We start from the raw sequence: 72,089 nt of genomic DNA on the forward strand, positions 1-72,089 counted from the left end.
TCAATCCCATATTTGGATTAGTTGTAATATAAAAATCACACAGGTAAGTTGGTATTTAACTGCCACAAATAATAGAATTGAAGGGAAGGAAAACACTAGAATAGTGATAGAGATTAAAACTAAAACTATATCAAATTCTTGCATTTTATTATATAATATTAAAAGTAAAAGTCCGGCTTATGTTATAAGCCTCTGAGGAGCTCATGAAGAAAAAACAATGTTACGAAGTGATGTATATAATTTTTAATGCATGTTTGCTAAGACGCGTGGGATATTATATATGTTCTTGACATGTAAGTTTTGCGTGTGGATATTATAGGGCAACGTATTCATAGCACATTATTAGTGTTTGAAACAAATTAGACTCAAGCCATAGCAACCCTTCAAAAATGTTCTCTTTTCTTTTATTTCTTTTTCTTAAAAAGAAAAAGAAAAAAAAGAAGCATTGTTGCTATAGAAAGGTATAAAGAAATAACGAAACAAACATGAAAAGAGTGTGTTGTCTTTGACTTTTTCTTAAATATGGGTTTTAAATATTGAAATATAATATGATCGCACTTTTCTTGGTGGCATTCAAAAATAATAATTTTAAATTGCTTAATATTAATATAAGACACTAAATAATTAGAACATTTCCATTGAGTATGATCATTGCAATGAAATGCTGGATGTAATCATTGAAGTGGTAGATCTCAGTGTAGAGATGTTGGATTTTTTTCTTTTTTCTTTGCGTAGATGTTGACAATATATCAACTTATTGTCATTTGATTTTCATATAGTCACTATCCAAGGAAAGAGTGTTTTGTATTTTAGGGTTATATATTTGTTGAAGTAGTAGTTACTAACCACGTGGGGTGGACTAGTAGAAGTGTTCAAACTTCAAAACGTATAAAAGCTTGTTATTTTCTTTAAGAAATAAAATTGAGATAAAACCAAAACATTGTCAGGTCAAGTAAGGAAAAAAAAAAAAAATGTCTATGATCAGCTCAATTGGTAAAGTCTATTATCGTCAAATATCGCTTTCACTGAAAATCAATTAATATCTTAATCTAACAATGATAAATAATTATTACAAAGCAAACGTCATAAATTATAATATTATCATATTTATAAATAAAATAGACGCTATATAATGAAACTCTATCGTATTTTAAAAAATAATAATAATATAAAGTAAAGAAAGAAAAAGCTGGAATCTTTTGTTTTCTATTAGCTGGAATCTTTTGTTTTCTATTTTTTAAATTACTTTATTTTTATATCTGAAATTAATATCATCGATTCTAGAAAGAACTCAAAGTCAAAACCCCTAGCTAGCTACCAGGGGGACCACTGATAGGAGTGCTCTGGTGTATTGGTGTGACTGCTGCGTGGGGTGCTGAAGACTGCTGCGTGGAGTGCTAATGGCTGGTGTGTGGAGTGCTGATGTGGCTAAGGGCTGCTGTGCTTGGATTGGAGGTTGCTGCTACCATGTATATGGGTTTAAGTCATTGAGTAGTTTGTTAAGGGATAGTTGTAATTGGTATTAGATGTTAGCCACACTTTTAATAGACTTAGCTTGAGTTCAATATTCCAGCGCACTAAATCGGTCATGATTGTAATATATATACACTTTTAACCATGTATTATCGTCACTACATGTCAATTCATTGAAGTCTTGGAGCAAAGTTTTGCCCGCTGTTAATTACTCCAACACTGTTAATTAATCAATCGTGTATTCATATTATATTCACATCGTGTCAACTCCAGTGAATTGGAGGTAAGAGTCTCTCCAACATTAGGAGAATTCAGCCTCAGGAGTTTGAACTTTTGAATCATTTTGAAAGGAGGAACTGGACAATCTACTAGACCACGACACAATGTAGAGTGTAGTGAATCATTGTTAATTTCGAATATATTGAGGCCTCCACCCACCCCCACAGACATGCCTCTATCACTCTGGAATTCCAAATAACCATGCAACTTTCTAATGTTTTTTTTCCTTGCATTTCCTCGCTTTTTTTTACTATATATCCAACATTAACATCATCTCTGTCTAAAACATAGGACTATAAAAAACCAATCATATATGTTTTTATTTTTTATTTTTTGAAATCATATATGTTCAAACTTAACTAAAGGTCTAAAATAATTATCACACCATGGTCCATACTCATAATTATGCCTCACTTCTAACGTGAAAAATTAATGTGAATGTTAGAACTGTTTTAATTAAGAATGAGTACACTCAAACAATGTGGATCACATGTTTAAAATAACTGGTCGGTGTGGATAAGCTTGCCACATATTTGTGCAGACGACGTATTTTATAGATAAAAAGATGACGGTGATTTGTGTGGGAATTATAATCATATATTATAATCATATTTTGATGGTCCTACAACCATATATTTGTTATGTTTTTTTTTTTGTTGTTGGTATTTTCTATCTACCATTCTTCGTCTTCTTCGCCATGCATAATAATAGTGAGAAAGAATGAGTTAATTTAAACAATAACATTTTAAAGCAATATTTTTACAATTTGTTTACATCACAACTTTCCTGGTATTCCAGATTATATGAATTTGATGGGAGAGATATGTATTGAGTCATTTATTAGATTGAACCAAGTTATATGAATTTGATGGGAGAGATATGTATTGAGTCATTTATTAGATTGAACCAAGTTACATTTTTTTTTTTTAAATAATTACAATATGCTTTTAATCTCGTAACTCGAACATTTTCCTCCTTAGATCAAGTACTTTATGTATTGGGGGGTGTCAATTTGGTTATAAGACCTTAGGCTAAATTGAACTAAATTATATAAGTGATTATAATTAGGAAAAGCTCCAATAAAATTGCAATATTTTGGATTATGTGAATTTGATTCGATGAATGTGTGAGGTTTTGAGAGAATAAAAAAAAAAGAAAAAAAAAATAGAGGAAGACGTAAAATAATAACACTAAAAGTAGTAAACATAAACATTGAATAAAAAAGAAAATGTGGCATTATTAGTTTTAGATCTATAACTGTTACTATAATACTTAATTGTGCTGTGTTTGGCATTGATTATTTTTGTTAGCTTATTTCACTATTTAGCTTTTTTTGGTATTATTCATGGATCATATTGCACTTTTTGGTACTTATGGGGCCTGAAAGTTTGATAGCCTCAGCCCATTTTACATCCGGCCCAAGGCCCATGCCGAAGATGGAGAATTGCCCGAGGACGCTGTATAAAGGCCTGAGCTGTAGGGACCCCGCCGAGGATGACTCTGTCCTCGGTGTACCGAGGCTAGCACCAAGTGGGGGAACAAGCACAGGACAGGTTGTCACCTCCACAATAAATGCGCTCACCTAACCCTCTGACCGCACTAATGGAGATGTGACTCCTGGACAGGGTAACCTTGGCCACTATAAATCACATGATTATTGAAAACGCAGTTGATGGGACAGACGGTTAGAAGGGAAGCGCATGGATGATCAACAGGTGGAAGAAAGAAATGGTGAGAAGAGGGCTATATAAGGGGAACCAACAAAATAGTGGGGGAGGGGACCTCGGTCAGGATCCTCGGATGGGTGCCGAGGAGAAACCTTGAGGAGTAACTTTGGCGTGCTGGCCTTCGACGGGTGTGAGTCCTGTTTTGGGCGTTGTCCGTTTGTTAGGGTTTAGTTCTTGAACCCACTCTCTAAAAATTTATTGTTTAGTCTTTTGGGATGATTTTCCTTTTGATTTACGAGGGCATTTCCAAATTGAGGCCTTACAATTGGCGCCGTCTGTAGGGAGGAACTAGGGCGTTAGTAGGCACGACGACTAACGATTCCCCCGTTGGGGGCTTGCGTAAGGTTGGGTAGTTTTTCGTCACCACCGGCGACACTGACCCCGACTTTAAAAAAAAAAAAAAAAAATGAAGTAACAACCAACAATAACGCTTGTGCATAAGATATGATCGTTGCAGGAAAGTAAAAGATTCAGAGAATAGGAGAAGGAAACAAACATCACAACGTTTTATTAATCGAAAAGTAAGTACAAGATACAAACAAAGGCTCAGACAAGCGTGTATTAAAGCTAGTTCTACAAACAGAGGCCCAGATGAGCCTGTTTTAAAACTAACTTTCGGGAAGGGGGCTGAGGCAGGCTTGTTTTAAGGCTGCCAACAACCCCCGGGCCGGTGCGGTTGGTGCCGGCGAGAGGAGAGGAGTAGATGCATGGGCGCATGACGACCCCTCCCCATGATGTTCCCTTGATTCTCTCCCGGTCCCACTGTGGTTGGCCGTTGGAGACGGCAACATCCAGGCACCGGACATGATGTAATCTTGCGAGCCTCCACCGATGGGTAGGCCAGGTGCGAGTCACTGCCAGTCTGAAGGGCAGGTATTGGTGCGCCTCGGAGAAGAGCGTTATGTACTTCAAGGACCTCCTTCCTGACCGCCATACACGACACCATCAAGATGACGCTCGAACTCTGTTGCGCTGGAAGTTTGACGCGGGCTACAGCCACAACGGCTCTCGGTCGAGGGAGGAGGACCTTTGGCCTATGTACCCTCACTCCCATCCAAGGCCGCCCCATTTCTCCAAACTCTTGTCGCAATCCTGGCAGGGTTATTGAAGGGGCTCGAAGAGCTGAAGGGACGCGTTTCCTGTTTTGTTAGAGGGTTCATGGGGTATGGAAGGATGTTTCCCCCCTAGAGAGCCTTATTTAGAGTACGGAGGTTGGTGAGAATTGATCCACACAGAATTCGAAAAAAGGGTTATCAGCGGCATGAATCCTAACCAAATTCCAAGGAGGCCATAGACCACTGGATCTGCATCAATCCACGAGAATATTAATGAGGGCGCGTCTCGCGCATCGAAATGTCAAAAGCAGAACGCGAACAGTCAGGGGACGCCTCGTAATTGAGGAGGGCGGAAACTTGAACTAAAGGAGGGGTTACTGCCACGCGTAAGGTTAGAAGTCCGAACCACCCCTGCCCGAGGCACCGCGGGGTCAAGGATCCGACCCGAGGATGGCCCACTTCCGGTGAAGTAGGGCTGAGGTCGTCATCATGACAAAAATAAGATTCTAAGCGCCGAGGACAAACTCCTTCATCCCACACAGAAGTGTTAGACAGAACCAAGGCCTTGCATGGTCCTCGGACTCAAGCCTATGGGGAAACTAACTACTTCAAAAAGATCCTAAGTGTTAGACAGAACCAAGGCCTTACATGGTCCTCAAACTCAAGCCTATGGGGAAACTAACTACTTCAAAAAGATCCTAAGTGTTAGACAGAACCAAGGCCTTGCATGGTCCTCGGACTCAAGCCTATGGGGAAACTAACTACTTCAAAAAGATCCTAAGTGTTAGATAGAACCAAGGCCTTGCATGGTCCTCGGACAGGGGTATCAATCAAAGAACTAAAAGCGAACTACTGAATATGTATTTCAAATAGAAAGTATGTAATTCTGTTACAATGTCGTCAAGGCAAAAAGCGAAATGAAATGAAAAAGAAAACAAATAGGAGTGTCCATGCCATCAGAACAGGGTAGTCCAACAAGATGGCTTACTCTCCCAACTCGTCGGACAGCTTGTCTTGAGGAGCCTGTTGGACGACTTTGACTCACACCTCGGGACCTTGCCTTCGAGAGGCTACTTCAGAGGATCCTTCCCCAACAGGAGGGATCTGAGGGACAACGAGTGTAGCTTGGGGATCAACATGAGGCTTCACCACACCCTGGGGCACTTCTTGACCGTCGATTCCCGCCCCATCCAACGCTCCATGGAGCTCAGTCCCTTCGACAGGTTTGTTAGCTGAAGATGTGTCCTCGGCAATTTTAGTTTGACCTTTACCTGCCGCTGGCAAAGCGGACTCCACCTCAAAAGTAACAGGGATAACCTCGCGAATTGCAGGGGGGTAATACACTCTCTCCGCTCTCCTAAGGTCAGACGAGGCATTAACCCCTGCTTGGTTGAGGGCTTCATTCCAGGTCTGGGAACAGAAGCGCCTGCACACTTCAGGAATTTGGGCCTTAAAGGTAGTTTCAGTTTTAGCCACCCCCTTAGTGAAGGCCTCTTCCTCCGCTTGTTCTACGAAACGCTCGGCGTCTATTCTTGCAAACACTGCTTCTTCTTTGGCCCTCACGGCCTCGTCCCTAGCGTACTCAGCAATACCTTTCGCCACAACCGCCTCGGCCAACTTTTGCTTCAGGTCGGCGATGTCCTCTTGAGCAGCCCGCAGTTGGCCCTCGACATCTTGCAAACGCTTTGTCTGATTCTCGGCTTGTTTCGTAGCAGCGGCCAGGTCAGAGGCCGTGTTATCTCTAGCCCTTGTCATCTCATCCAAGCTTTCAATCGCCTTCTTGAGATCTGCTTTAGATCTTTTAAAGGTACTCGTAGCCTTCAGGAACTTGTCGCGCTCTTGCCCCAAAGCGTTACTCTGGATGTCGACCTCTTCGTCCAGCCTGAAAACAGCCTGGATAGCTTGCCAACCAAAACAAATACACCATTAAGGGGAAGGGAGGTGCTAGGCAATAAAATTCAAACAAAATAGGCAAGTACCAGAGGTCCTACCATGCCCAGGTATCTCTTAAGGTCATTGGCAACCTCTTGCCCCCTCATGCTCCCAAGCTCAACCATTTCGACGGGGAGGAGAAGAGACCTCTCCAGGGCATCAGTTACGTGAGCCCCCTCGCCTCCTTAGAAATCCCAGATAGTAGCGACATCCATCAAAGGTTGTCCATGGAGCATGGCAGCGAGCAGCCAAGCTTGGGGCTCGGATTGCTGAACGATTTCTTGTCCTTTACACTGACCACCAAGCCTCAATTGTTTAGAAGGTCGGCGGGTTTCACCTTCCTCTGGAGAAGAATGGGATCTGCTCCCATCCACTGGGTCTTTGATCTTGGAAGGCCTCTTTCTTTTTGGATCGGAGGACTCAGGCCGAGAATTCGAGATTAGAGGGGTGGAGGACGACCTGGTCTGTGCAGGTGAAGGCTTGGGCAGAGGTAAAGGGGGTTTGGGCTGGGACTCCCTCGGCACACCTTTCCCAGACTTGCCCTCAAGCAGGTCAAGAAGGCTGGTTTGGGGCTGTCTCTTAGAACCCATCTCCATTTGAGTACCAACCCTTGGGGGCTGAAGATTAGCTTCGGACAAATGGGGGTCTCCCAAATCACCAGAAGGATACTCAGACTAATCGGCTCGATCAAATGCACCAAATTTGTCTTCAGACAAGCTTAGTTCGACCACTTCTCCCCCCTTCTCCGAGCTCCCTTCTTCGGCCTGTGTTGCTTGATGGGATGAGAAAGAACCTGCCAACGGGATGCTCTCCGAAATAAAAGTTCCTTCACAAAACGAAAACCCGTCCTCTACCACAGTGATTTGCCTAAGCTGAGGATTACGAGCCCTGATAACATGTTTCGGGATCGAAAACGACTTCTGGGCCAAATTACATCCGAGGATTTTGTGGGCGGCTCTAACCTCGTTATCGGTCTCGTTCAGAAAGAGCTCCGCCCTAAGAACGCCTTCTAAGTCCTGCTTGTTGACCAGGTGAAAGTGACGCGCGAAGGCGTGAGGATCTGCAAAAAGAGGAACAAAACTCCTATGATCAATCAAACAAAGAAGAAATACGACAAAGAAAAAAGAAAAGAAGTTAGACCATCTTCTACTTTGAGTACCCTACCTGGCTCTCCCTCTACTGTCGGGCAGTGGAGACCGTCGTGCCACTCCCCTGAAATAATGAGAAAATCTTGAGTCAACCCCTTACTAGAATCGAGGAGACATTGGATAAGCCGAACCCTATCGTCCCTTGTCTTCATATAGTATGACTTACCCTTCAGGTGTTGAAGATTGTAGCACCAGTTCACATCATGGTAGGTTAACCTCAACTCCATCTTCTCATTCAGGACGTCTACGCATCCTAGTATCCTAAACATATTAACGGCACACTGGATAGGAGCTAGCCGAAAATGCCTAAGGTAATCGCTCATCACTGGCCCCATAGGGATTCTCATGCCTCCCTCTACGAAGGCTACTATGGGAATCACAACTTCGCCCTCGTTCCTTTTGGTATACTACTCTCCTTCCTCGCAATACCTCAAGCCGACATTACGGGGTATCCCATAATCAGCAATGAATTTCTCTATCATCTATTCAGACTCAACTAACTTCTTAAATTTACCCATCCCTAGTAACGACTCAAAGACCCGAGAGAGAGAGAACAAAAGAGAAAAAGAAATTAGAGAGAAGTTTGTGCTACAGAGAGAAGGAGACTTACAGAAATGGGGAGATTCTCCTCAGACAGACTCTTTATGCTGAAAAGGGGCACTGGTCAATGTGGAGATTGGACCAGATTCAGAGTGTGCGCATCGAAGTTCTTGAATGTACAAATAAGGAGACCAAGCGGTTCAAATGAGTATTTATATTCCCAATTAAAATTAACCAGGCAGAACTTTCCGCCCATAAAGGCAAGAAATCCCCACCGATTGATTGCCATCACACCGTTGGACGTAGGGAACATGGAACCGCAGAAAATTTAATGCAAACGCACGCCGAATATCGAGGCGCCAGAAACGTCCATTGGGCAGGCGAAAAGACTCCAACGCTAACGTCGACCGATGTTGGGCGAATCATGAAAAAGGCCTAGGGATATCAAAACCCTCCTCCCCGTCCGAGGATACTGGCAGCAAGATTTTGAGGGGCTATTGTGGGGCCTAAAAGTCTGATAGCTTCGGCCCATTTTACATCCAGCCCAAGGCCTATGCCGAGGATGGAGAATCGCCCGAGAACACTGTATAAAGGCCTGAGCTGTACGGACCCCGCCGAGGATGACCCTGTACTCAGTAGACTGAGGCCAATACCAAGTGGGGGAACAAGCCCAGGACAAGTTGTCACCTCCACAATAAATACGCTCACCTAACCCTCTGACCGTATTAATGGAGATGTGACTCCTGGATAGGGTAACCTTGGCCACTACAAATCACATGATTACTGAGAACGCAGTTGATGGGACAAATAGTCAGAAGGGAAGCGCATGGATGATCAACAGGTGGAAGAAAGAGATGGTGAGAAGAGGGCTATATAAGGGGAACCAACAAAATAGTGGGGGAGGGGACCTCGGTCAGGATCCTCGGATGGGTGCCGAGGAGAAACCTTGAGGAGTAACTTTGGCGTGCTGGCCTTCGACGAGTGTGAGTCGTGTTTTGGGCGTTGTCCGTTTGTTAGGGCCTAGTTCTTGAACCCACTCTCTAAAAATTTATTGTTTGGGCTTTTGGGATGATTTTCCTTTTGATTTACGAGGGCATTTCCAAATTAAGGCCTTACAGTACTATTTATGGATCTCACTATACTATTTCAGGTAACTTTTACATTTATTTACAGTACTTTCAGTAAAAAATTTTCAGTTTTAACAAAATAAGCTATTTCCAAAAGGTGCGTTAGGTATGGATTATATTTACCAACTTATTTTACTATTTAACCAATTTTTGTACTATTTATGGGTCCTACTGTACTTTTTGGTACTATTTATAGGTCCTACTATACTATTTCAGATAATTTTTCTCTTTATCTATAGTAATTTTAGCAAAAATATTTCAATTTAAACTAAATAAGCTATTTCCAAATGGACACTTAAGGTGTGTTTGGATATTACTTATTTTACTGAAAATTGAAAACACTATAGCAAAATAATTTTTAAACGTGTTAATAGTGCTGTGAGACCTATTTTTAATGAAAGTTTTGGTGAAAAAAGAGATTTGTGGGTCCCGTAAACAGTACACAGACCCACTGAAAAAGACAGAAACGCGCTTCTCCCAAAAAACAAAAAAAAAAAAACATAGACGCAGGACACAAAGCTCTATCCAAACGCTCATTTAGTGAACGTCTGCGTCGAACGTCTGACAGTGGATCTTATGCACTGTTCACAAGATCCACAAATCTCTTTTTTCAACAAAACTTTCATTAAAAATTGGTCTTACGATACTATTCACATATTTAAAAATTATTTTGTTAGAGTATTTTTAATTTTCAATAATAACCGGTATCCAAATTCACTATTGATGTCATTGTTTTTACTTGCTGATTTTATTGTTTTGTTTTGTTTGGTGGCTGGACTTCGCTTTCTTTCTTACAACACTTCACCCATACAAACACATGGTCCATGCCTTTATATATAGGACATGATTGTGTGGCTTTAGTACACAGCTACAAAATAATCAAGTGAGAGAAAATTTGAGACACAGTGAGATCTAGCTATAGAAATGGGGGAAATACAGCCATGGTCATCATCATCTTCATCTTCATCTTCATCAACAATGCCTTTACTGTCTTTGAATCATGTCTCATTTGTATGCAACTCTCTGAGAAGGTCCATAAGGTTCTATGAGGAAGTCTTGGGATTTGTGCTCATCAAACGCCCTTCCTCCTTCAACTTTGAAGGAGCTTGGTAAGCCCTTCTTTTCACTCAGCCATTTTTCTTTTTTGTTGTTTAATGGTTTGCTTTCAGAAAAGCTTTTTTGGTGTTTATTCATGCAACCAGATGGGCCAGATTCGCTTGCTAGCTAGCTAGTTGAGTGGTGATGCATGGTCCTATGTGCTGTGTATGGCTCACAACCTATTCATCTGGTTAGTAGGGGTGAAATGAATCAAACTGTTTATAAACAGTTGGGTTTGGACAAGGAACAGTTTTATATGAACAATTATTTAACAATCAAGTCAAACTTAAATACAAATTTAAGACTAAGTTATTAAACAAGTTAAACTCAAATATAATAACGTGATAGCTAACATGCTAGCTATAATATAAGCGTGCGTTTGGATTGCGTTAAGAGGAAAAGATTTTTGCATTCTGCTGAAAATTTAGGGGGTTCCACGTTAATGTTTATATATTTTTTTTTGTTACCATTCAGTCCTTTTATGTTACTATTTATAATCTACGGTACTATCTCAATTAATTTCGAGTAATAAATTTTTAATTTCAGCAAAATAAACAGTATTCAAGCACATAGAAATTATATTTTAGTAAATTTACGTATGTGTGTGCCTTTCGCATGGTTTATTTTTGATGGCTTACTATTCAATTTATTTTTCCTACTATTCATGGGTCTTATTGTACTTTTTGCTACTATTCATAAGTCTTACTATATTATTTTAACTAATTTTTACCTTTATTTATAGTATTTTTAACAATTTTCTTTTTCAATTTTAGCTAAATAAGTTACTTCTAAATAAATACGTAATATTATATGATTATAATTATATTATATATGTATAAAAAATATATATATACTGTATAAACTTACCATTACGATATAAAAATATCAAATTATTATTTATAATTTATTATTCAAGTGATAATTTAGTTGTAATAATTTCTGTCATCTCATGAAGCTGGTTCCCAGCTTCCTCTCCTCCACTCTCTACTAATCTTTATGTTTTTTTTTTTTTTTAAAGACAATTTCCTAGTAAAAGATTATATATTTTTTAACCACACAAAGTTCGTGAATCTAATTTTTATAATTTAAAATTTTATTTTATTTAATTAACTCAAATAATATGATTTCAATTATAATTTAGTTATTAGTAATTATTAGTATATATTTCCCAATCTGCAATTGACGCACCCACAATCAATCCAAAAATACTATTTGTTTTGGTGCATGCATAACTGTGAGTCCTTCAATTGTTGATTCCATTTCCAAATTCAAAGATTTTTCATGTGCTTGGTTGAGCAATTTGCTTTTCTTTTAATCATTTCATTTCCTTAACTAAAATGGGCTTTTCTTTAGGTTGTTCAACTATGGAATTGGCATACACTTGCTGGAGTCGGACCATGATGTCCCAACAAAGAAAAGCGCAATAAATCCAAAAGACAACCACATTTCATTCCAATGCACAGACATGAATCTGGTTATACTGAAACTAGAGGAGCTGAATATTGAGTATGTTACAGCAGTGGTGGAAGAAGGTGGAATTACAGTTGATCAGCTTTTCTTCCATGACCCTGATGGGTACATGGTTGAGATCTGCAATTGTCAAAATCTCCCTGTTCTTCCACTTTCATCATGCCCTCTCAAGCTACCTAAAGCCACTAGGAACCGTACTCCCCCATCATCATTTTATGGTAGGTGTTCTCTGCCATTTCTTGCAACTATTACTTGTCTGAGTAAAAAATTTTAGTGACAATTTTCATGTTTCTACCATACCATATCTTATACATACAACATATGTATCATCTCTCTCACTACATGTGAGTACTGTATAGTTATTTATAGAGGGTCATTGAGATATTTACCAAGCAAAACCTTTTGAACGTCATATATTTATTAATGAGACTCACTATTATATAAGACCAGAGAGCGTTGCTCCTGGAGTAAAGAGTAATTACACGTCTTAAAGGCATGTGCTTTCTATAGAGTTGTGTTAATGTCTAAAAGTAAATGCAGGGAAAAGTTTAGAGATGCAGTGCTCTGGAGAAGCTGAGGCGCTGATGATGGAGAACCTAGTGGTCGACATGATGAACATTTCCATGTGAGAGATTCCTTAAGAGGGATTGATGCAAATTTTCTGAAAGTTATTTTATTAAATTGTTGTTTATATCGTGTTGAGAAAATGTCAAAGCTTTTAGTGTGTGAAAAATGAACAATCTTGCTTTTGTTTTTTGAGTTTGAGTTTATCTAGTTTTTGTTGTTTAATAAGGTTACAGTTCTAGTGTAAACTGGTTGATTTCATCAATATTTATGTCAGTGATTTCTTTGGTAGAACTGGTTGGATATGGTCATGATATAACCAAAAAAAATAAGAAATGGGGAAGTAAAATATGAAACCATGTTAGATCAGTGCATTTTGGCAAACATCTTTTTCCCTTCCGTTTCTACTGTAGTTTTAGTAAATAAACAATTCCAAATCATCACATTGTCCTTCCTTACAATTTATTGAGAATCCTATTGGAATGAATTGGATTTGAAATGAATATGATTGAACTTGCTAAATCACCATTAGGATTCAACTAAATACTTACAATCTTCCATTAGCGTAAATAAATAAACCAATTGAATAGTTAGAATCTTATATTGCTTTTTTGATCATGTAACTACCTATTTCTTGCTATGTTACATATCCTTCGAAAGGGGGTACCAAAAAAATTTGTGCTAGTAGCTGAGGGGTTAACTAGAAAATGCCCTCAGAATTCAGTTTCAGGAATTCCAGATAAATAAGGAATAACTCATAATGTTACACAAAAAATGGCCTTACAAGGGAATTTTCCCACAGAATGTTGTTCCATCCATTCGATCTACCAACTTTCTAACATAAATTTTCAAATAATTCTACAACATCTTTGTGAATCACTGTAAACCCTTCACTCTTGCTGTCAACTAACTGGTGTGTATCGTTGAATCCAGTTAAGTCAATAAGCCTGTGTTTGCAAAAATTACGTTTGGGGAACAAGAAATCATCATCAATGTATCTTTGTGGTGAATGGAGACCTCACCACCTTTCAATAGGAGCCTTCAGATTCTTTTGCAACATTAACTAAATAGCTTTCTTGCAGAGATGAATTCACAGCTAAATGCTTAATGTTACTGACTAATATTATGGCTGCGAGGGCAAGGATCAGTTGGGCCAGCATAGGTTAGTGTAAAATAACTATTATGCATTTCATTCACCTGATGAGATGACAACAAAAACATCATCAATGGCCCATTTTCTTGGTTCTGACTTCTGTGGAGGGTTGATTATGGCACACTCTGCATTTGCAGTGCGGTAGCCAATCACAATTTCCTGCCTTTGACGACCTCTAATCATTATATCATAAAAGCAGAGTTCTTCCTGGTCGAATAAATAGAATTCTGCAGGCTTGATACACATCTCGCTTCCCTGCATAGAAACATGTCAAATTTGCACAAATTTCTAATTTTCTAGATTTGTGTAGTTTACATTAGTGATAGCATGATCTGTAGCTATTAAAAGATTGACAAGTTAAGCATCAGTATCCCCCCACTGAGAAAATTAATATATCCACCTAAGATCTGATTATTCTTGTGGGAGAAATAATTATGGATAAGTTCCCCAGTTGGGCAACTAAAGAGAGAGAGCTGAGTTGAATAAACATCAATATAATATCAATTTACAAATTTAGAGACACTACCATATTTCTAAAATTTGTAGCAGATGGTATATTCTATTCTTCCTAGGTAAGCCTAATTTCTTAATAGGAGATGTCATAACTTGGGGATGCAGTAGCAATTGGCCACATCAACGTGATAGCTTAAGAGGATTTTTCAAAATTATTCAGACTGATATATTACCCACTTGATGTGGGACTTACAGTTGACATACACCCACAAAATGCTTCCAAGTTTCAAATCATTGGCAACTCACATTTCAAATCCTTTGTCATGGGGTGCTGCAAATCTCCTGCACTCAAATTTCTGATCAGTCCACATTATGTTGCAGTTCTCCTGAGCTAAAAGGGGCTACCATGTTACTTTGTAGTTTGTACTATTTGTCACAACCCAAAGACAAACTAGCTTTTCACTTGTGTAATACCTTAAAAGGACTAGTCTTGATTGGAACTTCTTGTAATCACTTGTACCACATACACAATGTGGAATGCAGTGATGGCTCCGCAATGCTTTCACATTTTAAATCATTGGTAACATTCCAAATCCTTAGCATAAGGTAGCATGAGAAACATTTTTCATGTGCTTCGTATGATATTGCATTGCAAGTGTCAAGGGAGGATGTTTGACCACCATTAGTTTTGGAAAGTATTAGCAAACTTGACAATGCCTATATCTGAAAATCCATTTCATTGATGGAGAGACAAATTACTATCTCAGCTAATGATGTGTTCTACTCTCAAATTACTCTCCAGGTTGATACTCAAAATATAGCTATACAAGACGTATACATCTAATATTATGATTAACCAAACTCTCTGCCCTGCTTAAGCATACTGCATACAGGCTTAGTCAACAGCAAGACTGCTACTGTTCTTATTTCTTAGTCTCTTCTTTCCACTGTAATAGAATCTAACAAATAAATTTGGACTGGGTCATATTTCTCTCTTCCAAATTAGTTCTCATTAGCACTTCTATCTTGTGTCTCTAGAAAGGTAAGATAATTTGTCAGAAAAGAAGACATTTGTAGACTGACGAATTCCTTTCCATTATCAATAACATTATTGTGTTCATCAAACTGGAAAAAAGTAAAAAAATAAATGAAGGATAGAGCATGAAAGGTACCTTTTCTGCGAACAGCTCCTCAAGAACACGATTTATTTGCTTGTCTTCAGCCACCATTGCTAGTGCCATACTGACCAGTTCATTTGATAACACATAGTCACTGATTCTGGACACTGACACCAGGTTTCTAGTCCTAGAATCCAGGATTTCGCTGATAATTATTGATTGGTCTGAAGCTTGTTGCATTTGACGGATCCAAGAGCTGTGACAGAACCCAGAGAACCATAAAGAATTTGACTTTGTATCTTTGTGTGGAAGACGCTTTGACTGCAATCCATTAGATAACATGCAGATTTTATCACTGGTCAGAAGTGAGAAATCTGAATGTACAATGACAACGTATGGCAGTTATAAAAGTTTTGGTTGAACTATAAACAAAAAGGACAATAACAAACTTAAAACACATGAACACTCAAACAAAATACTGCAATTGTAGCTACCTGTATATCTCGTATAAGAAGAAGAGTGGCAAGAGATCGTGAATCAGCTTGCACAACAGAATCCTCCAGCGATTCATCCGCAAGAATTAAAATCTGTCCGTTTAGAGTTAGTAAGCAATTAAAGAATTAACAAAAGAAATTTCCAGAAGTTCTTGTTCATCAAAAAAGGGGAAAAAATCTGCTTTTTAAATTAACTACCATTCTAATTTAGATGTTGTGAATAGCTTACATAAGTTAGCATGTACGGATGTGGAATAGAAGCCACCGGTTTTAATTTTAGCAGAAGCGTTTTGTAGCAGATCAGTATGTTAGAAAGAAGATTGGTTCTATGATGAAGTTTTGGGAAAGATTCTACATACACTGAAATTCCAAGTTCATTCATTTTGCAGCTTATGATAATGTCCTGCAAAGTGAGGTGTCTAGTTCTGTTTCTAGAGATATATACTTTCTACTGTTTCCATGTTTTTCAACCTAACTGCAGAGCAATTCTGTCCACTTAAATTTGTCAACCATTAATTAAGTCAGTTACCTGTTAGGTCTAGTAAAGCCCTATATTCTTTCAACTTTCAAACGTCATCAAGATTCACCAATTTGCATTAAATATAGTAGAAGCCATCTCCAAAAAGCTCACATATATTAGAATCCTAGTGTTTTTTTCAAATTGCATTGATATCCATCAATCTCATGGTAGTCCAAGAACTCTCACCATAAGCCTAACCTGCAAATCATGATCTTGCGCTTTCAAAGCCCAATGTTACACATACACTTCCAATCCAGACTTAACAACAACAAAGCCTTAGTCGGTTAGTCCCAAATTTTTAAGTTTGACTATGGATCCTTAAGATTAGTCAAGATCAGCCACATATATTATTTTCCTCCATTCTATTCTATCCAAAGTCATAACCTTTGTTACTTCCTTAATTGACATATCCTTATAACTACTTCTACTAATATTATTTTTAATCTTTCTCTACCTTAAGTGTGCATTTGGCATGGCTTAAAAAACTAGCTTTTTTTTACTATTCAGCTTATTTTTGATACTATTCATGGGTCTCATTCCACTTTTTGGTACTATTCATGAGTCCCACTATATTATTTCAACTACCTTTTAGCTTTATTTATAGTACTTTCAGTAAAAAGATTTCAATTTCAGCTACATAAGCTGTTCCCAAATAGACATTAAGTCTTCTAAATTTTTTTTCCAAGGTTGTTATGCTAAAACACACACACAGGGAATACCAAAGAATACAAGACTTACAGAATCAAAAGTCTCTAAAGGAAGATTCTCTAAATGCCGTCTAATGACAGCATTCCCCTCACGATGGACAAGTTTTATGTTCTCTAATCTAGATACATCAAGTCCGCCATCAGTCAGCTTCTTCTCTCTTTCTTTTTCTGGAACCTCATTAAACATCCACAGTTGCGAACCTGGAGCCAAAAATGTCTCTAGAACCTGAAAAATGGCAAACCACAGATAAATTTGGAGCTCCATTTTAAAGAATTGCAGAGCCAGTTTCCATATTTCTTGATGACTATTTTAATTTTCTTAATTTTTTTACAAGGTTGTTATGCTAAAACACACACACAGGGAATACCAAAGAATACAAGACTTACAGAATCAAAAGTCTCTAAAGGAAGATTCTCTAAATGCCGTCTAATGACAGCATTCCCCTCACGATGGACAAGTTTTATGTTCTCTAATCTAGATACATCAAGTCCACCATCAGTCAGCTTCTTCTCTCTTTCTTTTTCTGGAACCTCATTAAACATCCACAGTTGCGAACCTGGAGCCAAAAATGTCTCTAGAACCTGAAAAATGGCAAACCACAGATAAATTTGGAGCTCCATTTTAAAGAATTGCAGAGCCAGTTTCCATATTTCTTGATGACTATTTTAATTTTCTTAATTTTTTTTCTTTCTTTAATATTTAACTGGTATCTTGTCTCTGTTTTTGTATATTAGTATGAAAACCTCAGATTTCTTAGACCATGTTCACCATGCACAACTTATCTAAAAAAGCAGGGAGGTAATAGTAAAAATGAATTGAATCATGTGACAAAGCGGCACTTCTAAGGTAACATTAAGAATTAAATTATAAACAATAATTTATTTTGTATGTGTAAACAAGTTACCACAATCATATCATCAATGTCACGGCGCCAGCCGCAGAACAATATCTTCTCGGGATATTTTGGAAGGTCGGGTTTTTTTGGAAAAAAACCCCTACGTACCTGCAAAAAGGACAGCATAAATGAGATAAGGAAAGACATCTGAAACATTTTTTTTCTACAACAAACCATCGAACACAATGAGCATAAAAACATAATCATTATTTTTCATATAGCTAGAGGTGAAAATATAAGAGAGATCACATCCAGTGGTTATGCTGGACAATCACTGATGACATATATTCCATTTAAATCCGGTTATCAATGGCCCACTTTCTGTCAATCTATAAATACACGTCTAAAGGTAAACACAACATGGAAAGATCAACTTGTTGACAATAATTTCTATCCTTATATTATAGTGACACATCACCAATAGAAACTCAAACATAAAATTTATCTACTACAAATAGATTATACTACATGACATGTAAACATTGGACATCAGTGCTTCTGAGCTTTATATCAAATCCAATAGCAGCTCAAACAAAAGGGGTGGCCCGCTTGACACCCAAAAACCTGCACTCCCAATTCATATCCCAGACCTGCCCACTTTAAAACAGAGTGGTAACACTTGGACAGAAAGGCTAATGATTGCTGGATCTTTTCAATTTCCCAAACAAACATCATGAAATTACAAAGCCAAATGTAAGAATTTAGTCAGACATAAAGTTTTGTAACTTCCTAAGCTGTGACTATCAATTTGAAAAAAAAATACACATGCACGCAGTTTGATGCTACATGGATTTAGAAAAGAAAACAAGAAGGAAAAATAACCTCTGGAAGGTGATCTGGAGCATAAGTGTCATCATCTTCAGCTATAACAAGGACTTCATCCCCTTCTTTCAAAACATAATCATCATCTGGATTTATGTCTATTTTTCCGCCTTCAGCTGCCACCTTAATTCCACAGGGAACTGCATCAGGAAATGAAATAAGAACATCTTTAAAACGCAGACCATCCAACTCAGGCCACCTTTTGATATAAAATTCAGCATTCTCAAACCCCAATATATCCTCCCATATCTGCCAAAAGAAGGGGAATTGAATAGATTAAAAAATGTAGTTTAAATTTAGAATTAAAGTAAGGGAACCTAAAATTGTAGATGAGAGACTGTATAATTCATAGGCTTTATGGCATACAATAAGACAAATGTGATATTTATATATTTAGAAACAGAATAGGAAAACATTAGTACTTATGTCCACAAGATAGCCATGTTTTCTGTGTGCTTTTCTTTCTAAATAATTTTAAACCAAAATCGCTTTATGTACTCATTAATAATTAGTATTGTTAACTGAGTCTCATTAATTAGTCTCACCACTGTCCTATTAGACATCTCATGATAACTGGCTCTACTTGACTTTTCCAATGAATAGTCTCCTTTCTCTCATTAAGGATGTATTTAACTTCTATTGTATTTATTGATAAAGTATACAAGCACTACAGCTCAGTTATTTACAATTTTGATTACAACCACTACATGCCTATTTAATTTGCAATTCATACTAAGAATTTTTTTTTTTCATTTTTAAAAGTCATTTAACATTTTAATTTGATTAACTGAGAACAGAAAATTAAAATAACCTGACCATCTCAACTTAAGACAGTAATTTAACTGAGATTTTTCTAAAAACCCACCGAGTTGATACCGATCTTTTCTCATTTGCTTGTCATCCTTATTTACAAACAATTTGTTTGAAGACTTAATGTTATTACCTTGCATAAACTTCACCACTAACTATTTATTATTGTTGGTCATATATAAGATTTGCTGTAATTCAACTTTAAATTAAATACATGAATAATAAAATTGATTTAAATAAAAAAAAAAACACGTGTGTCAAACAGGTCTACAAGGATTTACATGTTCAACCCCTACAACTACAAGAGACCCACAAAGTGCACACATTCTGCACAAAATAACAAACCAGAATAACTGGCCATAGAATGACATGAAAAAATTACTTAAAATTGATTTTGAATCACCACCGCATTCAAGAGAAATTCAACAGAGAGAACTGAGAAAACATTCTGAAGTACACAAAGCAGAACGCTGGATTATAGGTAACTAGGGAAAAGCAGAGGCCCTCATTTTGGTATCATAAATACTAACCCTAATTAAGGTTTTTTTTTTCCCCATTTGAGCCTAGCTCTAATTAAGAATTGAACAATCAATATCAAATTTATAAGAACTTGAATCTGAGAGTGGAGCTTACTAAAGAAAATTTGTCACACAAGCAAGAAAGTAGTTTGACGCAAACAACAGTGACATTTAAAAGGACCTAGGAGTGCAACTACACACCCTACCCCCCCAACACACACACACACCCAACAAAGAGAAATTAGAAAGGCGCCGGGGGGGAAGGGGGGGGTGGTTGGCAAAGTCACTGACTTCAAATAAACTTTAAATTTGTGATAGAAATGTAACTCTAGCATAGTAAGTAACCTGTGCAAGGCCGGGTTGCAGAGCACATTGTATCATCAAGCGCCCAATTACATCATGTGCAACTACTGTTTCAATAAGATCCCCTCCAACAAGCTTCACCAGGGGCTCGTTATCAATGTCACTCATCTCCACAACAGCGTGACCCCTTAAACCTTCTTTTACTCCAGTGAGACTGAGCACAACCCTCAAAGCATGTGCATCACTCTGCTAACAAATATATGAACATATAAGTTATTTTGTTTCAAAGAAACAATATAAATCATTGAGAAGCATAAGGCCATTGAGAATTAGAAGTAACCTGATCAGCATTTTCATGTGACGCTAATACAATGATAGCACGTGCCTTTGAAACTGAGACCTGTGAGTATGGAGGGGGGAAAAATCTGAATAAAAGATGTATAGTTTTAAAAGACAATGAGACAGTAAAAGAGCAAGCAACTACTGTGATCAGGAAAAAGGAAGGGGGGGCAGAAGGAATCTTAGATACCAAAAAATACCTTCTTTAAGTCAGCCAGTATAAGAGGACTGCCACTTCGGCATATAACAGATGTCCCCATGAAGTCAAATTCTAGCTTTCCTATGTCTATCTCCATTTCCTCCTTGTCTCGTTCTGCAAGTACAACAACAACTCCACCACCAATACTCTCGTTTGCAATTGCAAGCTGCTTTAAGAGTGAACCCTATAGCCAAAATATCATAAATTAACTTTGAATTGTTTTCTTTTAATAAATTTGACACTTTGACCTCAAGATTTGTGCAGCTGACCCATTTCATAAAAACCAAATATGTTCAGGCTTAGAGAAGCCAGCAACAGACAGGGTCAAGGGCATATGAGGTTCACTTTGCACTTTCAACAGGCATAGGGATATAACATTCAATAACTTAAGAACCAGAAATGCTAAAAATGTTATAAAGGGGTGCTAGCAACAAATCTAACTTCACATGTACCCTGTATATGCTGAAACCAAATTTTGGACAGAAACCTTGCACTTAAAAGGAAACACTCAGTTATTCATATCAACTCATTTTCCTTTTCTAATGGATCTCAAGAACCATAATTGGACATGAAATTCCAGTAACAGTTAAGTTCATGCTTTCTACAACTTATTTGCTGAAAGATGAAACTTTTGGTAATATTTAACTAAAAATTGGTGGCATATCAAAAGTTCCATAACAACTTCCCAAAGCTAAACCAGTATTTACCAATCACCCCAACACTACAATCTTAACAATATCCAAAAGTTAAAGGAACATCTAGATATCACTCGAAGATTGCCAATGAAAATTAGACACTGGAGGTGAATCAAGCTCAAATGCACTCAAGAAGATTACCAATTTGTCACTCCAACCAAGAATAAGTATGTGGTCCCTTTCAATGACTTCACTCTTTCCTTTCCGCAGTGAATCCACCTTCTCTGAGATAGCATCAGAAATTAGCCCAAGCATCATTGCAAATATCAGCATGCCTCCTGCACTTATGGAGACAGAAACAATCCTTGACCCAGTGCCAACCCTGTCTGCATGATTTCCTGAGTCAGCTACAAAAGTCCAGGCAAGCCAAAGAGCTTCAGTAAAGCTACTCTCACTTACTGCATACAATGCCAATCCACCAAATCCTATAAGGAATATAGTTGCCAAGAGAAGTGCAAGCAGCTTTGCATAAGGATATATAGAGAAACACACATCCACCATGTATGCAACTCTCTTCTTCAAGGGAACCTCCTCTTTGCTAATCTTTGTACTCTTCGAAAGTCTTTTGATTGGGGGAAGGCGGTCCAGATATTTGTAAAACATAAATGGCATAAAGATTGTGAACACCACAGTATACAAGGAAACGGTTCTACTATTAGCATTACCAAAATGAGGAATTGAACCATTACAAATATAGTTATCACTGCAAAGATGACAAAGGTTACTTTTCTCTTCCTGCAAGCAAACAAAACCAAATTAAAATTTTGCATAAAAATTAACCAACAAAAGTCAAAAGGAATGTCCAACAATTGTCGAAAATATAAACCTGAAGTTTTGCAACTCTGTTTTGTAGATAAGCTGCATAAGGTACAGATAATATACAAGTGAAACTGAGCTGCAAAAGAAATTAGAAACAAAATTATAAAAACCCCAAAAAAAAAAAATTTGAGAAGCAAGTCATCAACTGCTGTCTCTGAGAAGCTCAAACAAAGAATACAAAAAATAATTTGACACATCTACATCATTGGCTATCTTTTGAAAATAGAAATGGCAAATTTCAGACTTAACAATATGTACTGATATAAGCAGACACCATGTTAGCTAGATTTCCCATAGAACCATGATGGAAACCCCATTGGCGGTGCATTAATGATCTAATTCTCCAATAATGGCAACCCAAATTTCTCCCACCAGCTCTAGAGAACGCCAATAAGTAACTGATATAAATGGAAATATAAGCACAGGGGAAGAAATCAAACTTGCTTATGGTTCATTGAGTTACTTCTTGACCTTATGTAGTACTTGGGAGGGGCTCCTCAATCCTTTATTGAGTTACACCAGAAGAGAGACTGGTGTAGTATATTTTTTTTTATTTTAAAGAAGGTTATTCATTTTTGTCTAATGCAAAACAATAGGGTGAAGCCAATGTTATTTACCCAAAACTCGGGGTATGTCAATATAATTTTCCTAAAGCAAAACAGGGAAAAAAAAAAGAAAGGAAGAATTTTTTTTCTATTAAAACCATGATTAAGGTGATTTTCTTGGTTAACCAAATTGACAATTTCCTTGACATTCATTCCGTATTTTTACTTCTCATTTCCTCTACCTTTCCAAAAAGCAAATTAGTTTTGATAGTTTTCAGTTTGGCAAAAATTTCTGTCCATAAAACTTGTCCAAAATTGGACCACATATATTCCCATAAAACCTATTTACAAATTTGGTCTTTTCAAATGCACATTCCCTCCAAAAATAAGATTAAAATTTGCTATTTTCACACACGCACATGTACACGCAGTCACGCACACATATTTGGTTTTAACTTGAGCCACAAACTAGACATAAAATAAAACCACTTCAAAATTTGGCTCATATCAAAACTAAACATAAAAACCAACCTGATTGACTGACTAATAGAGGTTTTTTTTTTGTCCCAATAACCAAAAAAAAAAAAAAGCCTCAAAATTTTCCTTCTCTTTTCATTCACTTTCTCAACAACAAAACTGACATAAAGCCATTAGGAAAAAAAAAGGGTAAAATGCAAAACTCTCTCTCTAAGTTTCACCATAATTTATTTCAGTCCTCTAACTTTGTTTCCGTTCATTCCAATCCTCTAAGTTTCAAATTTATTCAATTAAGGCTCTCCATCAACTTCCGTTGAAATTATTTTTAAAAAAATTATGGCAAATATTTTTCAATCATTAATTGGATTTTTTTTAATTAAAAAATTTTAAAGAAAAAAATTAAAAATTTGGACAACTAACCGCAACATTTAACAAAAGTTGATGGGGAGATCTTAATTGAATAAACTTGAAACTTAAAATGACTGAAATGAATTATGGTGAAACATAGAAGGTGGGTTTTGCATTTTAGCGAAAAATAAAAGAAAGTATGTACCATAGAATGACCCATAAATAAAACCAGTTCAAATTCTACTTATATAAAAACTGAGCTAGTTTCCTCAACATACAAACCAAATTAACTAACTAAATGATTAAATAGAGCTTTTTTCCCCCTCTTTTCATTCACTTTCTCAATAAAACATAGATAAAGCCAATTTTTAACTAAATATCGGGCTTTTTTTTTTTCTTTTCTTTTTTTCAGTAACATTCAAAGCTCAATTCTCTCTCTCTCTCTCTCTCTCTCTCTCTCTCTCTCTAGACTTTTCATTCACTTTCTCAGAAACTAACCAGACACAAAGCCAAATTCTAACTAACTGATTCACTAAATAGACTCTTTTATTTTTATTTTTTATTTATATATAAGACAGACTAAAATTTTATTAACACGCTGTAAAGAGTGTTTATTTTTTCCTTAACATTGAAAGCTCAGCTTTTTCTTCCCCTCTCTTTTCATTCAATTTCTCAGGACTCACTAAATAGACTTTTTCCCCCCATATATATAAATAAGGCTAAAATTTTATTTACGCGCTGTAAAAACTGATTATTTTTTTCCAAAACATTCAAAGCCTACTTTTTCTTTTCCTCTCTTTTCGTTCACTTTCTCACCAACTGTTCAGTGTTTAGAGATAAAGCCAATTTCCAACTACCTAACTAACTAACTGACAAACTAAGTACAGTTTTTTTCTTTTCTTTTTCCTAACCTTCAAAGCAACAAAATTTTTTCCCTCACTTTCTCAGCAACCAAACAAAGCTAAAGCCAATTTAAAAACAAAGAATAAGAAGAAACTAACCAAATATAGAATGAGCGAGTGATTAAATTCCCGAGTCCTCCTCGCACCTAGTTGACTCACCGAACTCAACAACCTCGCCAAAAGCTTGTCAGTTTCAGAATCCGACTCCCTACTATTTATATCCTTCCGAGCCGCAATCCGGTGATTCTCATGCGACGCTGCAGATTTCACATCACCAACATAGTCACGATCGGAGAAGTAAGAGGCGGAGGAGGATTGATCGAGGCCGATGAATGAAGAGACGGAGACACGAACAGGATGATCGGACGGCCGAGAAGAAGCGGAGGCGGAGGCGGAGGTGGTGGTGGTGGAGATTGGGAGAGTGTTGATGCGTCGTACGGTGGAGAAGAGCGGATTGGTTTCGGCACCACCGGGGCCAGCGGCGGCGGCGGCGGCGGTGGTGCCTAGTTCGGTTAAGGTTTTGGATTTTGTGAGAAGTGGTGGTCTTTGTAATGAAGATGAAGGTTTTGTGTTTTGGCTTGGAGGGAGTGAGTCTTCTTCTTCTTCTTCATTGGATTTGGACATTGTAAAGATGAGGAGATAAAGATTTTGGTGATTGAGAGAGATCTAGAAAAGTAGAAGAGACGAGAGTTGTAGTAGCAGTAGAGTGGGTTGCCTGTTGTGTCTTTTTATTATACTGGAGCAGGTTCACTTGGACGTGTAAGATTCTCTAGAGAGAGATAGAGACAAAGCAGAGGATTTTCCTTTTATCTGAAAGAAAGTTTATTTATATATATATATATATTAAATAGAAACTTTTTATTCCAGATTTTAGGTTCTAGAATGCATATAGATTTGAGTTAAGTTTTCACCTAGTTCACACCGGGAATTTGGATAATGATTGAATGATTCATAATGCATTATTGTACAATTATTTATGTAAGTTTGAACTTAGTTAAAGCGGGGGGTAATTAAATCTTTTTATGGTTTCCGACTATGATATTTGTGGTTAAAAACCTCACTTTTTTCTTTATTAATATTTGTTTATCTTAATAAAACAAGTATTTATATATATATATATATATATTTTATAATAGAGATTCGTTTCATGACATTCGCTTTTAATAATCATACTCTTATTATTTTCAGATTAAGATACTGATTGATTTTTGTTATAAACAATTATTGAACTTTATATTTTAACCATCTAGCTAATTAAAATCCACTAAATAAGTACTAAATCAATTAGTCTAATACAAATTACTATTAATATTACAATAAAATATTACACAGTGACTGAATAATAATTTTGATTAGTGCAAACTCAATAATACAAAATAAATAAATATATTTTATAATTGGTTACACCTCAATTGCAAGATCTATATCATAAAATTTGGGAATGCTATTTTTTCATTTAAACTCTCTAATTCCCTTCAATGGAATTAAAACAATTCAACAATTTGTAAAATCCCATGTAAACTACTACACATAACCAAAATAAATGTCACATGTCATATATTGGACTACACATTTTGAAAGAATTTGAGGCTTTAGGTGAGAGGAATCTTATCCCATTAATATTTTAAGTTTCTTTCACATGAAGGAAGGGATTTTACTGCGATGGAGTTGAGTTTCCTAATATTTTATTATTATTATTATGCATGGAAAGTTAGGAAGATTGTTCATGCTTTAAGGTTTACCATGAATGTGGGCCGTAGCGGTCAATTCATGATGACGTGAATGGCGTGATGATTTGGGATTTGTCTGGTGGACTCTACAGTTCGGTAATTGCATTCCATATTTCAGATTTTAGTTTCTATAGTTTAAACTTTTCAGTTTTAAAAGCTTTGGATATGTGTGGTATACATATTTTTAATTTTTAAATAATATTATATATATTTTTATATTTTTTTTATTTATATGTATTTTTTAAAAATAAAGATAACATTATCAAATGACCCATTTATTTAGAAAGTTTGTCAAAGTTAATGTGAAATAAGGTCTTTCAAATATGTTTGATAAAATATGTAGGAATAAATAAAAAAATTGCAAGTGTAGACAATTTTTGAATTTTTATTCTAGAACTAATCTTTTTTATATTAATTACTCTTCACAAAAAATATTCTTGCAATATTTGAAAATTTTAAATTTGGTCTTTCTTTTTATATATCATTTAATTATTTAATACATTGAAATATTAGCAGACGCCTATTTGTAATTAAATTTTAACTTTGAGAGATAATAATCTAATTTCAACCAAATTTTATGGACAAAAACTGTGTCGGCTCTCATTAAAGGCAGAGGAACATTAGCGAATACAGTCTTTGCTCACAAATTTGTCCATAATCTTTATAAAGACAAAAGAACTGCTAAGTTTTGCGTTAACTATTATCCATTTATTTTTGGGAAAATCTTTTTAGGAGGGACAATTTTATATATTTCTGTCAAAACCTTTTATTATTAAGAGTCTATCTAGTACCAGTTTTAATTTTTAGTTTTTGTCTTTTATATACAACTTTTAAAATTTTGTTTTTTTTTCTACTTTGTCTCATTTTTTTTAAGGTACAAATATATTTTAACATACTTTCAACAAAAAATTAAATAAGTTCGACGTGTTTTGATCATTTCAAACAAGAGGGGTTCCTGAATTTGCCCACCATTTTCGCCATATTAGTTTATGTAACGTGTTGTATAAAATCTTTTCAAAAGTTTTAGCCAACCGTTTAAAAAAAGTCTTACCTTCTATCATCACTGAACACCAATCTGCCTTTACAAAAGATAGACTTATCTCTGACAACATAATGGTGGCATTTGAGACTTTACATTGTTTACAAAGATATAAATCTGGCTCACATGGTTATATGGCAGTTAAACTCGAATGAGTAAGGCATATGATAGGGTGGAATGGACTTTTTTGGAAGGTGTTATGAGGAGGATGGGTTTCAATGAAGGATGGATAAACCTGATTATGTTGTGTGTGAAAACGGTTACTTATTCAGTGTTGGTGAATGGAGAACCTTGTGGAATGATTCATCCTACAAGAGGAATTAGGCAAGGCGACCTATTTCCCCTTTTCTCTTTCTGCTTTGCACTGAAGGGTTGAATGGTTTGATAAAAAAAGCAGAAGGGAATGGAGATATCCATGGCTTTTCCCTTTGTAGGAGAGGCCCAAACTAACACATTTCTTTTTGCAGATGATAGTCTCCTTTTTTGCAGGGCAACAATGGAGGAGTGTGGCAAAGTATTGGATATTTTGAATACCTATGAAGTTGCTTCCGGTCAAAAAGTAAATAGGAGCAAGACAGCACTCTTCTTCAGCAAAGCACTGATGGTGCTCTAAAGACCAAGTTAAAGAAGCTGGGGTGTACCGAAATTATGCAATATGAGAAATATTTGGGCCTACCATCCTTGGTAGGGAAAAGAAAAAAAAAGAGCTTCAATTACATTAAGGAGCGGGTGTGGCGAAAAATTCAAGGATGGGAAGGGAAGTTACTTTCACAAGCTGGAAGGGAGGTATTGATAAAATCTGTCATCCAAGCTATTCCTACATACACCATGGGATGTTTCAAAATCCCTATGGGCCTATGTAATGAGATGAGGCCATGATCAAAAAATTCTGGTGGGGTCAAAGAGGAGACCGAAGAAAGATCCATTGGGTTAAGTGGGATGATTTGACCAAGGCCAAAGGAGTGGGTGGAATGGTTTCAGAGATTTGGCAAATTCAATGACTCATTACTAGCAAAGCAAGCGTGGGGCTTTTACACAATCACAATTCCCTATTCTACAAAGTGTTCAAGGCTCGGTTTTTTCCAAATACAACTATTATGGAGGCCACGGACTCAAGATTGGGTTCTTATGCTTGGAGGAGTATACTTATAGGGAGGGATGTGATTAAAAGGGGGGCTAGGTGGAGAGTCGGTGATGGAAAAAAAATCAGTATTTGGCAAGATAATTGGCTGCCAAGGAAACATCTTCCACAAGCATTGTCCTTTCCATTGACAGAATTTGAGAACTCTAAAGTGGACATCCTTATCGACCCAAGCAGCAGGCAGTGGAATGAAGAGATGTTATATGGACTGTTTAACACGGAGGAGGCAGAGCTGATCAAGACTATCCCTTTAAGCAATGAAGTTTCAGAAGACGTCCTGTTCTGGCCTCACTCTAGCAATGGTCAATATAGCTGCAAGTCTGGATACAGGTTTTTAGAAAAGGAAGATGAGCTGCATAATGAACCACAAGAGGTTACAAATGAAGAGAAACAGCTGTGGAATGGAATTTGGTCAATGCATGTTCCTCCTAAGGTGAAAACACTGCTTTGGAGAGCTTGCCGAGAAGCCATTCCAACGATGAGTGCCCTGTTCCGCCGCACCATCTCAACAGGTTCATCGTGTGTCAGATGCCACGCCAATTCAGAAGATTCGAAGCATGCATTGTGGTCTTGCCCAGAATTAGATTCGGTGTGGTCAGATATTGAGCTGTGGAGTTTTCGGTCTTCAGTTCAGTTCATGACTTTCAAGGAGCTGCTATCGTGGCTAATTAAAAACAACCTTCAGCCAGAGCTCTTTGCAGTCACGGTTTGGACAATCTGGAACCAACGGAATCGAGTTCGCCTCAACCAACCAGCGGACTCACTTCATCAGATTCCAAATATTGCAAAGTCCTGGCTAGCTGACTATCACGCGAGACAATTGGCTTCTGCTTCTCCAGTGCAGCGGGTTCACATCTCCAGACCTCTTTGGCAGCCACCACCAGCTGAGCTATTCAAGATTAACTTTGATGGTGCCGTTTTTCCACGTGATAAAAAATCTGGTATTGGAGTTGTAATAAGAGACCACCAAGGTTCTGTGATTGCTTCATGTTCAAAACCGGTACACCAGTTATTATGCAGCAATGATATTGAAGCAAAAGCAGCGGGCTGGGCTCTCTCCTTTGCTTTGGATGTGGGAGTGAAACGGGCTGTGTTGGAGGGTGATGCATTGACAGTTATTAAAGGGTTAATGGAGGAAGAGAGTTTGCTCACACCAATTGGTTTGCTCATTGAAGATGCAAAACAGCTGTCTCAGCATTTTGAAGAATTACTTTACTCTCATGCAAAGAGGGATTGTAATGTTTTAGTTCATAATCTGGCTAGACATGCCGCTGGCATTCCAGATTTGTTAGTTTGGATGGAGGAGGTTCCGTCACATTTTTATGATTTACTACAAGCCGATTTATTAGGCTTAGCTGAATAAAAGCAATTTCCGTTGTTCCTCAAAAAAAAAAAAAAAGCATTAGTATCAGATGTTAAAAAAAAAAAATGATATTTTGACATATCAAAAATTAGTTTATCTATTTTGACATGTCACTTACATCAGATTTTTTATTCTTTTATTGTTTTATTTAAATATTCTTTTTCTATTCTTTCCTCCTTTTTATTATTATTATTTTTTGGTTCCCGAAGTCCCAACGTCACACGAGAGCAATTTTTTTTTTTTTTTTTAATACCAATAAAAGCCAGAAACAGTTACAAAATATCTGGATGAATCCAGCTGTGATGTCCTGGAATATTGGCTGCTAGATCTGCTATACCATAAACCGAGCTCAAAATAGCTCTGGGAACACAAAAAGCTTTACAGACAAGGCCCTGCTGTTGTAAAGCTATAAGATCTGCAACCATAGTCTTTTCCTGCCATCTAGAAGAACATTTTGAGTTTACATGCCTGAACTATACTACTGTTGCTGCACAGAAACAAAATTCTGAAGAATCCCAAACTCTTAGCTTTTAAGGCTGTCTCACAAGTGCTTCCTGTGTTGCTGCACTAGTAGTTGCTGCTGCACAACTGGCACCACCCGAGAAAATGGCAAGTCCTTGAAGGTTGATGGCTTCATAGGCAAGGGCAATTCTTCAGTCCTTCTTTTCCTAAATCCAGCTACTTTGATTATCAGATCCCAAGCTCCTCCAAGATCCTGGTTAGCAGAATGAGGTTGTACAGATCTAAGAGAGAGCAAATTGAATATAAAAAAAATCTAAAATATTAATTACATGCTTATCTGTACAATGCTATTGTTGGAATGTTCTTGTTGCTAATGCCAAATTTATTTGGCATTTGACACATCTCATGAAGGTGATTTTTTGTGTTTAGTGTGCTAAATGCTAAATTTTAGCATTTAGCACACCTAATAACGAAAAATACATGTCTAGTAGGCATACAGTTAGTGTTAAGATTCTTAACCCCACAAACCAGAGTCTTGCTTGGTTTAGGCAAGTACTAAGAAACAATATGTTTTAACTTGTTTCACCTTTAATTATAGGGTTTGAAATGTAATTTAGAGAGTGTCATTGAACCACAAGATTCTTAACTCCAAATCTTCATGTTTTGAATTTTTTGCACTAGTGTATATTAGGAACTGTTTTTCAACAAATGAAAAATACATGTCAAGTAGGCATACAATCATATGATATTCATATTAGGGCTTTTAGAAATTTTTTTGGGAGGAAAAACATTCAGCTAATCCTCTAGATGATGGCTAAATGTTTGAAGAACATCTGTTGAACTTAATTGTGATGCAGCAATTGTAGAAAAATGAACGTGCATAGTTTTTTTTTAGTATGGGAGCTGATTGATGAATGTGTAATAGCCAGAATTAGCAGAACCTGATTGTCTAAGAACTTCATTCCATTTCCCTTGTGCGTGTGTTCTTTTCTTTCTCAAAAAAAAAAAAATAATAATAATAATAATAATGTTGTTCAATTGGCCATGCTCAGCACCTACAAGTATGCATTGGGTCACCTTTTTTTTTTTTTTTTTGTTTGAGAAGAGCATTGGGGTCACTTTGATACATATATGCTAACACAACACTTACTCTCAGTATACTTCTTATATGGCTGACCATAATAACAACAACAGACCGTACATGTAATACTCAATCCAAAAACAAAACTGTCCTCGTAACATTAGCAATGTTGCAGAACTCATGGATTCAACACAACTTATGAAATAAGCCATCTGATACTCCAATACATGTAAAGGCTGACACAAGACAAAGTGTGTGGAATATCTCATACATGTTGGGAACAAAGGAAGCACTCATGCATGTTTCACGCTCAACAACGCTTACTCTCTTCAAATTTCAAAACAAACAAACAAACAAACAAACAAGAGGGGTTTAATTGTAGACTTATAGTAACCTAAATGTTTGGATTTTCGTCAGTTGACTTCGATGATGCAATGAACAAGGTATTCAAAACCCTTCTAACCAACCATACCATTAGTTTTTAAGACATTAGCATTAATTTTACATTAAATCTGGTACATATATATGTTACCTGCATGTAATTCTATTAATCTGCATGCAATTTTTCGTCATTGAATGGGGAGTGGGGACAACTGAAAATTTTTCTATAGAAATTAAGAGAGTTAATAATTATACATGTAATTGTCAGTCATTCAACTAGTGCAGCTTTTTCTGGTCCCAGATATCTTTAAAACCGTAGGAAATGTCAAAAAGAACTGAAATTTTGTATAGTGACAATTTTAGGTGGTTATGTTAATCAATTTCTTAAGAACATGTTTATTGAAATAAACACGATTCACTCCATCTCTGACGGTGTTACCCAAGTTCGGTTCTTCTAAGTTTGATTAAATACTATCTAGCTGTAAATCACTCAAAGAAATCACACAAATTAATGATAATATATAATCATCTTTTTTTAGATATATTAAGATATCTACTAGTGACTAGGTTTTTTGGAACATTATGAAAAGTCTGGGATTTGGGGTTTCAGACTTTCTAACCTGACAATAGTTTGCTGCTTTCTTGCATGATCTACCTGTTTTTTTGGACAAGATGTCCTAAAGTCAATTAAGCCATCAATTCTACGAACAATAATTATGGTTACGTAATTTTGAGTTTATTATGGATTTTCTATAATAGTTGGGATTATGGACAATAACTTTATCATGAACTTTGAGTTGTTAGAGATGAATTTTTCGTGGGTTATAGTTAATTTAATTAGTAAAGTCTTTTCTCGTCAAATAAAATATTTAAGTTCGAATACCTTGGCTATATTAAAAATTGATTAGTTTTTTAGCCAAGTAATAGGGGCAATTATCATGCATTAAGTGATTAAAATTCTAACCTACCTATAAAGTTAGTAGTTGTTAACCTTAGAAAACACCTTATTATAAAGTCGAGAGAAAGTTGGGATTATGCTATTAATGCTTATTTTATGTTTCAAATAATGTAATTCAATCATTATTAATAAATAAAAATCTTAAGTCTATTAATAATAAATGTATTGGTGTTGTGCTTAATGTTTCAAATTTTTTTTTTTTGTTGATAATTTGATAGTTTTAACCTGAGGAGAGATTCGAACAGTAGTGCGTAATGATGGATGTAGTGTTAGGCCAGTGGAAGTGTCATATGGTGTTAACAATCAATTTGTAGTATTAATATACAATCACATGTGATGGAATAATGTGCTTTGTAGAATGTCCACTCTCATCTATGAAGCTAGAGATCTGTTTGGATTGTTTTGTTTTCCCCTTTTCCATAATATATATTTTATAAAAAAAAGGTCCACGCTCTACAGTACACTAATGAAGCCAATCTAGTGATGACATTTGCTTTGTGCATGGAAAAGATTTTTAGGTTTTTTTTTTTGGCTCATTGGAGATTTATTTAATTAATTAATAAAATATGTAAGAGGCTTTACTAATCATATGACAACATCTTTTATTGTTTGACTTATATTCATGCGCATTAAAAGGGTGAAGGCGTGAAGCACTATCAAAATTGGCGAAAAATTTTTGCTATAAATTTTTTTAGGACAAACTATTATTTATTTATTTATAAAAAAATCATGACTAGATCAACTAAGTCATTTATTACATATTAGGATAAAACCTAGGTATAACAACTTACGTGCAATTTATTGAAGATTTTCAATTAAATTCAAACACTTTGTTGCATTCATCAATAAAATACAAACATACCACCGCGCACTCTTAACGTAATGGTCATTCTACAAGTACAAAATTATTATGAGGTGGGGCCTGAGTAAGGTCAAGGCTCAAGTCTCTAAAAAGAAGTTTCACACACATATATACTTAAATTAGACTAGAATATAATTTTTAGCGTATATCATAAAATAAAATAAAATACAAACATTATTATCTTTTTCAAGTACAATTAAATCCAATGTAACTATGTGTCTAAATTAAATTCTAGCTTACATTTAATTTTATGACAAGCCAACCACATTATAATTAAAAAAAAAAAAAACAATTATACCACACGATTATCACAATTGTTATAGATAATTGTTTTACTATACCTATAAATCTTATTGTTCCCTTTTTTTAGTTACACCTATAAGTCCTATGTTTGTTCTACCAAAATTTTTTTTTTTTGAAAAATAGATTGCTTAGAAATTTAAAAATGTGAAAAAAATCGATTTATTTACCTAAAATTAACTATCAAAGGTTATTATCATATAAAATAATAATTGCATAAATCAACCACATAATGTCTACAATAAAATGATAATCAAATACTATAATAGCATACAAACATAACACCACATTGTATTAAAAAAAAATGCTCATGAGTCATGAGTAATACTTGTGAAGAAGAATTATAAGGATAAGTGCAATAGAAGTCATTTTATTGTAGACAATGAGAAACTTTAATGTGTGTCAAATGTCAATAAAATAAATTTATGGCACGCAAAACTATCAATAAGACAAATAATACTAAAATTTTCACTTTTTTTTTTTTCGAGGGCCAATATAATAAGCCATAAAAAACATAATCATATAACTAAAAAAAATTCAAATTTATAAGTCATCTATATATATATATATATATATTAATAGGTAAAATTTAAAGAAAGTTGAATTAGAATATGAAATTATAATCCAATTTTGCACATATCTAAATTTATGTAGGGACTACACATAATTATCCACTTAAACATGTGTCATGTGTCTACTTGAGTTTTTTAATCTTTGTGTCAAGTGAGTTAATGAGTGCAGAATACTTTAATGAACTCTAAAATTATAAAAAAAAAAAAAAAAAAAAAAAATTACATATACTCAATAAAAATCACCAAATGTTTCTCAAAAAATAAATAAAATAAAAATCAACAAACGTTCTATCTTATAAAAAATTAGAAAAAAATGATCATAAGTAGTACTAAAATTTAGGTAAGAATTTTAATATGTGACTAATTATATTTACTTTAAAAAAATAATTTGACTAATTATCTATATTTTATGATAAAAATTGTGTTTAATTTTAAATGTATCTATACGTATGCATTAATGCATGTGTTACATTTTTTTATAATAATAATTTGACTAATTATTTATATTTTTATAATAAAAATTTTGTTTAATTTTAAATACATCCATGCGTTTGCATGGAGTTACATGCTAGTAGGTACTAATAGTGCCTTTTCTAAAAATAAATAAATAAATAAATAATATTGCCTATAATAGCAATAATGGGAACATAATTTTTTCGCTGCCTTTTTTTCACAATTTCTTAAAGTAAGGAGTGATTAAATCAACATTATTTATACATAAATTCACCACTAAAATCACTTTTATAAACTAATCACAATATGTTAGGCCAATAATTGTAAAAAAAAAAAAAAAGTGAAAATTTTAGTNGGGATAATCCCCAATATTTTTTGTTGGTCATTGAATGCTATTGCATCTTGTGCATATACTGAGGTATAAGGGATATAATTAATTACATTTTAATTTTTTTAAATGTTATGTTATAGTATACTTTATTGGTAAAAGTAGGGAGTGTGGCTACTTTTTTCTAATCTATATATATAATAATAGGTAAAGCAGAGAGAAAATTCAATTAAATTTTAAATCGAAATTCAATTAAAGTCTAATTTTGCGCCACGTGTCTCATCTAATTTAAATTTTAAAATTTTGTGCCAAGTGAGTTAATTTAGTGTAAAAATTGAATTTCAATTAAAGTTTAATTTTGCACCATGTGTATCATCTAATATAAATTTTTTAATTTTTGTGCTAAATTAGTTAATTTAGTGGAGAAAACGAGGAGGCCAATATAATAAGCCATAAAAAACATAATCATATAACTAAAAAAAATTCAAATTTATAAGTCATCTATATATATATATATATATATTAATAGGTAAAATTTAAAGAAAGTTGAATTAGAATATGAAATTATAATCCAATTTTGCACATATCTAAATTTATGTAGGGACTACACCATAATTATCCACTTAAACATGTGTCATGTGTCTACTTGAGTTTTTTAATCTTTGTGTCAAGTGAGTTAATGAGTGCAGAATACTTTAATGAACTCTAAAATTAAAAAAAAAAAAAAAAAAAAAACAATTACATATACTCAATAAAAATCACCAAATGTTTCTCAAAAAATAAATAAAATAAAAATCAACAAACGTTCTATCTTATAAAAAATTAGAAAAAAATGATCATAAGTAGTACTAAAATTTAGGTAAGAATTTTAATATGTGACTAATTATATTTACTTTAAAAAAATAATTTGACTAATTATCTATATTTTATGATAAAAATTGTGTTTAATTTTAAATGTATCTATACGTATGCATTAATGCATGTGTTACATTTTTTTATAATAATAATTTGACTAATTATTTATATTTTTATAATAAAAATTTTGTTTAATTTTAAATACATCCATGCGTTTGCATGGAGTTACATGCTAGTAGGTACTAATAGTGCCTTTTCTAAAAATAAATAAATAAATAAATAATATTGCCTATAATAGCAATAATGGGAACATAATTTTTTCGCTGCCTTTTTTTCACAATTTCTTAAAGTAAGGAGTGATTAAATCAACATTATTTATACATAAATTCACCACTAAAATCACTTTTATAAACTAATCACAATATGTTAGGCCAATAAAAAAAAAAAAAAAAAAAAAATCTTGGGGGAAAAGAGAGCCATATTGTAAATATTCCAACTAGAAAATGGGGAAACAAATATTTGATATGTTCAATGATGGAAGCTATTATTTCATAAAGTAAAAAAAAATGATGGAAGCTATTATGCCTCCCTGTAACAATCAATAAACCTGTACCTTGCCCTCATCTACTTCATACCTTGTCGGTCCACACCTCACCTGTGATAAACATTGGGATCATGAATATTCCAACAAGAAAAGAGGGAAGCAATCTTTTCATATCTTCAATGATGGAAACCACGGCCTTCCCTACAACAATAAACCCTAACACATATTCAAATTATATAATTGCCTCCCTAGTCCCTGCCCTCAAAGAAATGCCTCCTTGTTAATTGGCCCTAATAAAACAAATCCCTCTTCCCTAAGGAAATTCACTTGCTGAAAAAGGGAAAAAAAAAATCTAAATGATTATATTTAAATGAAAAAACAAAAAGTGATATATGGTTGACTTTTCAATTTACATTTTTTTTAGATATATATTATTATCTTTATTTATTAATTAAAGTTTGTTACAATAGAGGGTATGAATCAATTTGATAAGGGTGATACCCTTTGATCATACAAAATTACAACATTGGAATAGTAATTAAACCCAAGGTTATCACAATGATTGGCCTTAAGGTACTACACTCTACCGTCCACTGAGCAACTCCCTACAATCCAAAACCAAAGATACAAAAGCAGGATTAAAGCAGTTGTTAGAAGTGGTAAACTTCAATACAGTGTTAAAAATTTAGAATCAATGCCCATAATTCTACATGCATGATTGTTGCTTTTTCCAATGTTAATGGCAACAACCTAGGTGCAGAGCTATCTGGTGAGCCAAACATATGAAGCGCGCTTCTCACAGGCATGTGGGTCCTAAGTGTGGGGTTCACATGTTTGTGAAAGACATGCTCCATATATCTAACGCATAAGATCATTTTTCCTAAATCAATTACTCATTTTTAACATTGATTTTATTATCTCAATTTACTCCTTAAGTATTCAGACGATATTAGTTCAAAAGAAAAGTATTCAGATGAAATATTTAAACTTGTTGACGAGTATCAAGATTAGGACGCCTAGGAGATAGACGAGCTTAGCCATGTCGAAGACAGAGACGGGCGCAGGGGCAAGACCTTGACAATATGTATGAAGATAGGTCTACATACATTGAAAACACAAATAAATGCCATCAAGATAGCTAGCAAGCAATGACTACACCGAAACAGTTACAAAAGCAATAATGGCACAAGGGTCACCCGTTACACCTTAAACGGAATCATCATTGCCAATTAATGCCACGTTCCTCTTAGGAGAAAAACACTCAGAGCAGCATTAACAAACATAACTACACCAACCCGAAGCAAACTATAAAAAAGGGAAATAGAACTGAGGTAATGAGGGAGGAAACATTGGGAGAGAATTGTGGGAAACTACTTTTGAGAACTTATAATCTGACTTTAGCATCGGAGTATTCTCAGCTGGCCTCACCCCATTGTGGGAAACCCTCCCTTGACTTTCTTTTCTTAATAACAGGTATCGGAGATCGTCCGTTGACACTGGCGAGGTCAAATTTTGGCTTCATCAGTTTGGCGCCGTTTGTGGGAAACAACATGAGGTGTAGAACCTTTCGAGCATTGAGGGGTTCGACATGAATCACATTCTGTTAGGAACAAGCTGGATGGATCCAATAATCACATACATTAAGAATGGTAACCTTCCTACAGATCTTGCAGAAGCCAGAAAAGTCAAAGTAGGTCGTCCACATTTACAGTCTTGAATGAAGAGCTTCATAAGAGGGGATTCTCACAACCCTACCTAAAGTGCCTTGATCCAAAGGATGCTGAGTATGTATTAAGGGAGATTCATGAGGGGGTATGTGGAAATCATTCTGGACCGTGATCACTCGTTGGGCAAGTTGTTCGTGCAGAATATTTCTGGCCAACAATGCAAAAAGACACAGCTCAAATTGTTCAGAAGTGCAATAAATGCCAACGATTTGGAAATGTGCAGCATGTCCCAACAGAGCACTTGACCAGCATCACCTTACCATGGCCATTCTCACTTAGGGAATTGACATAATGGGCCCCCTACCCCTCGATAAGAAGCAAGTAAAATTCCTCGTCGTCGCTATTGATTATTTCACAAAGTGGTTGTAAGTAGAGCCTTTGGCAGTTATAATAGAGGCTCAGATATAGCACTTTGTATGGAAAAACCTTGTTTGTTGATTTGGAATTCCTCGGACCATCATCTTCGACAATGGATGACATTTTGATAGCAACAAATTTAGGGATTTTTGCAAAGAGTTGCGAATAAGGAACCACTATTCTTCACTTGGTCATCCACAGGCTAATGGCCAAATAGAAGTCACAAATCGGACCTTGCTCAAATTGATCAAAACTCGACTTGGGGGGGCAAAAGGGGCATGGCCTAATGAGCTCCCAAGAGTGTTATGGGCTTACAGAATGACACTAAGGACTCCAACAGGTGAGACGCCCTTCAAAATGGTGTTTGGGACCAAGGCAGTGACTCCTATGGAAGTTGGAGTGTCAAGTCTTAGAAGGACATGGCATGACGAACAGAGTAACAACGAGGGCCTCAAGCTAGCCCTAGACTATTTACCTGAGGTTAGGGACTACACAGCCCAGAGGATGGCCTTATATCAGGAAAGAATGACAAGGTATTATAACCAGAGGGTCAAGCTGAAGCGCTTTAATCCTAGAGATATGGTTTTGCGGAAAGTCTAATAGGCTACCAAAGATCCAAACGAAGGGAAACTTGGCCCCAACTAGGAGGGACCATACAAGGTCGTCCGTTATTCAAGAAGAGGAAGCTACTATTTAGAGGACGCAAATCGGAAACCTTTGCCTTGTCCGTGGAATGCAGAACACCTTAAAAAGTATTATCAGTAAGGGAGCAGATTCTCAGCCCTAATAAGTTCTAGGTTTTGGAACATCTCGTTTATTCATCCATAGATAAGCGGGGCATCAATTTCATTGTTTTATGCATTTATCTTTTGGTATTTTATTTTCAGTACTTTTTGTGTTTCCATGAATTCATACCCATGTAACCCTTCTTTACAAGCAAGCATGAATAAAACAGGCAAAACGTCTACTAAAGTTATTTCCTTTAATGGTAAACATCCCAAGGATAAAGATCTCGTCAGGTTAAAATCCAAGATAAGTGACAAAAACATTAACTTTAAATCACAAGGATAAAAATCAAGTCAACATGAATGACGAGGTCAAAATCCAAGATAAGTGATAAAAATGTCAAGTTTAAATCACTAGGATAAAAATCTCATCAACATGAATGACGAGGTCAAAATCCAAGATAAGTGATAAAAACGTCAAGTTTAAATCACTAGGATAAAAATCTCGTTAACATGAATGACGAGGTAAAAATCCAAGATAAGTGATAAAAATATTAAGTTTAAATCACAAGGATAAAAATCTCGTCAATATGAATAACAAGGTCAAAATCCAAAGTAAGTGATAAAAATGCTAAGTTTAAATCACAAGGATAAAAAAAACTTGTCAATACAAATGACAAGGTCAAAATCCAAAGTAAGTGATAAAAACACTAAGTCTAAATCACTTACAAGAGCCCTCAAAACCTCGTCAACAAGGTTCAACAAAGACAGAATCATGAGGACAAAAAATTCTACAACAAAGTTATAGCATAAAACAACCAAGTTCTAGCATGAACAGAGCAAGGAATTGTTCAAGATAAAAGCCTCAAAACAAGGAGGCAACCATTGTTTGTTAAGAAATGAAAAAAAAAAAAAAAACCCCCAAAACGAGGAGGCAACCATTGTCTATTAGAGGGCCCCAAAGACAAAAGGGGAACCCATCATTCTCAAAGCCAAAGTAAAAAAAAAAAAAAAAAAAAAAAGGAAAAATCATGAGGTAGGAACGGTGGACTCGTCAGTATCTTTCTCAGCAACCTTATCTTTTTCCATGGCACTAGATTCAGTCTTGTCCTGCTCCTTTGCTTCGTCTTCAAGAATTTCCATATCAATCTTCTCAAAATCTAGGCTAGAAAAATCTATAGCCAAACTAGGGTGCTTCATCATCCACTGGCGTAGGTGCTCAAAACCCTTAAAATATTGCATGAATTGGAGATCTGAGAATTCCTCTAATTGCTTGAATTTTTGGATGATCTTATCCCTCTCATCGTCAGTCTTTAGAAGGGTAGCTTGAATATCCTCGTCCTTCTGAGCAACAAGAGCCTTCTCCACACGCAAGGCTTTAGTGAGCTCCTTTATCTTCTGATTCACCTCATTCCTCTCGTTCATTGCAACAATCAGATCATTCTTCAACTGAGAGCATTCAACTTCAACGGATTCTGCTTTCGACGTAGCCATCATGACCTTCTCCTCCACGTTCAAATAATCAATCATGATGCACAATGACTCCCCAAGGACCTGATTGAAACAAGCTGGGAAAATTATGCACACCCTCAAGTACAGGCAAGCTTAAAAAGAAACACAGAAAGAACAGAATTACATACCTATACCAATTTATGGATGTGTCGATTGACGAGTTCATGAGAGGGAACGGACGATAAACCCTTTAGCTCGTCGCTGGTAATAACATTGTGTGCATGACCCAGAGTTGTAACAGGGTCATCCCATACGCTCATCCCCACTTTACTCTTACCTTTTGCACGAGTAAGTGGAGGGGTGACAACAGTAACTTCTAGAGACGAGGTTGGAGAAGGAGGGGTAGTATGGACAAAAGGAAGAGCAGAAGTATTAGCCTTCTCGTCACTTAGCTTCCTTTTCTTCGAGTCCGAAGTCAAATTGGCTAAAGGCTCATCTTTCAAGTTTTTGATATGGGCATATTTATTTTTGCTATATCTAGTGGCCATTTCTGTATAAAAAAAAAAAAAAAAAAAAAGGAAGAGGCAGTTCCCAATTAGACAATAGACGGAATTTAGAAGGACGGAGCAAGGGATAAACGATCTTACTCTTTTGTTCCCAGCAGATTTTCTCCAAAACGTACTTTGAAGGTTTAGGGCCTATGCAACAATCATACAAATGACAAGGATCAACGAGGTTGTCAAAATCCTCTACTTCATGAGCATAAGCAAGGGCGACATGAACCCGATGGCGATATTTGTCTTTAAGGTTAAGACGATCAAGAGTTTTGAGGAATCAAAGGAAACAATTTATTAGACGAGTAATCCAAATGTTGAAAATAGACCAAAGAAGATAACGGAAATACGCACCAAGTGCCGGGACCTCCCATTTTTGTAGTAATTAGGACTTCCCCCCAAAAATCGTCAGATAGGGTTTCCCAACCCTTCCCAGAAACAAAAAAGTATCGTGATTTCTAATCACAAAAGGAAGAAGGAAAACCTCTAACCACCCTAGATTTCCTATCCCAAGGTAAAAGTTTGAAATAACCATAATGGGTAGAAGCTTTCAAATGGTACAAAAACAAGAATTCATTCAAAGATATCATCTCCCCATTGCAAGCAGACATCCAAATGGACATACAACTAATGATTGTCCTCCAGGCGTTGGGGACGAGTTGACCAGGGGCAATTTGAAACTCATTCAACAGTTGCATAATAAACGGATGAACGGGAAAACAAAGGCCACTCAAAAAGTCAGCCTCCTAAAAGCATACCTCCTCGTGGGCAAAATTGCAAGCTTTCTCACCCAAGCGAGGTAATCTAACATAGGTACCTTTAGGAAATTGAAATCTTTTCCTAAAACCTTCTAGGTGACTTTCTTTTAAGGAACAAGACTCAGAAAGAGCATGCAAGGGGTGTGAAGATGAGGACGAAGGCAACTTTGAAACCGTAGTGTCAACTACCTTACTCAAAGACTTTGCACTAGAAGACAATCTCGTCTCCAATTCACTAGACCTAACATCATCTGCCCTATTCTCAATGCTAGCCATCTCAAAATGGTATCTTACCAAAGATTGTCAAATTAAGGGATAGAGAAAAAGCAAAACTGGCTTAAAAGCAGAAGAACGAGGCACAAATAAACCTACTTAGGGACGACGACCAATAGAGTACTCTAAGAAAACCCCTAACCTAGCAAAGAAGAATGAAATCGAGGAGCACTCTTGGCTAACAAATTCAAAACCAACCATCAAAGCATATGGAAAAGAGGCCTTACTAGGAAAAATCGAAGTATGAAGTGTTAGGTTCTAAAGATTTAGGATTTTATGTATTTAGAACTCTAATTTGTATTGTTGGCAAACCATGATCAAAACAGGTTGTTTAGTCTTGTTTAGGCTTGCTCAAAGTTGGGTCTTTTATGTAAAGTTGGAATCGAGAGGCTGCAGATGCATTGGTGCATTTCGGCCTGGCTCGATCGATCGAAAGAAAGACTCGATCAATCGAATCTCAGGCAGAATGTTTTTTTGCAGAATTTTCCAGCTCAGCCCTATCTCATTAAACGTTTTGGGTTTTCTGTTTTGACCCTAAGTATATAAAGAAAAACCCTAGCCACGTTTTTAGAGTTGCTCCAGTTGTATTGTTGCTCATATTTTGCTGTTTTGTGTAAATCTCTTGTGAGATCTAGAGGAGCTTTCCTTTTCACAAAGTTTAGGGTTTTCAAGGTAGAGATTACTTCAACATATTGATGATCAACTTGGTTGCTACCATTGAAACTTAAAGAATATCAAGCGTGGGTGCTTATAGCTGATTAGAGAATCCAAGAAAGAAGGAGTCTGTGGATTCGGAGTTTGCACGTGGTCGTGTCAATAAGTTCTACTGGTGGGTAGCATTAGGAAGTCAAGTGGGGAGCTTGTAAGTCATTTTGTATGAACTTCGATTCTTTCGCATAGTGGATTCAGGTTTACCTTGAGGATAACTAGGTCAAATCCTCCCTAGGTTTTTATCGTGTGGTTTCCTAGGTGATCATATCATTGTGTCTTTTATATTTCCGCTGCTTTATACTTTTGATATGATTGTATGTTTGTGATAACCTAGAATTGGTTAAATTAACTAAGTTAATCATTTAGCTAATTAACTAGGTTAATCTGGTTATTTTAAGGGGTCTAAAACCGTTCATGAAAATTTCTCAGTACATCGAAGTCCAAAACAAATAGGGCGAAGGAGGAAGAACGGTTTTTCTAAAAAGGAAAAATGGAATTAAGGCATACAAAAATCTAGGAAATTACACACACACCACGAACAAAAGACTTACACGTGTTTACTTCTTGGAGGCTAGTCTTTTTGCATTTAAGACGAGAATCGAAATTTCGGGAATCGAGAAGATATGAATCATCAAGTCTAATCACATTCCTAAGATCGTCCAAGTTCATGACGACCATGGAATGGAGGGGCAACTGACGAGTATCAAGATTAGGATGTCTAGGAGGTAGACGAGCTTAGCTACATCCAAGACAGAGATGGGTGCAGGGGCAAGACCTCGACAGTATGCATAAAGACAGGTTTGCGTACATTGAAAGCGCAAATAAATGCTATCAGGACAGCTAGCAAGCAATGACTATGCCGAAACAATTACAAAAGCAATAATGGCACAACGGTTACTCGTTACACCTTAAACAGAATCATCATTGCCAATTAATGCCACGCTCCTCTCAAGAGAAAAACACTTAAAGTAGCATTAATAGACATAACTACACCAACCTGAAGCAAACTATAAAAAGGGAAGTAGAACTGAGGTAATGAGGAGGGAAACATTGTGAGAGAATTGTGGTAAACTACTTTTGAGAACTTATAATTTGACTTTAGTATCAGAGTATTCTCAGTTGGCCTCACACTAGCGAAACCCTCCCTTGCCTTTTTTTTCTTAATAACAGGTATCAGAGATCGTCCATCAATACTGACAAGGAGCATACTGATGAGGTCAAATTTTGGCTTCATCACTTATTATATTTAATGAATCTTTTAAGTTAATATATGAATTGATATTTTGGAGAAACATAAATATAATTAGATTATATTGAATCCTAACTAAACTTGACAGATATTTTGAATCTCAATTACAATTTACATTTACATTATATTTTGTATGATGATTAATTTTTGTTTATTTTTATTTGAGTTTTTATCAGTAAATAATTTTTTTTTTTTTGCAAATTAACTTTGCTGTCAACATCATCTTTTAATCTTTCTTGTCTTCAAATTCAATGATGAAGCTATGGTCTTATCTAGTTATTCTGTTCACAATTGTGGGTTCCACACATGACTCATGAAAAACATTTGGATCAAATTGGTGGTGGTGACATACATTAACATTAATATTGGTCTAGTTAAATCACGAGAGGGGAACATTCTCGTCGTCGTTAAGGATCTTATCATTTTGATTTTGATTTTGATTGCCCATCAAAATAGACGCCATGGCAGCTAGCACGCATACATAATTTTTGTTACTTTCTACCCAATTATGAAATAAGTCCATTGTCTTTGTAGTTTTTGACTTTGATTGGCCATCCTTAACTTCATCTTCTCTTTTTTAAGACGAATAAAGATTGAGAAAGCCTAAGGATATAGTTTTTGCCATAACTGGTTGAAATGGCTGAGTGAGTAGTGAAAAAAAATGGTACATTTGTGTGAAAATAATTGTTTTCCATGTACCATCAATCACTTCAACAAATTGTGACAAAAGTTATGTCCGAAGAAAAAAATATAAGGCTTTTCCTATTTTATGGTCAAGATTTAAATTTCTAAGATTGTAAAAATATTATGATTTTTATGTCATTTAAAGTAAGTTATGATTATGAGATTTATTATCATGTGACATGAGGAATCAAGGGAGTGTTTCTTATGGAGTACTAAATAATTATTCATTAAATTATACTACTTTTTTTCTTTTCTTTTCATGTTGTTTTCTTTTTTGTCTCTGAAGTGCCAATCTGATTTTTCTTAACCGAAAAAAAAAAAAAAAAGTAGATTTACCTAGACATATCATAATTGCACTTACTCATTAAAAAAAATTTAAAATATTAAAGGGATTTAAATGAGCCCATAAAATGGGGATCGATAGACGTTTTAATACATGGATTCAATCATAACTTGAACACAATTCTGCTAAGGATCCGTTTGGTTGGAGAGTTTTAAATTGGAAAGATAGAAAATGGAGAATGGATAGAAAAGTGAAAGTATATAAAATATTTTAGTTTCCTTTATTTGTATTTGGTTGGGAGGGTGAAAAAGTGGAGGGATTAAGACTTTTTTGTTTGGTTCAAAAGAAAACTAAGAGAATAGAAAATGCAATTTGTATAAATTTATTCTTATACCCTTTCATAAAACACTATAATTTTTTATATTTTATTATTTATTAACATATTTTTTTACTTATTCAAATTATCTATACTACTATTTAAAGGGGTTTCCCTGTTTAGATTCCTCAATTTTGATTCCCAAAATACCCTCAATCTATTCTCTTACAAGTTTTTCAACTAACAGGATAAATACGTAAAACAAAAAAACAGCCAATTAAATTCCACTTTCCATGTTTTACTCCTAAAAAAGTGCTTTTAGTTTTAATATGCCAATAACGTATCCCACTTTTTCAATTACCAAATTTTTTTTCTTTCACAACCGATTATATTTAAGTTTCACTTCCCATGTTTTACTCCTAAAAAAATGCTTTAAATTTATTCAGTTTTTTCATGTGAGCCTTTTACGACAACAAAAATAAATAAAACTATTAAACTTAAAAAAAAAAAAAAAAAAAACTATTTATAGTTATCCTCATCCACGATTTCACCCATGTACAAACCTAGGTACAAATTTAAAGATTAAACTCCCCATTATCATCAACCAGTTAGCACTTAGCAATTGCAGTTACAATTTTATCTTAAGGCTGGCCATCCTTATCCTCACATCCCATCTTTAATGATAATTCAAAAAAAAAAAAAAAAGTGCCACTACTCAAAATAGAATTGAAAAAGTAGGTACTCTAGGGTCCGTTTGGATACAGCTGAAAACTGAAAAATACTATAGCAAAATAATTTTTAAATGTGTGAATAGGACTGTGGGACCCATTTTTAATAAAAAAGTTACTGAAAAGTAAAATTTATGGGTCCGTGAACAGTGCACATCATGCACTATTCACAGGAAAAGTCAAAGATTTCGGCTCAAAAAAAAAAAAAAAAAAACTGCTGAAACGCAAAACGTGCATTTAGGAAGCGCAAACACACTTCCCAAATGCACACCTAATCTCTCTCTATATTTTGTTATTGACATTTGAGTTTTTGTGTTGTGATCCCCAATTTTAGTTTTTACGGGTTGTAATTTATTTATTTATTTAAATTTGGTTTTGTGTAGGTGGGAATTTATTGACAAAGATCTTATACAATATTTTAACTATATGCTAAGCATCCCTATCTCTTTTCTTCTTCTTTTTTCCTTTACTTTTTAGATTTTAGAATTTCTTATACAATTTCATTAGCAAATTATGGCTCCAAAAAACCATGAATGAGAATATGTCTAAGATCTTACAAATCAAAGTGGATTTCAAATTCATGTATAGTACGAGTGGTATTTTAAAAGGCATGCTTTGATCTCCCACTCACCCAAAAAAAAAAAAAAAAACACTTATTGATGTTGAAATCTAATATGAAAAATTTTACAAAAATAAAAAAGTCTCTACACACATGCATTCAAAACTTTTAAAAATATCATAGCTTTGCAAGATATACAAATCATTTACCTTTCAAGGCCTTTTCTTTTTCCTCCATTTTTTTCTCATTTGAATTTAGATTCTATAAAAATTTCAAAGTTCGCCTTAATGATTTTTATTCTCTCCTCCAAGAATGTAAAAATAAAAAATTAAAAAAAAATTTAAGAATATTTTAGTTTAAGTTTTTTTTTTTTTGATAAATATTTTAGTTGAAGTTGAATCTTAATTTTGTATTGTATTAATCATGACACTAATACGAAGTATTGTTACTTGAATAGCAAATGCTTTGTTGGCTTTAAAGTGGTCAAAAAATTATGAATATTTTAATAGTCAATTCTAGATGTTTACATAATTCTTTTAAGATGTTGGGATTAATTATACACTAATTTTTGGTCATTTTTTCTTTATAAATCAAGTAAAGGTAGGAAGAGATGAATCCATTGACAAAAGTTTGTTCTTTTTATATTTTATCATTATAATTACAATATGTATATTAATGGAAAAAAAATTAAGATAAAGAAAGTATTGACATTTAAAAAATAGAAAAGTCTCTAAACATGCATAAAAGGCTATTATATACATTGTTGCTCATTTATGTTATTGGATATAAGCATTAGTTCGAGGAGCATTCAAATTGGGTAATGTTTCTAAAACTAATTTTCTAATGATATAAACAATTTGACTATCACATTAGAAGAAACTAGCCTTTTTGCATGTTCTTGGAGACTCTTCTTTTTATTTTTACTTTTCTCTATGAGACTACTTTTCATTTATCATAATTTAGGACTGATTCATTTTTCAATCATGAAAATATCTAGAGATATGATTAGATTTATGTATTTACAAATGTGTTTATATTATGTGCTACATGTCATCACACTCCTAGGGATTTTTGTGACTGAAAAATACATCAACTTCGAAAAGTTTTTTCCTTTAAAAAAAAATAGAAGAGCTTTTGAGCACGTGCAACGCGTGCGCAAAGACGCTAGAGGTGTGATGCAAATTATGACATTAAACCAAAAAAAAAACCTAGGGATGTGATAAAAAATTATTTCAACTACAAAGGCATAATACTCGTTGTTGAGGTATAAATTTCCGAGTCTTGATTTTTATTAGCCCACTCACAAAATACCCACATGAGCCCACACATTATTTTAAGCCCACATAAATATTCCTATATATATTACCCAAATATTCCCCATGCTATTGGGCCTTCATAAATACTCCATACACAAACCTATAAATTGCCTTGGCCCTCTCACAAATATTACCCATTATATCCCACATATTATCCAACTTGGGTTTTCACACAAAATACTCACCATATCACTACCAAAATTGGGCTGCAAAATTACACCATCTTCGTTCAAAGTCCCACTACGATGTGGCTAATTCAATGTCCCATGACGATGTGGCAAATTCAAAGCCCACTATGATGTGGCACCATTTATAAAGACCGTTACGATATGACACTTCTACCGAGTTCGTTGCTACACGGCAAATATTTTACAAAATCCTAAATCATTTTACGAAGCCTAAATATTCATTTGGCATTATCTTATAAAGCCCAAATATTTATTTGGCACTATTTTACAAAGTCCAAATATTCATTTGGCACTATTTTATAAAGCCCAAATATTCATTTGGCATTATTTTTACAAAGCCCAAGCATTCATTTGGCACCATTTTATAAAGCCCAAATATTCATCTGGCACTATTATTTATTTGGCACTATTTCTAAAAGCCCAATATTATTTTAGCACAATCAAGTATTATTTCCACACTTGCTTTACATATACTAAGTCCCTAACTCATGGGAAATATAAATTACTTATCTCTCAAAAAATATTGCTCTCACAAAATTTGTGGGAAACTATGTCTATTCTTTTCAACTAACTACTAAGCCCATGAATATCACCCATGGCAAAACTACTCATTTTGTAGGGTTAACCAAGCCTAAGCAAGCTTATCTACAAAGCCTAGCTGGGTCAGCCCAACCCACACACAGAATCCAGTAGTTGAAACCTTACGTAAAGTAACCAGCCAAAATCTCAGCACAAACAACTGGAGTCTTTCCTATCAGGTCCCAACTTGTCTAAATCAAATCAGAAGAAGACATGTGTCCCTCAAAGGCTGAATCCTTCCTTCACAAGCTGGAATCCCATCACTCCTCATGTGACATAAAGCTGAAATGGATGTGACAGAAAGCTGAAAAGCTTTAGCCAGCTGTCAATTCTTTCTTCTTCAACCCATTTCAGTCAAAGACTCAAAGCTGCCATGACAAAGCCTTCAAAGTTCCTGAAACAAGATGAAACCAGCTCATTTTTATACTAAAAATATGTAATCTCTGGTTCATGAACCAAGCACATGAACCCCAAATGGAGAAACTTAGGGAAATGTGGTTTGGAGGGCACCAAGAGGATCCTAGCAGAGTTCTCAACAAGGGCTCCAAGGTTGACACCGGGCTTGGAGTGGTCCAATCTACCCTAGGGAACTCTGATTCTAGTTGCAGCATAACCAAAATCATTAGCCTCAAGCATGCTTTAATCCAACCAGCCAAGGCTAATAAGCATTTAATGCTAAGCCAGAAACCCAGTTGTTATTGCCCAGAACAGCAATAACCTTCTAAAAGTGAGCTTACTACTTTTAGTTAAAAATCCTAAGAACGTTTTTCTAAGGATTTTCTGAAGATTGGGAAAGATTTAGCAAAGATTATTTGCTAATCACCCACTAAAAACTTAGGTATAAATGGAACTCTCTATTAATGCTACAACCAACTTACTACGACACACAACCAACCCACTAAGCTACACACCAAGATTTTCCCTTAAGCTCTCTACAAAAAAGTCTTCTCTAAACTCTGAAAAATGACTACGTTCTTAGTCTCAAGCTTAGGAACCAAGTTCCCTAGCTCTTAGCTCACGAATACTTCTCATATCTTTACTCATAAAACACTTACTTACCCCAAAAAAAAAGCTTCATCAGCTTTGCTATACACTCTCACTCATTGCTTATACAACTTACTCATTGCTATACATTCTCACCCATACTACTCACTATACTCTCTCACTCATTACTCATACTACTCACAAATGATTATCTCTACTTACTACATATACTATACTCATGAGCATGCCATGGCATCATAATGATCTTGCTGTGCTATCTGGGATCTCTCTCTCTCCCTTCATCTCACATTAAGTTTTCTCCATTATTTGTTATTATGGAACCTATAATATTTACTTATTCATTTACTATTAATGGTTATGATGTAACTATCACTATAGAATTTTTCCCTCATATTGTTGTATTAGAAGACACTTCTCCAAAACTAACGGATGATGAGTCTGAAAACATAGACATTTCCCTTGATTTATGAAGTAGCTAACAGTTGGAAGTTTATTCTGTTTGTATTACTTTACCGTTGGGCCGTTTTCTGCTGACACACTTTATCGTTGGGCCGTTTTCTGTAGGAACACTTTACTGCTGGGCTATCTTCTGCAGAAACGTTTTACTGCTAGGCCATTTCATGCAAAATGCTATTAAACTGTGCTGATGTGTCCGCTACAGGGAATGTTCATGGGCCACTCTTGTCAATTCCAATCTAAGCCCAAGGCATAAAATATAGTGGATTTCTTGGATTTTCACCGATAGCCTTTGGGCCGTGCATTAAGCTCATCGTTGAGATTCGATTTAGACCCCTTAACCGCTTATAAACTTATTTGTTGGAAGGAAATTTTTTTTGCCCCCGACACTCGTCACACCCCAAAAATATAATAATTCCAAATTATAATGAATACTCTAACGTTTAGTACTAAACCTTTTTTAGTGGGTCTAGTATTAGGGATGTTGGTGGCTATTTTTGGGTGGATCTAGTACTAAATTTTATTAAAGAAGAAGAAGAAAAAGATCCTTTGATTCCCAAGTAGTGGTTAACAAAAAGTAAGGAAGAAATAAAGCCTAAGAGCGTTCCCATTCTCATCAGGTGTGCTATGCCAAATGCTATTTTACCACATTAAAACTAGGGGTGGCAAAATCTGACATGACCCACGAACCCGACACGACCAACCTGTTTATAAACAGGTCATGGGTTGAGGTTAAATGGGTTCAGGTCATATTCGGGTCGACACAGCTGACTCATTTAATAAACGGGTCGTGTTCGTATTCAACATGTGAACCCGTCTGACCTGTTTGACCCGTTAGATAATAAAGGTATTAAATTTTGTTATTATTGCTTAATTTTTTGTTGTAATTATATGTTTATTACTATATTTATGGTTGTAATTGTATTTTAATTTTAGATATATAGAAATTAAGAATAGATTATTTAGGTCATGTATGACCTATTAATAGGAATGGCAACGGGTCGGGTTCGGGCCGGGTTTTTTCGTACCCGGACCCGACCCGTGGGGCAAAATCTGTGGCCCGGACCCGGCCCGTTTAGGGTACCGGGTTTTTTTCCGGGGCCTGGACCCGCCCCAGCCGGGCTCCATGGGCCCCGCGGGCCCCGTTTAGGGATTGGGCCCAATTCGTGGCCCAACCAAAAAAAAAAATACAAGCACAAACACAAACATCAACAACAACACAAATACACGGCAACACAGCAACAGCAACACAAATACAAATACAAATACAAATCAATCAACATTGAAGCATCAGTCTTACTGAAATGAGATTTTTAGACAATAAACAATAAATAAACATAAAAAATAGAGGAAACAAAACTCCATTTATGGACCGATTCTTACATGAATCCTCAAACATGAAATACCCAAAAACAAAAACTATTAAGAGGAAATGAACCAAAAAAAAAAAAAAAACTCATAGTACAATACAAGGTAGAAGAACCACATTGGATAGAATAAAATAAGCTAATATTGAAATGTTTGTTTAAATAGTAGGGTTTTAGGATATGAAAAAATTACAATTATAACTTTTAGCAATGCAGGGCGAGGATGGGGAGGGGCGGGGCGGGGTGGTTCTAAAAGGTCTAAACCCATCTCCATCCCACCCCGTGGTGCACGGCTAAAATCTTGCCCTATCCCCGCCATACCAACTTTGCAGGACAAAAAAAATCCACACAGGGCGAAGCAAGGAAGGGCAGGGCAAAATTGCCATCCTTACCCCAGATTCTTTTTTTGTGCATTTTCATGAACTTAATGTTCTTGATTTATCAGAAACTAGCATTATGTTTTTGCCGAATTCAGTTTCTGACTTGGAGAATCTTACAACAGATTGCCACACTTTCTCATCAAGAGACTTTAAGAAAGCTTTTATCCTCACCTTATAGTAGGCATACTTGTTCCCATCAAAGTGGAGAGGGATTACAAGAGAGTAACCACAATCCATGACAGTAGGGGGTCATGGATCAGCTCAAGGTAAGACTACCTAGACACAAGCTAACTTGCATTGATACCACTTGTTAGTTCTTAGACCCTTGAACACACATTGTTTAACCTAATTTCATAGCCTAGTTGATACTTAAGTCAATTATGTAGATCTAGGTTAGACATTCATCACACATATCTTACAATAGAAAAGTAAATAAGACACAAATATGATGACTCAAAAAAACCAATGAAACAAACTAGTTTCAAGGTAAAAATCCTAGGGACACCAATCCCAAGAAGAATAATCCACTATATCTATTAGGGTTATATTTTTTATGTAATTAGCTAATCCTTTGACAAAACGCACTTTGCTTATAAATTGAGTAGATCTAAGTTGGGTTTGATACATATCAAGTAGTTGTATTAAAGACAAGAAGATTGATCTAAGGAACAAGTGAAGAAAAGCTTTTTTTATTTATTTATTGAAACTCGATAAATAGCTCAACAGAAAATTGCAATTGAGATTTACTGGGTAGCTCAACACAAACTCGATCTATCAAGCTTTACGAATTCAGAATTTCCAAATCTAAATTTCAGTCCATGTTGATGTATTTTTTTAGTCTTTCTTTTCTCACAACTCGAGACATATATAAGACTTATTTTAAGAGTTGTCATATACGAATACAATGACCAAGAGTTTAATTTTCTCTGTGAGAAGTTATTGCGTTAATATGCCATGAGTGATAAGTTGATATTGATGCCTGTCAGTCGGTGGCTTGGTATTGCAAGCCTAAGTTGACTAGAGATGCAGGGCATTAAATGCATGTGTGCTGTTTGCATGCATTGTCAATCTATGCACATAAGCGTGGCTGTAGGAGCATGCCCAAGATCAAATTTGTCTCTTGAAAATTGTGATTTTGTCAAGCAAGCGTGACTTTGTTATCACATCAAGTAAAGTAAATGCAATAGCATGACTTTCTTGCATGGACGGATTATTGCCTTGCCTACACCTTGGTTTTTCCGCTATGGATATGCCTTTGTGTGGCAGATTGTGTGTGTAAGAGAAGAGGGCACAAGAGAAGAAAAAGAGAGTGGTGCGGCAATTGCACAGAAGAAAGAAAAATTTTTTTTTTCCTCTTTTTATTTGTGAGAAATTGTAGGATTGGGTGTAGTGGGGTTTGGCCCGTTTGGGTTTAGAAGAGTCTCGTTACAGTATTTGCATTCTTCATATTAGTTAGTGAAATTTCTCCTAGTTTTCGTCTGTAAACGTAAGTCAAAAGTTGAACTACGTAAATCCCTAGTATTCTCTCTTGTTAAACTTAATTTCTTCATTCCAATTAATTATTTGGTGAGATAAATTATCTTTCTGGCTCCATACCCAAGTCGTTAGGAACTCTGAGCAACATATCTATCTTATATTTATATGAAAATCAACTTTCTGGCACCATTCCAGAAGAATTATGAAACTTGAAGTCCATAATTGAACTTGATCTCAGCATAAATCAATTAAATGGCACTGTTCCAATTTGCTTGGGCAATTTGAGCAACTCAGAATGGTTATCTCTCCGCGATAATCAATATTCTGGCCCCATTCTTCAACAGATAGGAAATCTAACGAAGTTGGCTGTGCTACAGCTGGATACAAACAACTTCACTGGTTTTTTGCCTCAAAACTTATGCCAAAGTGGTTCTCTTCAAAAAATTTCCGCAAACAACAATCATCTCATAGGTCCGATTCCAAAAACTTTGAGGAATTGCATGAGCTTAATAAGAATCCGCCTCCAAGATACAACCAATTCTTTGGAAATATATCTGACGATTTTGGTGTTTATAGTAACCTTGAGTTCGTAGACCTAAGCTACAATAGATTTTATAGTGAAATCTCACACAATTGGGGTAGGTGTGCACAACTAACTACCCTACAGATTGCTGGGAACAATATTAGTGGTGGCATACCACCTAATATTGGAAACATCATTCAACTCCAGGAACTTGATCTTTCTTATAATGGGTTACTTGGGAAGCCTCCAAAGGAATTTGGGAAGTTGACTTCTTTGGTGAAGTTGAAGTTGAATGGAAATAAACTTTCTGGAGATATACCTTTGGAGCTTGGATCATTAACAAATCTTTACTATCTAGATCTATCCAATAATAGATTTGATAAGTTAATCCCTAGAAATATAGGGAACCTTTTGAAACTAAACTATTTGAATATGAGCAACAACAAGTTTAGCCATGACATTCCAGTTCAAATGTGTGTTTTAGCCCATTAGTCCGAGCTAGATTTGAGTCATAAATATCTTTAGTATTTATTTTTTTGGTGTGTGTGCAATTCTTATTTAATTTTTTCAACTTTTAATCTTCTTCAATCATTGTCTTTTTAGTTCAATCTTTCATCCCCTCCAATAATTTTTTTTTTTTTTTTTTTAAATTTTCATTTGATTTCCTTTAGATTTTTAAAAGTTTCCTTTATATCTTCTTAAATTCTATAGTTTCACTTTGTTCAATCTTTCATCTATTTCCACCATTCATCTTCCATCTTAATTTTCATATAAATTTCTTCTTATGTAATTTCCACATCTCTCCCCTATTCCTTCTAATTTGCCCACGACAAAAAGGTCAATACTCTCTCTCTTTCTCCAATTTTGTTTCTTTTTTGGTGGATTTTTTTTTTTTTTATGTTATTGATTCAACCATTTTTTTTTTCTACTAATGGTTTTTAATTTAATTTTTATTGTTGATTTAATTGTCACATCACATGTGTTTATCTTTTTGGTATTTGCATTGACTTTTATGCATATTTAGGTAGTTTGGTATTCTAATTTCCGATTACAAGTTATTTTTCTTTATCCCATTGGCTTGTTTTGATTTGTAATTAGTTGTTTTGCAAGTTAAAATTTGATTTTTTTTTATCGTGATCAATTTAGATGTTAAACTATATGAGAGTTTACTAATTTTTGTTTATTATTTAACCCTTTGGGGTGAACAAAGTACTCTTAATAGTTGTATTAGAAGTATTCTATAATGTTATTTATTTAGAGAGAAGCAAAGGTTTAGTCAAACGAAAATAATCGGGTGGGTGATATATTTTAGCTTTTGCAATTGTATTTTAATTATTATTATTATTTTATAACAATACATATATAGAAATTTAATTCTTAGATTTTGCAAATAATTGTTTATCTAATAATATGTTTTGGGTGGAAAAAATTGCAGTTTCAACAAAGAAAATAACTTTAATAGACTATCAACAACAAATTGTTTTGCTAATTGGTTCAGAAAAAAACCTTAGAACGTTTGTTTAAAAATAAAAGAATAATTTTGAAATTTTATATTCTTTTTAATGATTCATAGAATGTTATAAATAACTTTTATTAAAAAATGAACATTTTTGTTAACTTGCCTTTTGAATTTTTGAGAATTTTTTTTTTTTTCCATTTTGGTACTACAAAATTTATATTTATAATTTATGATTGTTCCTATAATGAATAAAAATATGAATGTTCAAATTTATATTTATGACTATGATTGTTCCTATATTACATTTATGATTGTTCCTATAATAAATAAAAATGTTATTATGAAATACATTATTATTTATTACATTAATACAAATTGTAAAAAATAAATTTAATGAGACCATCCTAAAAAATTCATCACGCGCAACGCTTGGGTTCGCGGCTAGTTCTTTTAATAATCAAAACACCAGCTCAATTCCATGCAGCTGGTTCGGCATTTCTTGTAGCCATGCAGGAAGTGTAATTAAATTAAGTTGAATTGACAAAATTTTCACTAGTATATGGCCAACACTGACTAATTTTTTTGCATGATAATAACAACTTAATATTTGGACAGTTCATTAAATTTTTATGATTTTTTTTATTCTAGATTACTTATTGATAGTTGTCCCAAAAATTGAAATATTTGTCTTTTAAAACACGTGTTTTTGTAGAGAGGAAATTAGCTACTAGTTTTCCATGTGAATCTAAGCGGAGAGTCAAGGTGAAGCAGAATTTACATAAAAGTTAAAACCGAATCAATTTCCTATACACGCGTCGTGACTTCCAAGTTCCAAGTCTTAATTTTGGTTCAAATGTCCAATGTCCCACATTCAAAGCTTTTTTTATATATTTTCTTTGTGAGTACCAACTAAATGTCTTGGTAATTTGTGGGCCATTTGGAATAATGGCAAATGCACCAATTTTTCTAGCCAACCTCTTACCAAATGTTCCACATTCAATGCTTTTCTCTAATTTTTATTGTGTCTAGGAGAAAAGATCACTAAGAGGAAACATAAAAGTCTTTTTCTTTTGGAAGAAAAACTTCCAATTTTGACTTGATTTTTTGTACACATAGTTAGAAAAATCCAATCTTAAAGTAAGTAATTTGATTGGTAATTTGAAAAAGTTTCTCTCTATACTAGTTTGGAGATACACTCTTCAAAATCCTCCTATATCTTTTTATTAGATGTGAATTTTAAAAAATTAACATTAGATTTCATGTTTTTATTATATCTTTTATGCTTGTGAAATTTAAAAAACAAAAAATTAAAGATCAATAGTTATATCATCAATCAAATTTTTTAATTTCATATTTTTGTGATATAAAATTATGCATAAAAATGGATTTATTAATCAAATAGTAAATAATATCCAATTTAAAAGAAATTTGATATGTGCATATTAAGAACAAAAAGAAAATGCAATACAATCCAACAGTTAGCTTTTTAAAATTCGCATCCAATAAAGAGATATGTTAGGTTCTAAAAGTTTAGAATAATTGGCAAACCGTGAGCACAAACTTGTCTATGTATAGATCTTCGAGTCTATAGAGTTTATTAGATAATGCTCAAGGTGTTACAAGTCAGAGCACAAGACCATATAAGCTGCAGAAAGAACTACTCAAATTTTTTGAAATCCAATTGATCGAAAATCATATCTGACCGATCAAAAATCGTAGACATGAAATTTCTGTAGATTTCTATTTCAACCTAAACTCTACTTAAACGTTTTTGGTTTCAAGTGAAACACTTCTAGTCTATAAAAGAAAACCCTAACTACATTTTCAGAGCTTTTTAGAGACTTTGGAGGTGCTCTTGTGAGATCTAAAAAGTATTGTGCATTCCTTTTTCAAAGTTACTACCGAAAATCATTTTCATATCATTAAATCCTGTAGATTTGAAGTTGCTACAACATGATCAACAATTGCTGATGATCTAAACCTTCAAGGGTGGTTTTGGAGTCACAAATTGGAGAATTTGTGTTGCTAAACCTTTGAGTGGGATCTCAAAGAAACAAGCGTGGGTGCTTGTGTTGGTGTAAAACCAAGAAGAGAAGGAGTTCATAGATTTGGAGTTTGAATGGGGTCGTGTTAGTAAGTTATTACATGAGGTAGCAATAAATTTAGGATTAAATCTGATTGTAAAAACTTCAATTCTCTCATAGTGGGTTTACTTTACCTTGAGGATAGTTAGGTCAAATCCTCCTCAGGTTTTTTACCTTGTAACAGTTCGTTTCATCGGTTTTCCTAGGTCATTATATCATGGTGTTATTTATTTTCCGCTACTTTGCATAATATGATTTTTACTGTTGGAAAAGTTGATGGAATTGCAACTTACAATAAAAAACAAAAGGTGCTTAATTTCCTTCCCCAGGTCCTTTTTTCTTTTGGAATTTATGTTCATGGTCTTTGTTTTTTTTTTTTTCTTGACTTGAAATATTAAACCACAAAAAATATATGCAACTTTTCCACAAAATTTTCCAAATGGTAGGTATTTGTGAAGCTAACAACCAACACGTAACAATCGACAACCAACCCATCTATTACGGAAGAGAGCTATAGTAATAGTTCTAAGATTGTTTGTGGCCTTAGAAAAAAACATTTTTTTCCACACGAGAACAACCAAAGTCTAGAGTTTGGCACCAAACATATTTGAATCTATTTTTTTAACCCATTATGTAGCAATTAACAATTTATTAAAAAAAAAAAATCTTATCACAAAAACTACATATGAAATGTATCTTTAGTTACTAAATAATCAGTTAAAGTAAAATAGTTTCAAATATATTTGGAGCCTTATTCCTCCAAGTTTGAATAATTCATGTTTTTGAAAATTTCATTAGTTTAATTGAAGAATTTTTTAATTACTTTAGTATAAAATTTTATAATTTGGAATGAAAATGAAACCTTTTATTTGAAGAATTTTACTATGTAAATGGTAAAAATAAATTTTATTTTATGAAATATCCATGAAATATAATTTCGATTAAAAATACTAAGCTCTTTTTTTGTTGGGTATATGTATATATATAACTTATTCAAAAAAAAAAAGTGTACATAATAAAAAAGCATGCGTGTGTGTATATATATGTGTGTAAGATTGTCTTGATAAATATATTAATGAGGGAACTTGGTCCTTAAACAAAAATTCTTAGCTCTAACCCTTTCAAAGTCAATGATCATGTGGAAACCCTTCTCTTCCCATTAATGACAACACTTGACTTGATTGGTATTTAAAGAAGGAGAATGATGAAAATTGGTAAACAGAGATACTGAATCATATCATCTATTTTCCCTAGCTTCCAAAAAACCATGGCACTCACTAGCTTCCAAAAAGTATTTTCTCCCGTTTCTCTGTTCATGTTGGCCCTGTTACATTTTTCCTTTATTTCTGATTCTGTTTACGCGGATAAAGAAACCGAGACAGATGCTCTTCTTATTTGGAAAGCCAGTCTTCAAAATAAAAACCAGTCACTTCTGCCTTCATGGACTCTCCTTCCTAATAATAATGCAACCAATTCTTCCAACAATCAAAATGCAAGCTCAAATCCATGCAGTTGGTTTGGTGTTTCTTGCAACCATGCAGGAAGTGTTATTAGATTAAACCTGACTAACTCAGGCTTGAAAGGTACTCTCCATGAATTTTCATTATTGTCACTCCCTAACCTTTCATTTATTGACCTCAGCATGAATGAACTTTTTAATACAGTTCCTATTGATATTAGTTACCTGTCTAAACTCATATATCTTGATCTATCCTTTAATAACTTATCGGGGAAAATCCCACCCCAGATTGGCCTACTGATCAACCTTAAGGTCTTGCACCTCGCTAAAAATCAGTTAAGTGGCTCAATTCCTCCAGAAATAGGTCATTTAAAGTCTCTTAATGATCTTTCTTTGTATGCCAACAATTTTTGTGGATGCATTCCAGCTTCATTAGGTAATTTGAGCCATTTGACTGACTTTTCTCTCAATAGTAATTTCTTTTCGTGTTCCATTCCTATATCTTTAGGTAATTTAAGCAACTTGGCTTATTTGTACCTCTATGATAATCAACTTTCTGGTTCCATTCCTCCACAAATTGGAAACCTGACCAATCTAGTTGAACTTGACATAAGTAACAACAGTTTCAAAGGTCCCATCCCTTATAGTATTGCAAAATTTGAAAAGCTAACATTGTTGCATATGAACCAAAATCAGCTCTCAGGCTCCATCCCCCTAGAAATTGGAAATCTAAAGTCTCTCATATTCTTAAGCCTTGAAACAAATCATCTTTCTGGCTTAATTCCCACATCTTTAGGTTCTCTAAGAAACTTGACTGTTTTACACCTATACAACAATCAACTTTCTGGTACCATTCCTGAAGAATTAGGAAACTTGACATCCATAATTGATCTTGAACTGAGTAGAAATCAGTTGAATGGTACTATTCCAATTTCCTTTGGTAGGTTGAGTGGCTTAAAAGCTTTATACCTCCGTGATAACCAACTTTCTGGTCCCATTCCACAAGGGATCGGAAACTTAATGAAGTTGACAGCTCTATTGCTGGATGCCAACCACTTCACTAGCTTTTTGCCTCAAAACTTATGCCATAATGGGTCTCTCCAATTACTAAGGGCAGACAACAACCATCTCACAGGTCCAATACCAAAAACCTTGAGAAATTGCACAAACTTAATTAAAGTCCACCTTGAAAGAAACCAACTCTTTGGAAATATAACTGAAGATTTTGGTGTCTACAGAAACTTGCAGTACATGGACCTAAGTTACAATCGATTTTATGGTGAAATCTCACCCAACTGGGGCAAGTGCACACAACTAACCAGTCTAAAGATTGCTGGGAACAATATTTCTGGTGGCATACCACTTGAAATTGGATACTTAGTTCAACTCCAATTACTTGATCTTTCTTCTAATCGCTTGGTAGGGGGGGTTCCAAAGGAATTTGGAAAGTTGACTTCCATGTTGAAGCTCTGCTTGAATGGCAATAAACTTTATGGTGGTTTACCCTTGGAGCTTGGGTCATTAATAAATCTCGAGTATCTAGATCTATCCGCTAATAGGTTTGGCAAATCAATCCCCAGAGATATAGGGAACTTTTTGAAACTACATTACTTGAATATGAGCAACAACGAGTTCATCCTCAACATTCCAGCTCAAATGTGTGAATTAACGCATTTGTCCCAGCTAGATTTGAGCCTTAACTCACTTGAAGGAGAGATACCTTCACAAATCAACAATATGCAAAGCTTGGAGTTGTTCAATTTATCTCACAATAATTTCTCAGGTTTTATTCCAGCTGCTTTCGAACAGATGCGTGGCTTGTCATTTGTCGACATATCCTACAATGAGTTGGAGGGTCCTCTTCCGAATAGTCGAGCATTTCAAGATGCTCGCATTGAAGCACTACAAGGTAATAAAGGAATATGTGGAAATGTTATGGGATTGCAACCCTGTAAGGTAGAACATATTTCAAAGAAGGGACTTAAATTCATTTTCCCTCTCTTGGGAACACTTTCACTTGTATTGGTATTCTTGGGAATTTACTTCAGTTTAAAAGGAAAAAGGCAAAATCCACAGACAAATCCAACAAAAGACATGGACAATGAAGAAGTGTTAACACTATCAACTTTTGATGGAAGAAAATTGTACCAAGAAATCATTGATGCAACCCAAGGTTTTGATGCTAATTTTTGCATTGGGGAGGGAGGATATGGAACCGTCTATAAAGCCGAGCTAATATCAGGAGACATAGTCGCAGTGAAGAAACTCACATCTTTGACTTCACCGCAAAAAGAGTTCTTAAATGAGATCAACACATTATTAGAAATCCGACATCGAAATATTGTAAAATTGCATGGCTTTTGTTCACATTCACAATTCTCAATTTTGATTTATGAGTACCTTGAAAAGGGTAGCTTGGCCTCAATTTTGAGCAATGATGGGGGAGCTAAAGAATTGGATTGGAATAAGAGGGTGAATATCGTTAAGGGTGTGGCTCACGCGTTGTCTTACATGCACCATGATTGCTCTCCGCCAATTGTTCATAGGGACATATCAAGCAAAAATGTTTTGCTGGATTCAGAGTACGAGGCTCATGTTTCAGACTTTGGCACTGCTAAGATTCTTAACCAAGACTCATCCAATTGGTCTTCACTTGCCGGCACATATGGATATGTTGCACCAGGTAATGTACTTATTTGTTTAATCAATATAGAACATATAGATCTTATGAATACATTGGCATAATATTCTTCTTTTTTTAGAGCTTGCTTATACGATGAAGATAACTGAGAAATGCGACATGTTTAGCTTTGGAGTTTTGGCTATTGAAGTGATCAAAGGTAGGCATCCTGGTGAAATCATCTCCATTCTAACTAATTCATCCATGGGGGAGAATTTGTTGTTGAATGATTTGTTGGACATACGCCTTCTGCCTCCCACTCTTGAGGTTGAGAATCAATTGATACTCATCATAAAGTTGGCAATTGCATGCTTGCATGCTAATCCAAAATCTAGACCAACTATGCACATGGTCTCTCAGGCTTTATCAAGCTGAAATGCACTTTCTTGGAGCCATCACAGTCTGACAAGGACAAGCAAGGATATGCAATAAGACACTATATTTTATCAAATTCATGCTGTTGAGGGAAGTTGTTTGTTTAAGATTATGTAATGCCTAGAGTACTACTAGATTTTTAATTTCAAGTATTAATAATATGCATTTGGTAAAACAAATTTCAAGACACTATGATTGTACACGTTTGATTGCCTATCGTTAGGGTTTTAGGCTTTGGTTGTAACAAAGTTAACTAATTCTTAACCAAGTAATTAATTACATTAATTATGCTTTCGATCTGAATTACATAACAACACATAAACATGGATCACATAAATACACCAAAATAATGATCCAAGAAAACCAATGAAATAAGCAGTTTCACTGTAAAAACTTGGGGGATTTAATCTTCAATTTCCATGGCAATAAATCCACTAGAATAGAATTAAAGTTTGCAGAAAAAGATTTAAACCCAAATCTAATGCTACCTCTTGTAGTATTTATTGATGTGACCACACTAAGCTTTGAGACCATGAACTCTTCTATTCTAAACTTGTTGCACATGAATGACCCCTCGCAACTTCAAGAACACCTCTCAAAGATTTTTACCAGTAACTTGGATGTAAACTAGATGCATAAACTTCACTTTGATCACTGGATATTTTGTATAAACATAGGTCTCTAGTTAATGCTTCAAGAAAGCTTGGAAAATTGCAAATTTGTGTACAATACATTACTTTCTCATAGTCATAGAAAATATGCTCTAGGGCTTGCTTATATAGTGTACTTGAGATGCAAGTAGCCCTAGATCAAATGGCTAAAGAAAATTTTTGAGAATCCAATCAACATGATTCTCGATTAGTTGAGCTATGTAGTTTAACCAATCAACTTAAGTAACTCTCGACAAGTCAAGCTTGTAATACCCCGATTTTTATGATCATCATATCATCATTATTATTATAATAGGGTTGTTGTGCTATACTCATGCACAGTAAGATAGGAGTAGACAATTTTGTGATGCTACAAAATTTGTGAGAAAATTAAAGTTCTATTGCATACTTTAAGGTTGAATTTATTCAACCATGTGTTGGCTTTATTCCGTGCCAAATTTTCTTGTATTTCAGCAATTAGATACCCTGGATTTAGGTGGGAATCATGTAAGGCTTGTATGTGAGAGAGTGTGGAGAATTCAAGTGTGCATGCATTCAAGAGGATTCTTGCAAGTGACTCGCGACTGTTGACTCGCCAAAATGTCACACGTGTGAAGCATGCAGGAAGCTGAAGGGTCACGATAGCTGGAGCACTACATGACAAAAAGGAAAGTATAGACCAGTCAGTTATTTCGTGACTCAAACTCGCGACTCATCATAGTCATGAGTGAGTTGCCAGAACACCCTGTTTTGCAGAAAAATGACTTTTTCACATTTCTCATGTACCCTACTATAAATATCTTTATACCTATGAAATGTAGAGAGCTTCCAGAGAGAATTTTGAGAGAGAAACCCTAGGGAACAACAAGATTGACTCATCCATAATCTTGTACCTTTGATTCTCAAATTCCACTACTCTCACCCTCTCCATTGACATACCCTTGAGAGGTTTATTAGTCAAATCCTTATCTTACCATACCCATATCAGTAAGGAGGTCATTTGGTGTTTGGGAAGCAATTCAGAGAGGACAAATTCATTTGGTTGATGCAGTAGGTTTACTGTGAGATCCAAAAATCTAAAGAAGACACGGTTAGGCTTAACCTTGTTGGAGTAAGAAGCTTGGAGGGTTTAGGTGCATTGGATAGATTAGGCTTGGAGGGTCTATTGCTATTCGTGTATCCCAACTTTATTCTTTAGTCGATCATTTTACTGCTTGGAGGGTAGCAGAGAGGTTTTTCGCCGAGTTCTTTGGTTTCCTCTTTGATAACACGTGACAGTGTTATCTTTGTGTTTGCATCTCTCTAACCCTTATTCTTGCCTTTTAATTGCTGCTGTGTTGTGATTAATTATGATTTAGAGTAGTTTATTTATTTAGGTATTGCTTGCATTTATCTTTCCGCGCATCTATTGTTTGAGTATAAGCTTGTGTTGATATTTTTGAAATTAGGGGTCTAAACATTCATGAGTGTTTTATACACCAAGTGAACTATCAATTGGTATCAGAGCGAGAATACTTTATCGGATTTCTACATCCTAAGTGTGATCCTTGACCCTACAATGAATAGGTCTCAATCCCTAAATGCACCTCCCTTATTTGATGGGAGCAATTACGCCTTTTGGAAAGTGCGTATACGTGCATTCTTGTGCTCTATTGGTGAGAGCATATGGGATGCGGTTGAGAATGGATGGACTAGGTCGGAAGCTGCCAAATCTACTAGGGATAAGGTAGCCCTTGCAGTGGCCAATGCTAATAGTAAAGCTTTAAATGCTATTTTATGTGGTGTCTCACCCGATGAATTCCACAGGATTTCACATGTTACAATCGCCAATGAGGCATAGGAAATTTTGGAGACCACATATGAAGGCACCAAGAAGGTGAAAGATACCAAGTTACAAATGCTCACCACTCACTTCGAAGAATTAAAGATGAGCGAAGATGAGTCATTCGATTCCTTTTATGGGAAGTTGAATGAAGTGGTGATTGGCAAGTTTAACTTGGGTGAAAAGAAGAAGGACTCCAAGGTTGTGAGGAAGATTTTACAACCATTACTGGAGAGCTTCCGTGCCAAGGTCACCGTAATTGAAGAGAGCAAAGACCTTGATGAGATAAAAATTCAAGAACTCATCGGTTCTCTTCAAACTAATGAGCTATCTTTACCATCATAAAGGAAGAGCAAATCTCTTGCTCTCAAGACAATCAATGAGAGAGTGGAAGCTCAAGACTCCTCGAATGAGGATGAGGTTGAAAAGGAAGTGGCGTACCTTACAAAGTACTTTCGTAAATTCTTAAAATTCAAGAAGGATGGGAAGTCTTTTTGAGAAGGGGAAATTCTTAAATTTCAAGAAGGATAAAAAAGACTTCAAGAAGAAGGATTCCAAAGATTCTTCTCCATCTCAAGTTGTCACGTGCTATGAGTGCAAACTGCATGGGCATGTGAAGAAAGAATGCCCCACTTATTTGAAGGTAAAGGGTAAAGTCTTTGCTACTACCCTAAGTGACGTGGACATCTCCAATTCGGATTCAGAAGAAAGTTGTGATGGAAAAGGAAACTACTCCACATTTATGGCTATTGCACCGTGGACTCTTCCGAAGATTTGAGTACTCTAGTGGAAGAGCTCGGTGAACACACCGAAGTGGAGTCTATACGGGTGGGAGAGGAATCCGATGATGAAGATGAAGAATGTATTTATGAAGGAGCAAAGGGATTGCAAGAATCCTATAATTCTTTTCTTGAGAAGACTAGAGAGTATGCTAGAGTGGCTAAGGTAGCCATTAGAAAAGTGAAGAAAGCTAAACAAGATTACAAGAGCATACTCATAAGGTATAAAGAGAAAAAATGCGAAGTTGAGGCGATGAATGAAGAACTAACGAATGCCTATTCTAGGATCAAGTTTCTTGAGCTTGAGTGTAATGACCCTGCTCCAACTATGTAGATATTGTCCGCTTTGGGACCCATACCCCTCATAGTTTTGTTCTTCCCTAGGTTGTGCTAGGGAAAAGGCCTCTACACATTGAAAGGAGGTCATTCCTTATAAACACATTCTCATGTGCTTCCCTAGGTGATGTGAGATTTCATGGAATGCAAGACCCCCCTTTTTGGGTCACTACAATCCACCCCCACCAATGATGCTCAACAAGGTAGGTTTAAGAACAAATCAGTTTCAAATATGTTTCCTAAAATTTCCAAGACACATGCTTTCTAGCCATTGTAAGTACAAATAACTCATATCAAATCATATAACATTTCATGAATGGGATCCAATAATACTTCCTCAAAGTCAATCATACACAAGTCAAACCATAAGCTTTAGAGATGCATTATCACACACGTATATGTATACAAAGTGCTCATCCCACAACATTTTCAAAGAAACAAGTATACAAGGTTTTCTCAACATCTATAGAGTGCGCAAATATTTCTTTATTATAAGTTATAAATATAGTTTGATAGTCAAACCCATCTTTATGAAACCGCCCAAATTAGTAAATACTACTTTCCTTATGCATCTTGCAAAACCAATAACTTTGTGCTCCTTAAAAGTCACTAATTAGAACCTAACAATTACAAAAATATTATTTCACACGAATCACCGCTATAAAATCTGGTCTAATGCTTCAATTAATAGTATAAATCTCGAAAATACTAATATTTCCAAATATTCCATTAATTTACACGCTATCCAATTCACCTTCAACGTGAATATCCAATTGTTCTAACCTATGAAATTCCAAACTCATTTTTTAACACACACACACACACACACACATATAAAGATCTTTGCCAAAGCATGCACATTATTCACCTCCTCTATAGAAACCATTTCACTCATAGATGATTTTCTAGAAGACTCAGTTTAAAATTCATTATAGTTTTTAAGAAGGGACTATGTTTTGCATGTCATCAAATGTTAAGGAGGGTCAGGTTGTTGCCCCTGTAGACTAGTTTCCGAACTGCATTACTTGTCAATATGTTGGTTTTGTAGGATTTAGTTATTTCATATTCTTTTCATTTTAAGGCCTGGCTACCTAGAATTAGCCATAAACGAGGCCCAGCTACCTTGAATCAACCATATATTTTCTTTTTGATCTGGTGTTGCGTTCAGATGAGGGGTGTTTGCAATTTTTCAATTGAAGCTAAGTTTTTTCAACTGGTGGTGGAGGAAGGGGGAACCTATTTTGAGTTACGTATTTTTGGGAGGGGTTCGTATTATTCAAGATCAGTTTGTATGGGAAAAAAAGCTCGTCACTGGTTACTATCAAAATTGGAGCGAATGGTGTTAGATTGTAATTCTAGACATTTCTTTATGTTCAGAGAGGGCGATATTGTGTATACATTCCAGAAGTGTTCTAAGGAAAGGTGATCATACTAGAAGGAAATGTCGTGACACATTCTAGAACTGTCACAACATTTCTTTTAGAAATTATTTGTTGCGACTGAACTTAAGGCTGGGGGTCGTACAAGATAGGTGATCATACTAGAAGGAAAGGTGATGCGTGGGTGAAAGGGGTTCGGCTTTGAGTTGCAGAGTTTAATAACACCCAAAAAACCAATGAAAATCTCAGATGGGATGCACAAGCAGTCGCAATCTAATGTGAATGTTTCTCATTCTTTTGTAGCAGTGATTAGAGGAGAGAAGCAAAAGACTGTTATGGCTTCGGATTCTAGGCTGCTTGCCATTTACAAGGGAAAAAGTATCATTGGAGATCCTTTGTTAGTTGTACAAAGTCCAATGAAAGCCGTACGTGACGAGAAGGAAAGAAACCAGAAAATTTTTCCAAAGGGGAAACGGATGAGTAGCGGTGAGGGGTAGGTTCAGAGCATTAAAATTCACCCAAAATTAGTGGAAAATTTTCAAACAAGATCAACGTTACGATTTGATTCAAAATCAAAGGAAAGCATGTGCAAAAATCATGGGAATCCCAAGTATTAAGGAGGGGATTAATAATTGTGTGCAGTGAAGGAAATAAAAGGCAGGTTCGGTGGGGTTTCCATAAAGGAATAGACAAATTAGTCTATTCAGCCACGCCACTCACAACACATACCCAAATGGACCAAGGAGTTCTAAAAACAATCGAACATGTAGTGGGTTCAGTTAAGCCCAATCACAGCAATAACATGGGTCTATCTCAAGCCTAACTAAAGGCTAGATCAGTCATGTGACTCATAACAAATACCTAGATGGAACAAGGAGTGTTAAAAGCAAAAGAACTGATTAAGGGTTCAGTTAAGCGCAATCACGATAATAACCTGAGCCTGCCTTAAGATCAACTAAAGGTTGGGGAAGTTATTGTGGCCCATGATAACTATGAAATCCGGATGGATTTGGGACATCTAGTTATACCGTTTGTTGCCCAGAGTAGTTGGGAACGAGGATAATCCTTAAAGGCAGCAATGTCATGATCACGCACTAGAGTTTTATCTCTTCAGCAATGTTCTTCGAGTCAATCGAAGCAATTGAGTAGAGTGATTGTCTCGGTTGGGTGTTTGGTGTTGAGTTGAGATCGCATTTGGTGGGAATTACCCGGGAGTTTACTTACTCGTTGATGTCGCTGGATCGGGCTATTCTATGGACTAATTCAATCTTCTATACTGTTAGAGAGTTGATGGGTTGGATGAGAGTGACGAAATTAGCGGTGGTAGGTGATAGCATGGAGTCACAAGCTTCGGGGTTGGAGGCGTAGACAAAAAGGGGTAATTTAGAGCTAATGGAGTCATTGCCGATGCTAAATTTGGGCTCAGATCTACTGGGTGCTGAATGGGTTGGGCTGGGGGAAGTTGAAGAAAATGGTGAGGGAAGTCCTATGCTGTGTACACCTTTAAACGCAATTGATCTATTTTTGCAGGACAATGCTACTAGAATTTTGGAGATTGATGAAGGCAGATTGGAGGCATCCCGATGAGTTAAATATAGAATCCGTGGGTTCAGTAAATTAGTTTGGATATCTGTGGCCAGACATGAGTGACTTTGTATTACTTTGTTACTAAAAAATGAACTGGAATTGGAGGCGTCTAGGGTGATGAAAAGGGGGACTGTGGGTGCTAGTAAAGTTGAAAGTTCAATTAGTGTATAAATCACTATGAACGTTTAGACCCTCAAAATACAAATAATCAATTTAAGCTTTATATCAAACAATGTATGTACGGAAAATGATTATAAGCTTATACAAGAATTGATAAACAATCTAAACCAAATAAAATCACATCTACAGCAGAAATTAAATGGCAAAAATTAAGGAAAGAGAGATGCAAACACAAGGAAAACACAATGATGTGTTATTGAAGAGGAAACTGAAGCCTTCGGCATAAAACCTCTCTGTCGCCTTCCAAGCGGTCAATAATTCACTAGAAAATAAAGTTGGGATACATGAACAACAATAGACCCTCTAAGCCTAATCTACCCAGGTACCTAAGCCCTCCAAGCTTCTTGCTCCAACGAGGTTACGCCGAACCTTTGTCTTTTCTAGCTTACCAGATTCCGCTATAACCCATAGAATCAACCAATAACCATTGGTCCCTTCTTAACTGCTTCCCAAAGCACCAAATAGCTTTCTTACAGATATGGGTATGGTGAGAAAAGGATTTGGGTAAGAACCTCTCAAGGATGTAACAATGGAGAGGATGAGAGTAGAGGAATTTAAAGAATTTCTATGTGAAGATTATGGATGAATCAATCTTGTTTTTTTCTAGAGTTTCTCTCTCAAAATTCTTTCTAGAAGCTCTCTACATTTTGTGGGTTTAAGGGGTATTTATACTTGGGTGAGAAGGGAATGCGAATAGTCAGTTTTTCCCAAACAGGGTGGTCTGGCGGCTTGGCCTCGCGACTTGACTGAGTCGCGAGTTCAAGCCGTGAGATAACAGAACGGCCAGGTTGGACTTTTTATCCTATAGTGCTCCAGCTGGCGTGACTGTTCATCTTCTTGCACGCTTCACTCGTGTGTTGCATTTGATGGCTTGCCAGTAGCAAGTCACCTGCGAATCCCAGCCGCGAATCTTTGCATCTTGCACAATCTTGAGTATTTCTTCACATTCTCTCACTCACTACTCTTACATGTTTTTCACCTAAATACAGGGTTACTAATTGCTAAATTATAAGCAAATTTGGCACAGAATAAAGCCAATACAATGGTTGATTAAATTCAACCTTACAAAAGTGAATACTACAAAAGTGAAAGGTGTGAGGGAATTGTGAAATTTGTTTACTTCAATTAATTATGAGGGGAAGTAGTTTTAGTTGTTGTGCCTTAATTTGGGAGTTTATAGTTTTTAATGAAGTTGAAAATTATTTCCTGGAATGTTCGGGGTTTGAATAATCCTGAAACGCATTTGGTAGTGAAGAATCTTCTTAGGGACTGGAAGTGTGATGTAGTTTGTTTGTTAGAGACTAAATTGGGAGTGACGGACAGATCTTTGGTTGGTAGCTTGTGGAATTGTCCTTATTTGGACTAGGTTCCTTTGGATGCTGATCATATGTCTAGTGGGATTCTGGTTATGTGGGATAGGAGGGTTTTGGAAAAAGTGGATGATATGGTGGGGTTGAATGGGCATGTTTAGGGGTCTATGGCCCAAATGCAGATAATTTAAGATGCTTGTTGTGAGATGAGTTGGTTGGAGTTAGAGTTGCTTAGGATGTACCATGGTGTTGTTTGGGGGATTTTAATGTGATTCGCTTTCCTAGCGAGGAATTCAGTGGTCGTAGCTTTAGTTAGGCAATGTTAAAATTCTCTGAGTTCATAGAAGATATTCACTTTATAGATCTACCTCTTGAAGGAGGGCCTTACACATGGACGAGTGGTTCAAATTCATCTTCGATGTCCAGAATTGATAGGGCATTGGTGTCTACGGATTAGGAAGAGCAAGTCCTTCATGTTATTCAGCAGGTGTTATCACATCCGATTTCAGATTATAGCCCTATTTTGTTAGAGGCAGGAGGAATGGCAAGAGGGAAAAATCCCTTTAGATTTGAGAATATGTGGTTAAAAATAGAGGGGTTTGTGGAAAAGGTGCAATTTTGGTGAAATCGTTAATCTTTCCATGACACTCCCAGTTTTGTGTTAGCTAAGAAATTGAAGGCCTTGAAGGAGGATATTCACTTGTGGAATTTAAAGGAGTTTGGAAATGCAGAAGTGAAGAAGAAAAGGTTGTTGGAGGAGTTAGCGAAGTTAGATAGGAAGGAAGGGATTACAGGGATCACAATTGAGGAGAAGAGAGAGACGGATAGAGTGATTTTAGAGGTGAAGTGGTTGGCTTTGTTGGAGGAAATATTGTTGAGACATATGTCTAGAGTTTTACGGCTCAAGGAGAGAGATAATAACTCAAAGTTTTTTCATCGGATGGCTAATTCCCATAGAAGAAATAATTATTTAGGTAATTTAGAGGTGGATGGTGAGGTATATGAAGATAAGGCTAAGGTGGTTGCTCAAGTAGTGGGCTTTTATCAAAAGTTATATATGGAGACAGAAACATGGCAATCAGTGGTGGATGATTTGAATTTGGATACTATTAGGGAAGTGGAGAGTGGTCTGCTTGAACGGGAACTCGAGAATGAAGAAATTTTACAAGTTGTACGTGATATGGAGGGCGACAAAGCCGTAGGATTTGATGGATTTACGATGACCTTTTTCCATCATTGTTGGAGGGTTGTGGAGAGTGATATTTTAGCATTCTTTGATGAATTTTATGATTATAGTAAATTTGAGAAGTCCTTGAATGCTTTGTTTATTGCTATTATTCCTAAGAAATATAAAGCCTTCAACATTAGAGATTTTAGACCGATAAGTCTACTAAGTAGTGTCTATAAGATGTTGCCTAAGTCTTGGCATACTGATTGAGAGGGGTGCTAGATAAGTATGTTGATAGTCGTATTTGTTGTAAGATACTTGGGGTAATATGTAAATTGGGAAGCCTTGCTTTACTTGTTGGAAAGGATGGGTTTTGGAGTTAGATGGTTACAATAGATCCATACTTGTATCTCTATTGTCCAGATTTCAGTTTTAGTTAATGGCTCCCCAACTGGTTTCTTTCCTAATTCGAGAGGTTCAAGACAAAGGGATCCTTTATGTCCTATGTTATTCCTTCTAGTGATGGAAGTATTTTCTAGGATGCTTAGACATATG

The 72,089-nt window shown here is 35.4% G+C and overlaps 3 protein-coding genes across 3 annotated transcripts; 2 read left to right on the top strand and 1 right to left on the bottom strand.

Moving 5' to 3' along the window:
• Window positions 1–10,124: 10,124 nt before the first annotated feature.
• LOC112034843 (glyoxylase I 4) lies at window positions 10,125–12,707 on the top strand. Its single transcript, XM_024067657.2, has 3 exons — window positions 10,125–10,390; window positions 11,733–12,067; window positions 12,390–12,707. Exons 1-3 carry the CDS (start codon window positions 10,206–10,208, stop codon window positions 12,476–12,478), a joined length of 609 nt encoding a protein of 202 aa, XP_023923425.2. The 5' UTR covers window positions 10,125–10,205; the 3' UTR covers window positions 12,479–12,707.
• A 280-nt stretch (window positions 12,708–12,987) lies between these two features.
• On the bottom strand, window positions 12,988–25,329 carry LOC112020898 (ion channel DMI1). Its single transcript, XM_065765810.1, has 12 exons — window positions 24,631–25,329; window positions 22,267–22,335; window positions 21,582–22,175; window positions 20,747–20,929; window positions 20,548–20,607; window positions 20,250–20,453; window positions 18,577–18,825; window positions 17,764–17,862; window positions 17,246–17,440; window positions 15,632–15,724; window positions 15,192–15,458; window positions 12,988–13,821 (listed from the first exon to the last, which is right to left on the bottom strand). Exons 1-12 carry the CDS (start codon window positions 25,153–25,155, stop codon window positions 13,603–13,605), a joined length of 2,757 nt encoding a protein of 918 aa, XP_065621882.1. The 5' UTR covers window positions 25,156–25,329; the 3' UTR covers window positions 12,988–13,602.
• Window positions 25,330–59,008: 33,679 nt separating this feature from the next.
• On the top strand, window positions 59,009–62,626 carry LOC112008237 (MDIS1-interacting receptor like kinase 2-like). The gene is made up of 2 exons (XM_065765818.1): window positions 59,009–61,951; window positions 62,031–62,626. Exons 1-2 carry the CDS (start codon window positions 59,077–59,079, stop codon window positions 62,321–62,323), a joined length of 3,168 nt encoding a protein of 1,055 aa, XP_065621890.1. The 5' UTR covers window positions 59,009–59,076; the 3' UTR covers window positions 62,324–62,626.
• Window positions 62,627–72,089: the final 9,463 nt, after the last annotated feature.

This window comes from Quercus suber, unplaced genomic scaffold (assembly GCF_002906115.3).
Source record: "Quercus suber isolate HL8 unplaced genomic scaffold, Cork oak 2.0 scaffold_655, whole genome shotgun sequence".
NCBI classification, from domain to species: Eukaryota; Viridiplantae; Streptophyta; class Magnoliopsida; order Fagales; family Fagaceae; genus Quercus; species Quercus suber.

Excerpts from the sequence above, each read along its gene's own strand:
- LOC112034843 (XM_024067657.2), top strand. The coding sequence starts at position 10,206 with ATGGGGGAAATACAGCCATGGTCATCATCATCTTCATCTTCATCTTCA. Across the intron at positions 10,391-11,732 it reads TTCAACTTTGAAGGAGCTTG|GTTGTTCAACTATGGAATTG; the intron begins GTAAGCCCTTCT and ends GCTTTTCTTTAG. Across the intron at positions 12,068-12,389 it reads TCCCCCATCATCATTTTATG|GGAAAAGTTTAGAGATGCAG; the intron begins GTAGGTGTTCTC and ends AAGTAAATGCAG.
- LOC112020898 (XM_065765810.1), bottom strand. The coding sequence starts at position 25,155 with ATGTCCAAATCCAATGAAGAAGAAGAAGAAGACTCACTCCCTCCAAGC. Across the intron at positions 20,608-20,746 it reads TACTGGCTGACTTAAAGAAG|GTCTCAGTTTCAAAGGCACG; the intron begins GTATTTTTTGGT and ends CCATACTCACAG. Across the intron at positions 20,454-20,547 it reads CACATGAAAATGCTGATCAG|AGTGATGCACATGCTTTGAG; the intron begins GTTACTTCTAAT and ends ATTTGTTAGCAG.
- LOC112008237 (XM_065765818.1), top strand. The coding sequence starts at position 59,077 with ATGGCACTCACTAGCTTCCAAAAAGTATTTTCTCCCGTTTCTCTGTTC. Across the intron at positions 61,952-62,030 it reads ATATGGATATGTTGCACCAG|AGCTTGCTTATACGATGAAG; the intron begins GTAATGTACTTA and ends TTCTTTTTTTAG.